At 41.3% G+C, this 60,948-nt stretch overlaps 4 protein-coding genes across 4 annotated transcripts in view; 1 reads left to right on the top strand and 3 right to left on the bottom strand.

Annotated features, from left to right (window-relative positions):
- Positions 1 to 407: 407 nt before the first annotated feature.
- Positions 408 to 35,006, top strand: mybbp1a (MYB binding protein (P160) 1a). Its single transcript, XM_030069170.1, has 27 exons — positions 408 to 667; positions 1,889 to 1,984; positions 2,494 to 2,577; positions 2,678 to 2,752; positions 4,394 to 4,501; positions 4,659 to 4,849; positions 9,116 to 9,283; positions 10,525 to 10,642; positions 11,830 to 12,119; positions 12,612 to 12,722; positions 14,100 to 14,225; positions 15,523 to 15,729; positions 18,162 to 18,270; positions 19,424 to 19,517; positions 20,123 to 20,280; positions 21,035 to 21,154; positions 21,579 to 21,725; positions 24,067 to 24,240; positions 24,619 to 24,776; positions 25,090 to 25,224; positions 27,102 to 27,192; positions 27,895 to 28,026; positions 29,865 to 29,933; positions 30,696 to 30,809; positions 31,242 to 31,343; positions 32,476 to 32,600; positions 33,582 to 35,006. The coding sequence occupies exons 1-27, from the start codon at positions 428 to 430 to the stop codon at positions 33,916 to 33,918; spliced, it is 3,879 nt and encodes a 1,292-aa protein (XP_029925030.1). The 5' UTR covers positions 408 to 427; the 3' UTR covers positions 33,919 to 35,006.
- A 4,962-nt stretch (positions 35,007 to 39,968) lies between these two features.
- LOC115372063 (uncharacterized protein C11orf87 homolog) lies at positions 39,969 to 41,900 on the bottom strand. Its single transcript, XM_030069764.1, has 2 exons — positions 41,430 to 41,900; positions 39,969 to 41,036 (listed from the first exon to the last, which is right to left on the bottom strand). Exon 2 carries the CDS (start codon positions 40,945 to 40,947, stop codon positions 40,543 to 40,545), a length of 405 nt encoding a protein of 134 aa, XP_029925624.1. The 5' UTR covers positions 40,948 to 41,036; positions 41,430 to 41,900; the 3' UTR covers positions 39,969 to 40,542.
- Positions 41,901 to 45,064: 3,164 nt separating this feature from the next.
- On the bottom strand, positions 45,065 to 50,496 carry LOC115371020 (G protein-activated inward rectifier potassium channel 3-like). Its single transcript, XM_030068136.1, has 3 exons — positions 50,326 to 50,496; positions 45,818 to 47,009; positions 45,065 to 45,249 (listed from the first exon to the last, which is right to left on the bottom strand). The coding sequence occupies exons 1-3, from the start codon at positions 50,494 to 50,496 to the stop codon at positions 45,065 to 45,067; spliced, it is 1,548 nt and encodes a 515-aa protein (XP_029923996.1).
- A 2,380-nt stretch (positions 50,497 to 52,876) lies between these two features.
- Positions 52,877 to 60,948, bottom strand: part of zw10 (zw10 kinetochore protein) — a 23,870-nt gene continuing 15,798 nt past the window's right edge. Inside the window, exons 11-16 of the mRNA XM_030069068.1 lie at positions 59,493 to 59,564; positions 59,140 to 59,309; positions 57,355 to 57,485; positions 56,071 to 56,202; positions 54,868 to 55,070; positions 52,877 to 53,545 (exon numbers count right to left, since the gene is read on the bottom strand). Of these exons, the coding sequence (XP_029924928.1) occupies positions 53,425 to 53,545; positions 54,868 to 55,070; positions 56,071 to 56,202; positions 57,355 to 57,485; positions 59,140 to 59,309; positions 59,493 to 59,564 (829 nt within the window). The 3' untranslated portion in view covers positions 52,877 to 53,424. The remainder of the gene's footprint in view (positions 53,546 to 54,867; positions 55,071 to 56,070; positions 56,203 to 57,354; positions 57,486 to 59,139; positions 59,310 to 59,492; positions 59,565 to 60,948) is intronic.

The raw sequence follows: 60,948 nt of genomic DNA, 5'->3' as shown, positions 1-60,948 counted from the left end.
GGAATAAATGCCAGAAGAGACATTTAAACAGTGAATTAAAAGGTTACTATATATATCGTAACCTTTTAATTTACTGTTATATAGTAACCTTTTAATTCAAGGTTACTATATAAACAGTGTTTTTTGGTAATATGTGGTCATAAATAGGTGATTTTCAAAACTTTCCACCAATGGGATTCCTTGGGACTTTTTTTCCCTCACTCAGGACAAACTGAGGATACAAAATCAGTTGAGTTTGCTTCTCTTGCAATTTGTCCTAGGTTTTTTCATAAAATGACTGGGCTATTCAGGGGGTGTGAGGTGAGCTGAGGGTTTTTTGTTTAGATTTGTTTGACAAACTGGAGCAAAACATTCTCCGGACGCCAGAGGGCAGCAGCGCTTTTCTGCCTCTGTAACCCGCCGAGAAGAAGAGTTGGCCCGGAAGTGGATGTGGTGTCGGGTCAGGCACGTTTTCCCCGTGCTGCATGTTGTGGTGATGGTGGTCGGAGTGATGGCCGGAGGGAAGATGAAGCTCCCAGCTGAGGCGGCGGAGTCGGGACGTCCCACCGGCGTCCTGCAGCGGAACCGGCAGTTCCTGGACTTCTTCTGGGACCTGGCCAAGCCCGAGCAGGAGACGCGGCTGGCGGCCGTGGAGCAGCTCATCCGGTACCTGGAGCACAGCGACCAGGTGAGCGGCGTCCACACTCAGGTCCTCTGTCTGTCCTGTACCTGTCCTGTCCGTCCCGCACCTGTCCTGTCTGTCCCGCACCCTGCAGCAGCGGGTCCGGGCTGACCGGACTGACTGCAGCCTCAGACGGGACGTCCCGCAGGAGAGAGGCCTCGGCTGGCACTGACAGGGCAAACCCAGATCCCACAGGTCTGAACCCAAAGCGCGAGCCAGGTGCGGGTTTCCATCCCGACCAGACGCTCCAGCAGGTGAGTCTGTGCTCAGCTCACCTGCAGGCAGAGACTCACCTGGAGGAGCGTCTGGTCGGGATGGAGACCCGCACATGGCTCCAGTCCGACTCCTGCGGGATCTGAGCAAACTCACTTTACCTCTTCTCTCTGTCTCTTCTCAAATCATTATATATTTAAGATCAAATTAATAGAAAAGTCCCACAAAATTTTTCCAAATAAAAAACAAACAAACAATAAAAATAAAAACAAACAGTAAAATGACCAGAAAACTTAGCAAAAAAAAAAAAAAAAAATCACAGGAAAATGGCCATAAAATTTGCACCAAAATAATTATTGAAATTATATATTTAAAATTACAAAAAAAGTTGAAATCACCACATTACCGACAAAAGTTGAAATATATATATATATGTATTTCTATTTTATTTTATTGTATTTTTAGAGCAGCTTAGCTCACCTAAACGTGTGTTTTTCTGTCTAAAATGAGGCCACAGTATTGACTCAGGGTCAGCATGGAAATATAAAAATCATCCAAAAAAATAAAAAAGGGATTTGCACCTGAAACGGTGTTTTCCAGCAGAGCCTCAGAGCTCCATGCACAACAGCCCATCATCATCATCATCATCATCATCATCATCATCATCACGCCTCTTACTGAGTGAGTGTTTCCACGGATTGTGTTTCCTGTCCTGTCTCCTCCACGATCTGAACGACCCACCATCTTTGAATTTTTAGACATGACCAGAGAGTTTAGGATATTATTTTGAGTCTGTATCGCCCGCTCCTGCCTCAGCACTAGGGGGCGCTGCGGCGTCTTTACTCTGTGTGTGAGTGCCCTGTGCGTGCAGCAGGGGGCGTCTGTCTGGAGGCGAGTCCAGCTGGGCCGCGGCTCTCGGTACGTGACCCGGTGTGTGATCTCTCTCTCTCTCTGTGTGTGTGTGTGTGTGTGTGTGTGTGTGTGTGTGTGTGTGTGTGTGTGTGTGTGTCGCAGGCGGACGAGCTGGAGTACACCCTGAAGAGGCTGCTGGAGGGCCTGGCTCACACCCGGGAGGCGGCGCGGCCCGGGTTCAGCCTGGCTCTGGGACAGGTGAGGCGTCCCGAGAGGGGCTTCTCTTTCCCTTCGGGCAGACGCGACATGACTTAAAGGGATAGTCCACCCATTTTGAAAAATACATTATTATTTCCCTCTCTAGTTGTTATGTTGTTGTGTGTCTCAGCGGCTCTTACCGGCCCACAGTATAAACCAAAAACCCTGAGATGCCCTGAGGTTAAGAACACCCCACACCAAAAAAAAACAACCCAAAAACAGAAGTTAAAAGGGGAAATTATGATTATATGAATAGAGAATCAAAACATTATATGGGCATTCAGAACTGTAATGCCGTTATTGTCCTGTTGTCATTTAAAATGCAAGATATATCAAATATTTGAAACTCATGTATGCACATAAAGTGTTTCCTTTACTTTGGAAATGACCAAGGATATAACCCAAGCTTTTATTTTATTTTATTTTATTTTTAGAAAAACTTTGAGTGCGTTTTGCCTGTTGCAACACGAGGCTGTGATTTTTGGGTGAAATGAGTTTTTGTGTTTCAGCTCCTGAACAAGTTTGAGGACATCGCTCTGCAGACGATCCTGGACCGAATCAAGGAGAAGCACGATGTGAAGAAAGTGAAGAAGGTGAAGAGATGAGACGTTTCCTCCTCGTCGGCCCTGAAGCAGCTTTACGTTCGTGATCGATGACTGTAAAATATCTTGTCTTGTGTTTTTTTTTTTCCAGAAACTCGTCAGAAACGCTCTGTTTGGGAACTTCTTTGGTGTCCTGGCGCTTCATCAGTCCAGTCGCCTCTCCAAAGTACGACCTTTCTCTGCTTTACATTCGCCTGCATCTGTTACCGCTTTATTGTTGTTGTTGTTGTTTTTTTTAAACTATATTAATATAATTTACTTGGCTGGAGAGCAATCAGGGATGTTGAGGCAGTTATTTGCTTCCCACATTCATTACTCAGATGAATATATTTGCATCTCTTTTTTCAATCTCTTTTCTTTTTTTCCAATTTGTTGTTTCAAGAGTCGGACAAAAAAATAAATAGAATCAATAAATCCAATCACAATCCAAGTTCCCTTCACATGAATCTTGGCTAAAACAGAGAGGCCAAGCAAACCGGGCGCAAATCCAACAGACGAGTCCAAATATGTAGAAAAGTGGAGACACTCCAAAACTAGAGAAGGACAGATTTTCTAGAGAAAATTTGCTAAAGGGTGAAACAGTCGACAGCTGTGGTGTTTTAAGCAGAACTTGATGTAATTGAAGCAGTATTTGAAATCGCTGAAGTGAATAAAGCAGGACTCGAGCGGCTGAATCAGCACAGTAGATGTCGCTGAGTAGTTTCATTAATTTGGATGGTTGTTCATTTATTTCTTAATGTTCTTAACCCAGATTAAGCTTTTTGCTCGTCCATGTGAGAGGAAAACAGCCACGTGTAGTCCTTGAACTCCAAACTGAATGAAGCAGGCAGAGGCTGGGAAACGCCATTTTGAGACACGAAGCTGAAAAATGGTTTTGCAGGATGCACAGTCACATACGTTTGGTTTGGGTTCACTTTGCACGCTCTTTTCAGACGGCTGGTTTGCACCGGTTTCAACAGGAAATACATTGAGTCAAGAAAGTAAGAGTCCAAAACTGAAGTGTGTTCTTGTGCATCCTTCAAAACAATGAATCAGCTTTACGTTGCAGCTTAAATGAAGTGGTAGCACGAACACAACAGCGGCCTGAGCAGCAGAAAGAGCAAAGCAAACTCAAGACCTACCTTTTTAGTATGGCTTTTAACTAAATTTTATTTTACTTAATTTTATTTATTTATTATTTTTAACCTTTTAGTCTGGTTCTTTACTAAATTATATTATTTTATTTTATTATTTATTTATTTTACCTTTTTAGTCTGGCCTTTAACTGAATTTTATTTTGTTTATTTATTTATTTATTTATTTATTCATTTTACCTTTTTAGACTGGTTTTTAATTGTATTTTATTTATTTTATTATTTATTTATTTAACCTTTTTAGACTGGTTTTTAATTGAATTTTATTTATTTGGTTATTTTTACCTTTTTAGTCTGGCCTTTAACTGAATTTTATTTATTTGATTACTTTTATTTTTTTGATATTTACTGAATTTTAATCTACACAGTCATCTTATATCTCTATGGTATCGATTATCTGCTCTCTGGTGTTTCCTCACTTCTTAATTCCTCAGTGTTTTTAAATTTGTGTGTGTGTGTGTGTGTGTGTGTGTGGGAGAGGGGGGATATCTCTCGTGTCTGCTGCTTTTGTGTGAAAAGTGCTCGATAAATAAAGTTTGATTGATTGATTGAAGAGGAACTCAACACCAAATCCCATGAGGCAGAAACCCTCAGGTGCACTGCCCCCTAGAGGTCAAAACGCTCAGGCCTGTTGCACCTCTGCCCACTGACGCTGTTTTTCTCCACCAACCCAGGAGCCTCAGGTCGTGTTGGAGTGCATCAAGCTCCTGCAGAGCCTCTCCCAGCACAGAGAGCACCTGAGGGACCTGCCCAGTAAGACCATCATGGACATCCTCACCGAGGTGACGCAGCTGCTCACCTGCTGGATTGATTTGTACTGTATTGATTGTTGATTGTGATCTGCTGCACTCATATGAAGTATGAGTTTGTGAACTGTCGCTTTACATTCAAGCACGAGGGCAGGGTTAAACGTGTTCTGTGATCTTCACTGTGCCACAGATCCCGGAGGAGGTGTTTGAGGAGGTGCTGCTGGGCGCCCTGCAGACGGACCTGGCCTCGGCCTTCAGCACGCCCGAGCAGCTGCAGCTCCTGCTGGTGGCGCTGCAGCGCTTTCCCCACACCCTCAAACCCAAGAAGCTCAAGAGTCTGCTGGGCTCCTCCACCATCATCAACACCGCAAACATCCCCAAGTAAGAGCAGCCGCACAGGCCTCGTTCAGACGGCCAGGCCACGCCCCTTTTATGTCAAATCCAGACTGAATCCAGATTTTAGAGCGTCGGGGTCAGACGTGGCAGCCTCGTCCAGCCGTGGTTCAGCTCTTAGTCCAGTAATTTTAGGCCAAAATTGGGGTCAACCTAGGACAAATTGCAAGAGAAGCAAACTCAACTGATTTTGTATCCTCAGTTTGTCCTGAGTGAGGGGGAAAAGTCCCAAGGAATCCCATTGGTGGAAAGTTTTGAAAATCACCTCTATATGACCATGTAATACCAAAAAACACTGTTTTCAACACACAGGGGAAAGGGGTTCAAAATTTTACTTTCAGATATCACTATAAAAATTCACAAGTTGATTACACACACAAAGACAAGAAAAAAAGTCAATTACAAGTTCTTTGAATTATTCTGTTTACACATGCATATCACACATTATCTGATTTGATATGCACTAATAAGGAATTTAAGGAATAAATTCCAGAAGAGACATTTAAACAGTGAATTAAAAGGGTATTTTATATATATATATATATATATATATATATATATGTATAGTAGGTTACTATATATATATAGTATATATAGTATATAGCCGAACACAGGAGCTCCGCTGGGATTAAACTCAGCGGCTCGCCAGGACTTTTTTGTCACTTCAGTTCTCGATTTGGGCGTCGTTTCCCTTTAATGATACAGGCAACATTATGGGCAGCATCTGAGCTGAGTTTTGAGCTAAGTGGATGTGTACCTGCATAATTTATTAGCTTTTTTGTTTGCTTGTGCTGTGAGTTTACGCCACACGTCACACAGTGCATCGTCAGAGCATCAACATCCTGTTCACTGTGCAGCTTCAGCAGCTAAAAAGAAAACAGCTGATTAATACTGTTTTGCTTGTTCTGTCAGTTTACATCACATGTTCACAACATGCATTGTACTGCATGTTAAGAGAAGCGTTTTTATTTTATTGCACTTAAATCTGCTGCTTTAAGTTTCCTATCAGAAATAAGAAATTGAGGATTGACACTTTAGCAAATATGTTTTTATCCTTTCGCTCTTTTCTGTCGTCAAGACTGCGTTCAGTCTTTTGCCCTCAATCAGTTCAAGCCTTTTGGAGGCCAGAACAAACCAAATAATAAATAATTTGTTCGTTCCTCCGGCTGATGAGTCGAGCGTGAGAAATGGGGCCTGTGCACGTCTCTCGTCGGCTCGAGCTCTCCTGTCTCCAAAAATAAACAGCAGGCAGACGAGGGGAAATCACAGCTGAGCCGCTCGGCCGCTCGCTCACCGGCCACACCACGGCCGAGTTTCTGCTCTGTGGGAAAGTCATGGACTAACTGTTGATGCTGCTGACTGGAGACGCCTCACCTGTTAGGAAGAAGCTGGCCGTTCTCTCACACACACACACACACACACACACACACACACACACACATTGTAGAGCCTCGCCATGTCATTTAGATTTACAGCTGTACTCCGAGTGTAAGAAACACACAGAACCTTGTCATCTGTTGCCAAAACATCAATGTCAGTTTAGGGCTGTTGTGATATAAGACCAGGGCTGTAACCAGGATGTTACAAATACTAAGGTTGATATTTGGTGGTCCCGGGGCAGTGGAGGCAGTGGAGTCTCCCCCAGGTCTGCTCTCCCTCTCTTTTCCCTGGGAGTCTGCTTCACTCTTTCCCTCTGCCTCCTTTTCTGTGTCTCTCTGCTGGTTGATGATGTGCTCTTACTTTTTCATCTCCTCTCTCTGCATCTTCAATATTTCTGCCTCCACCCTCTCCTCTTTGTGTTCTCTCGTCCTCTGTCTGTCCCTGTCTTTTAACCTCCTCCCCACGTGTCTCTCCTGCCAAATTGTAAGGAGGATAATGAAGTAAAATAAAATACACCTCCTTAATATCAAGTTTGAGACACATTTAAATAATTCGAATGCTAAATAATAAAAACTCAAATACAAACAGCACATGAGTAAAAGCAAAATTGAAGTTGTACAATGATACTATTACTCTTATAGTTGGTATGTTGCTAAATTTAGGCTTTATAAGTTCCATTATGGTTGTCAAAGAAAACCCCTGTGGTCATTACATCGTTCAAACTGGATGTTTAACATCAGTGTGCATATGAGACGAGGAGAGTCCTGTCCTGGGTGAGGAACAGTGGGCAGCGCTTGTCTTCTCACTCACCGCTTTTCTTTCTTCTTCTGCTCCTCTCATCCTCTTCTTGCCCTGTTTTTTTCCATAGGGGAGCAGGTTTGTGTCTGTCTCTTCATGTCTGTGAACAAACTAATAACCGAATGACTCAGTCAACGCGGGGTTACATGGCCGCTGTCCACACAGAGACCTATAGAACTATAAATATAACAGTGATGTAGAGCCGCAAGTGGTTTCCCACACAAAGTATATTTGCAGTCAGTTATATCATCTTCTTTCTTTCACTTGGAAAAAATGCCGAGGACATGACGTCGGTGTCCTCAGTGGTCGTTACGGCCATGTGTAAGACTAGATATCATCGTAATTGTAATTGTTGCCTTTTCCTAGTTGCTTTACAGTTAAGGGATGCATTTTTAAAGTCACTGGACTGTTGTAGCTGTGCTCTTATTGTTTGGGTCGAGAATTGGAGCAGAGTCAGAGGCCGTCTGTGTCTGACTGACCAGAGTTACATCAGTTCAGTTCAGTTCAGACGACTTTATTAATCCCACAAGGGGCAGTTGGTTCAGGCAGCCCAGCACAGCAACATATGAACCCAACACGTACAATAACACGTAGAATAAAAAAAGATACACAGATGCTGGGAATACCGTGGAATCAGAAAAGTGACAAGGTTAATAAATATCGTCCCTTAAAATGTCATTAAAGTGCATCATGACGAATTTAAGAGACGGATGGCCGAAGCAATAAAATATTATGATTGGCGGTTAGTTTTGAAGGCAGGCAAGAAATACCGACGACCTGAGGGCCACAGAGCAAAGTCAACCCACAAATAAATGAGAAACACAGGAGGCTTTCGGTAAAAGACGGATAAAAAACGACAAAGAACGGTGGGACTGGCGGAAAAGGAGTTGAAAGTTTGCGGAGAAGATGGATTTCACAGTGTCACATGCAGTGTTCACATCAAATTTGAGGTTGTCGTCAAAAAAGGTGCCAAAGTATTTTGTATCATACCTGTCAACATTTGAGTAGTAAAATCCGGGAGATTTTTGTGTCGGTTTGGGGGGTGGGGGGGGGGGGGTGGGGGTACCCCCGATATGCACGTCATCACATTGAAATACACAGGCATGGCCCGACATCATTATAAATCAATAGTTCAAATACAGTCATCATGTCTTCCATTTAACTAAAAAACGTTTTTGGTCCTTTTAATCAGACATGGGATGTTTATTTACCTCGACAGTTTCGGAGGTCAATTGTCACTCTTCTCTGACGATGTCACACTAACCTCACGACAACTGCCCCCTACAGGACATGCAGTAGGTTACTGCAGCGGGTGGCAGAGGTCAGACTGGGAATGGGCGGCTCGCCCCCGGGGTATTATTATTATTTTTAATAAATGTAGGTTACGGGAGGGGGCCGGGAAAGGAGGGTAAAATACGGGAAAATCCCGGCCAAAACGGGATACTTGACAGGTATGTTTTATATACATGAGTGGACGGCAGACTGAAGACGCTGACTGTGTTTGAGTTTCCCTGTTTGCTCTTTTAAAGTGAATCGGCTCTCTGCAGCTCATTTCACGTTCAACAGAGAGAGAGACAGAGAGAGAGAGACAGAGAGAGAGAGACAGAGAGACAGTCAGTCAGTCAGTCAGCAGGTAAATAACTGTAGGAAGAGTCTTGTGATGTGAGCAGCCAAACTCCTGCAGCACACCCGACTCCAAACGGCTGCTTCACATGAACAGTAGGAGTGAAAATAAGAGATTTGCTGACAATAATTTTTATACCTGCCAGCCTCCCTTTTTTTTTTTTTTTTTTTTTTTTTAACTCTTTGCCCCCCTGTGCTCACAGTTGGTAATTCCTTGTATTAATCTCCCAACTTCACATTGATACAAATCACATGGCTGTTTTCTGCTTTGCAACAGATGCACCAGTTGTGTGCTGGTTATTTAAAGTTCTTTTTCGTTCTTTTCCATGTCACCTTGCAGATATCATACATCATAGAATGATATAACTGCATGTACAAATGTCCCTCGGTGCATCTGATATAAAATAATCCTCATGTTGAAAAGCTAAGCCTTGGTGTGATTCTCCCCCTCAGGCTGACGGAGGTGTTGAAGATGGCGGCCGGCTCGGTGAAGAAGGAGTGCATCCTGCCGGCGGTGGCCCTGGACCTGCTGAAGCTCTCCCTGAAGGAGGACAGCTTCCAGCTCTTCTGGACCAAGGCCATCACGCAGGGCATGCTGAGGGAGCAGCCGGGGCCCACACAGTGAGTCTGGACTGAAACCAACAAACTCATCCCAACATCTGGAGCTGAGTTGTTGTTGTTGTCGACTGGGCGCTTTGCAGTTGTGAATGCAGAATATAACTCGCAAAAAGAACTCCTCGTAACGCTTACCTCGGTTCGTTTCATGATGGTGTGTGAATCCATTACAAAGTTACATGCATTTTTTTGAGAAACCACACCGGCGACCGTCCCCTGCTTTGGCCAGTCCGCGTAAAAAGTCGATGAGTTCCTCCTTCGCCCGTGTTCAACCTTTCTGTCAAATTTCATGCAAATCCATTCATGATGTTTTGAGAGATCCTGCCTGCAAAGAAAGAAAGAAAGAGACATGAAAACATCACCTGCTAACAAACAAACATCCACAACCAACTTTGATCAGTTGTAAGAGAAACTCTGACTTTTTGTGCTAAGCCGTGCCCATGTGCCTTTTGGCCAAGGGACCTCGGCCCGTGACGAACCCTCGGGAGTTCGGATCGGGCCGCATATTTTTGTCCGAACCCAACCCAAGATGGGATCCCGACCCGAACCCGACAGGTGTTCTTTTTTTTGTGTGTGTGTCTGAACCCGTCCAGATTTTGCTTGTCCTCAATCGCCAGGTTACATTTAGACGCCTGAAATAGCCTACGTGTTGCCTTCAGTGTCGTCATGTAAACTCCAGCACTGTACAGAACAAACAGTAGGTCCATCATTTTTTTTTTTTTTTTTTGGAGAAAGTAACGGACTATTGAAAAACCCAGAGTGGAATCTTGAGTTGGATTTTAGCCTTGGTTGCGGATTTTTGGATTTTTTTGAGTTTGGACATTTTGGAGATTTGCAGTGTTTTTTTGCGTTTGTTGTCATGATATATAATTCGGGTTTTGAAGTGCTGTTTTGAGTGTGTGTTTTCTTGTTTATGTCATTTCATGTCGAGGGTGTTTATATTTAAATAGCATCCTTTGTGTTGGTTCAGGAAAAGGGGAAAAAAAAACAAATGATCAAACGATAGAACAAAAAAGAAAAACCTAAACAAATACAAAAACTGAAACGACTGAAACGACTGACTCTTAAGTATCTTAAATGTCAGGAGAGAGACCGGGCTGGCACCCCTTAGATCATAATAATAATAATAAAAAAAAAAATTTAATTCTCTAACTCAAACCGTCACAACTTGGTCGCCAGAAATAATATTTCAGTTCGTATTAACATGTCTGATGTCACCGTATTGACGCCGTCTCTTCTGTGAGCAGCTACCTGAGCTTCCGGCTGCTGGGCAGCGCCCTGCCCCTCCTGTCTCTGGCCCAGCTCAGAGAGGTTCTGTCTGGGGAGGTGATGAGGCTCTACGGGGAACACGTGGTGTCCGCTCAGGTTAGTCCCACTCTTCAGATATTAGACCTTCAGTGTCGTCAGGCAGTCATTTGCTCGAGCTCTTCGGAATGAAAATCAGCATCTGTGAAGTTACAGAATCCTAAACCAGCCCCTGAGCCTGAAGGTTTCTTCATACCAACACGCTGCATCTAAAGGGAAAACGTCCCTAACTCACTTTACTCTTACCCTTATATACTATATTTACATGCACACAAGAAACCAGATTATTCACTTTGGCATCTGTAATGAGAAATCCACAAAAATCCCACTTCCTAGATAGAGAGACAGATAGATAGATAGATAGATAGGTAGGTAGTAGGGCTGTAACGATACACAAAAATCATGGTTCAGTACGTACCTCGGTTTTGAGGTCTCGATTCGGTACATTTTTTGCAAAATTGCTTTAAACAAGCAATTTTATGTTTGTTAGGAACTTTATTGTAACATTATGCAAAAAAAAAAAAAAAAATACTGAATACTGCTGCCAAGTGCTGGTAATAAGTTTTCCAATAAATATTCTCATTATGAACAAAATCTATATAAGTTTTCCAATAGGTACAATTTTCTCAAATAAACAAAAATATATATAAAATCAGGTAAATGAATACGAAACTTATGTTCCGCCACCTATTATACTCGTGTGGTAACTCACCCGTGCTGCACACCTCTGTGCTGAACCGAACGCCCTGTACCCAAAATTTTCAATACAATACATGTACGGTTACACCCCTAATAGATAGTGTTTAAAAATAAATAAATAACATTGTTGCTGCTTCTATCTAAGATCAAGCAGTCACATAGAATCATGCAGTCAAGAACCAACCATATTTCTAACGTAAAAACTACTATAATTACAAAGTTCTTACCTTTACACTTACCTGCAGTGCTCATTTAAATAAGAAAATGATGTTTTTTTCCCCCAAAAGGTCTTAAAAATCATTAAATCTAACTTAAATGGTACAAAATCAGGAGCTCATTCACAATACTGGCATGATGAACAGCAGATCTAAGTGTCAGTGATTATGTATGTATGTATGTTATGTAGAAGTAGGTTTGCTCGTTGCAGGACGATCCAGTGTCCCGCCTCACTCCTCAGTAGATATTTGACAGTCATGCATGGATGCGTGGATGCTTTCTCATTAACAGCTGATTAACACGGGGATCCCGTCCACTGTTTTCCCTCACAGACACCCGACCGCTTCAAACTGGCCCCAGAAATGGACGCCTACGTGTCGGACTTCCTGCAGGGCTGCCAGGACCCCGACAAGCAGCTGGCAGTGATGGTGGGTTTCTCCTCGCTGACCAACCAGGGCTACCCGGTGGTGCCGTCGGTGTGGAGGGTGGTGCAGCACCTCCAGCCGGCGGCCCTGCATCGCTACGTGGAGTGGCTGAAGGCCATGTTCCTGCAGCCTCAGCTGGAGAACCTCCTGGACTTCAGCACTCGCAAGCAGAAAGACCAGCAGGAAGGAAGGGAACAGTGAGTCCTACGCAGCACGGCCCACCTCCATCCTTAAAAAATCTGCAGAGAAATAAATGCAGTTTAAGGCACTTAGCTGGTAAAAAGTACAAAAATGTCTTCTATTATTAGAGGTCTTGACTGGGAGTGGAAACAATCAGGAACTGTTTTATATGGAGAACCACAAAAGTAAAAAAAAAAAAAAAAAACGATGGATGTGTTAGTGCTACAGATCTGCGTTTGAAATCAAAGATTGTTTTCTGTAACAAAAAAAAAAAAAATTGTATCAGCCATTAAAAGAAAGGCAGTGTGGATCAGTGAAGCCCTGAGCTGCACCAAGAAAAAAGGACTTCATTAAAACAAACAAAAAAAAAAGGACAGAGGTATTTTCTGGCTCAGCAGTGGACTTTCATCATTATCTTTTTTTGAAACTGCCAAATTCTGATGCCTGTAGGTACAAAAAAATGCTTAAATTGGGGAATAAAAGATGTAATTTCTGGGTTTGGTCCTCAGGAAGAACGAGTCCATATCCCGTCTGAGGAAGTGGATTGTTGCTCGGCTGATCTCCGTCGTTGAGAACCATCAGGTGAAGAAGGAGGAGGATCTTGTCATGGACGTGGCCAGGTGAGATCTGCCTCTGCTCATTTGGGTTTTTAAAACCATGCAGAAAAAGGCTGAGTGGTAAATTCCCTCGTGTACACAAAGCGTGTGTGAATCACCAGTCCGATGGTCATGCCTGCAGTGACTCCCATCAGTTAGAAGCAGCAGTTTGTGAGAATCAAGAAGAATCGAGATTAAAATCATCACAAATCAAAAAATCAAGATGGGTCATTCCATGTCAGATCATCAGATGGGTGTCACTGTGGCGACTCAGATTTCAATGACATTGATCCCATAGTTAGAAAACCATGTTTTATGAACACTTTTCAAATTTCACCCACTTTGGACGAAAAATAGATTTTTGGCAAATTTTCAGAGTGGGGTGCTGTCTTACAAATGTTGACTTTGTTTGTCATGCATCATATGTCGATTTGCATTTTGGCACACCTTCAATGTGTAACTTTATTTATTCTGATCAACATGCTGTAATATTGAAGTCAGCTCACTTTACCATCTAAATTAATTCATCTTCATTTTTCACTGTCATGAAACTTAATTATTGGGTGTTGCACACTAAAGGTGAAAGCTTGTAAATTACATGGATTTTCAATATATTCAAAGTGCTGTAAAATTTACAATTTTCACATCACATTCACAATATTTGGTTGTTTACTGCACATACAACAGTAGAATATCCACTGAAAATTTGAAATAAATCCAAGGTGTGCCTCTGGAGATAAGGGGTCAGATACCTAGACCTCCTGTTTCCCACGTTCTGGCATTATTTTCAACTTTAGCAGGGCAGGAACTGGAATGGGTTCTTAATCCAGACATTCTTTCTAATTATTTTAGTTTTAGGGGTGGAAATAAATAATTTAAACATACTAGATCTATTCTTGTGACATGTCTTGGTTCTGAGAGAGTGGTCCCAATAAGGCACAGCCTGAAAAAAATTCAAAGTTTGGTCCTCAGTAGGTCCAAAAGCTTATATTTTAGAGAGAAAGCAACAAAATCTGATTTAGCACCTTTCATTTAGTAAATATGCGAAGTTTCATTAGTCTAGGATGAAAATTAGTAAAGTTACAGCACATTGAAGGTGTGCCAAAATGCAAGTCGTCAGCTAAAACTGACCAAACTCACATGGCAGTGCCTCACTTCATCAAATTCATCAAAAATTCAGTTTTGGTCAAAAATAGCTGAAATTAGGAATTTGTTCGTTTCAGATTTATCAGCTTTATCGGATGTGAGATTTTCTTAGACATTCCTGAGGTCATGGTGACAAATGTATGAAAATTCTGATGATCTGACATGGAATGACCCAGATGTTTTTGGCCATATTTCCCAGCCCTGCCTCTGTGAAAGAAAGGGCAGCTAAGTGTCGTTGTGTTGTGGCTGTTCCAGGTTTGTCTTTTTCCACGCCTTCTTCCACGCCAAGAAGGCCACTCCGGACATCCCAGAGTCGGAGGGGAAACTGTCTGTGCCGCTGGAAGATAAAACCAGAGTCATCCTCATTGGTTCCTTCTTTGGGTGAGAGCTGGAACCCTCTAACCCTCTAACCCTCTAACCCTAACCCTAACCCTAACCCTAAGCCTAACCCTCAGACAGTCACTGTAAACTCAGCAGACACCCTGTGGGGCTTCTTGTTTAACACTGCTGTGTGAAAGCAGGAATGAATAATAGAAAGCGTTTTACCGTCATAGACTTTGTAAAATAAATGGGCGTAGCAGGTGCCACGTCACCCATTAGTTTGTGAACAGCCTGCTAGATGCCACAGATGTCAGGAAACGACGTGAAGCCCAAATTGGGCTCAGGTACAGGGGAGGGGGAGGGGGAGTGAGCCTGCAGGGCGGAGGTGATGCTGGTTGGACAGAGATCATGACTTTTTCTCAAGGCGACTTATTGTTTGAGTCATCCTGAGGGGATTTTAACAAGGAGCAGCAGCAAGACTGGATTTTTTTCTAAGTGCATTTAGTTTGGATCACACACTCTGTGCCATAAGCTTTAATAATAACAGCAAATAAGCTGTAGCAGTTTTCACTTAATAACTTTTGTAACAGTTTGCCTCCGTAAGCTGTGGACCCCCATGTGAAGTGAGCCTCACAGGGACCCTTACCTCAAGGGATAATTTTCTCACAACTATTTAAACACAGCCAATGTGACACCAGTCCAGCATCACTGATCTCATGTTTAAATATATCATTTTAATAATTCTGAATATAGTCTGGTATTTTGTTTTTCTGAGTGCTACTTTTTTTTCTCGATTTCTTTTTATACTTATGTTACAATTTTTTCTTTTTGCTAATTTGCTAATTTCACCTTTTTTTTCTCCAGGAAATTCACAACATGGGAATAAGGCAATGAGTAAATAGCCATTTAACAAAAGTTAAATAAATAAAATAAATAAATAAATAAAAATACAGTCTCTTCTAACAGACAGGAGTTACAATTTCAATCAAACTGACATTTTTCTAAATTAAAAAATTATTTGCCGATGATTGAGAAGAAACAAAGAAATCCAGATGAAAACTTCACTATCAGCCACAGAGATTAGCATGGAGATCTGTAGATTATGTAGATTAGTTGACAAATTTCAAGAATAGGAAGTGAGTTCTGCCTATTCTGAGGGGCAGTTTGGACCGTAGCAAAATTATTCTACACACTCCACTCCGTCTCTACTAAAGTAGTAACCCACCTGGCATCTGAAAAATCCACCAAGCTGCTTGTGACTTACACATCATTTTTGAGCCGGATTATTCTGTTCAAGCTTGCATTGTTTGCTGTGAGCCGTCGCTGCGTGAGTGATTTTAATGTGTCGACCCTCCAGGCTGCTGCAGGCCATGCACCACATGCCCGTCCTCAGCGAGTCGGCCGAGGTGGCGCCCGTCAGCCAGAGGCACGCCGTGGGTGTGACGGCTGATGGCACCATGTGGATCTACTGCCTCGTCCAGTACGCACAGGTTCTGCTCAACCAGCCCAAATACGTCCAGAGCGCTCAGCCTTTCAGCCCGGAGCAGAGACAGGCCTGGGACAGGTAGGACAACAAGACAACAGACTGTGACTGGAATAAAGAAGTTTTTCTGCGTACATCCCCTCTTAAAGGACCACACCAGTGGCTTTGCATGTCCAAGACAAATTTCCCCAAGAGGGACAATAAAGTACACTCCTGATCAAAATCTTAAGACCAGTTGAGAAATTGCAAGAATTTACATTTTGCACTTTTGGATCTTAAGAAGGTTCTAAGTAGAGCTTCAAAATGCAAAAAGAAGAAATGGGAGTGAGACAAAAAAAAAAAATTGAGTAAGCAATTTATTGCAAACAACCATTAAACTGAAATAGGCTGTTCATCAGCTGATCAAAAGTTTAAGACCTTATCTCAAAAAAAACAACAACCCTAAATTAGAAATAAAATTTTCCAAAAAGGACTCAGTAATGAGTAGCTGTGCCATTCTTGTTAATTGTACACACTGTTGTACACATTACAAACCATGCTCAAATATACAACAACAACAACAACAAAATACACATTAGAATAAATCAGAAATACAAAGTCATATCCAAATCCAGGCACTTCCAAAATATGCCCCTCAGGTTATGCATTAATTAAACAAAATATGCTGTCTTCTATTCCAGGCCTTAGAAATAAAATTTGCCATCTTAAATACTTGAGTTTTAAAGTTTCAGTTTGTGGCCATCATCGACCCAGAAGAGCTCAGGTTTTTGGTTTTGCATGGCCTCAAATAAAGGGACCCTCAAGTCGTCATACAGGGTGCAGTAAAACATAAAATGAAATTCATTTTCAACATCTTTATCACAGACATTACAAATCCTATTCTCTTCAGGAATAGCCAGGGCGGCTGGAAGTAATTTTGAACAGGGGGTGCTGTGATTTTTTTTTTTAATAAAAAAAAAACCCAAAAAACTCTGAGACTATAGTCCTATTTAAAATACATGTTAAATATAAATAAATAGACTGAATTTCATTGCTTTATTGTCATATACACTGCAGTGCATGCAGCCAGAACATTATTGAACAGTTCTCCACATCTGTTTCGCCAAGAACACACACAACAAAGTAACACTTTCTGTCTCCAACCTTTTTACACAAACCACAAGGAAATAATCTCTGACTATTTAAACATTAACAGCTCTCCACATCCATTACGCACAAAGCACACAACCAAAATAACACTCTCCATCCCAACCAACTTGCAAAAATACTATTTTACCATGCTCTTACTTTAAGCTGCAGGCAGGTGGCCACAGGGTTACAGGTGTCCAAATGTCGAAGTGCGCTCTGGACTAAGACGGTGTAACTAGCTACATTCATTCACTCTGCTGCTGCCGCTATGGATATATGCTGAATGGAGCAAGCGGGAAACCTGACGTTGACAACGTAACGTCCGTGAACTTGTGTTGATTAGGCCTAAAATTAATTAAATTAAAATCTAAAATACACATAATAGTCTACATGTGTCAAAAATCATTTCCCAAAATATTCATAAGGAATTTATAAATTTTGCAAAATATTTTAATACATTTTTTTAAAAAATCTCCCTCTCGCCACTAGGGGGTGCTGCAGCACTCCCAGCACCCCCACTTCCCGTGGCCATGGGAATAGCTGTGGACCGCCCTGCTTCAATGGCCATGTAGGAAAAGGACGGTCAGTGGCCTCAAAGACGCTCCTGCAAACTGTCAGGCAGCTGAAGAGTTTACATGTGGATGTGGACCGGGTTCTGGCCGTTCACTTCAGTGATCAACCTAAACTGTTCATTCATTTAGTCCAGTCATTTTATGAAAAAACCTAGGACAAATTGCAAGAGAAGCAAACTCAACTGATTTTGAGTGAGGGGAAAAAAAGTCCCAAGAAATCCCATTGGTGGAAAGTTTTGAAAATCACCTCTATATGACCATATATATACAGTAACAATATACAGTAACCTTTTAATTAACTGTTATATAGTACCCTTTTAATTCACTGTTTAAATGTCTCTTCTGGCATTTATTCCTTATATTCCTTATCAACGCATATCAAATCAGATAATGTGTGATATGCATGTGTAAACAGAATATTTCAAAGAACTTGTAATTGACTTTTTTTCTTGTCTTTGTGTGTGTAATCAACTTGTGAATTTTTATAGTGATATCTGAAAGTAAAATTTTGAACCCCTTTCCCCTGTGTGTTAAAAACAGTGTTTTTTGGTAATATGTGGTCATAAAGAGGTGATTTTCAAAACTTTCCACCAATGGGATTCCTTGGTACTTTTCCCCCTCACTCAGGACAAACTGAGGATACAAAATCAGTTGAGTTTGCTTCTCTTGCAGTTTGTCCTTGGTTGACCCCAATTTTGGCCTAAAATTACTCGACTACATGTCAAAAGAGCCACACAAACCCCTCATCTGTGTACTTTTTTCACAGCTCTGTTATCTGTTATATTATTAATAAAAATGCATCGTTCCTTCCAGCATGCTCGAGTCCGTGGCCAGCCTCATGAAGAAAGCCAAGAAACGCCCGACGGCAGAGATCAACGCGTTCCAGCAGCTCTTCCTGTTGGTTGGCATGCACCTCTTCAAGGTACGAGCACACCAAACAAGCCTAGTGTACACCTGTAGTGTTCAGAGCTACTTCATTATTATTAGTAGTATTATTATTAATTTAAAACAAATATACACAACCACACAACAAAACAAAGGACATAAGATAGACCCACACAAACACACACACACACAGCTTACACAGTTACACAGTTCATCTCGCTTTACACAACCAAATTAATGATTCATATGAAAATGTAAAAATAGGAAATTATAATTCTCCAACATTCTCCTTTTCTTTTCTTTCTTTTTTCTCTTCTACTAGAATGAATCCGTCCCCAACCTCTACTGTACAAATCTCATTACCAGCCTGCCGCTTCAATAAACTTTTCCCATCTTTTTAAATATTTTTCATCATCATCTGTATGTACAGTATAGCCCTCCAAAATAAAGTAGTGTTTAATAAACATTTTAAAGTGATTAATATTTAATGAATCTTTTCCAGTAGCTATTAAATTAAATCTTTTCCCTAACAAAATAATTAAGTTCATATTATATAATTAGTTGTCTCTCTTACATCACCCAGCATCACAGAAGGAAAATCTAGTTAAAAATTTAAATTCATTACTTTACACATATTTTGAACTTTGTCCCAAAAAATAGAAACAACAGGGCAATACCAAAAAAGATGAACAGTTGATTCAACCTCTGTGCCACAAAAGCGGCAATCATCTAATTCTGAAATCCCCCATATATGTAACATTTTCCTTGTTGGCAAAAAATTATAGATTATCTATTGTTGTTTTTTGTAATAATTTAAACACTTGGTCCCCTGGTATAGGTCCATCAAAAAGATCCTCCCATTTTTTCAAAGTACCGTATGGAATAGTAACTAAAGATGTTGACGTTCAGAGGTACTTTGTAGTGATGGGAACCAACAGAAATCTTCTAAATTTTCAAACCCAACACTAGAGCGATGCACTAATTAAAGTTTAATTCTTATTGTTGTGTCGTACCAAACAATGTATGGGCTGCATGCGGTACTGAGAGAAATACAGCCGGCGGTGTACTTTCTTAAAAATTCACACCACTCTGAAAATTTGATGAGTGAGAGTCAGTAATGAAGAAAATGCTCTACTTTCCGTGCGTTGTCTGAAATATTGTGTGTTTGTATTGTGTGTGTGTGTGTGAAGGCCCCCACAGAGCTGGTGGACGTCATGAACGACCTCCAGAACTGCATGGAGAAATCCCAGGAGAAGAAGGCCAAGAAGACAAAGAAGCAACAAGGTGACGTTTGGGAAGTTTCATAAGCCTCAGTAATTTTAATAATTCATTAGATCGTACAGTACTGGTGCGAAAAGCCTGCCACTATTCAACAACAACAAGAAAACGTTCCTTTAAAGCATCTTACCTTGTTGCTGAAAGTCTGCATCTTCACGGCATTTTCAAATTGGATCTAATGGACAAAATAATCCAAAATAATCCAAGTAATCCAGCAAGAGTCTTGTGAGAGTGAAATGTGTCCCTCATTTCTGTCCCAAAACTACATTTTTTTTTTTTTTTTTTTGCCTTGACTGTCTGTTTTGCACCGTGAACTGGAAGCTTTGAGTTTCTGTTTTCAGCACCCTCTAGTGGTCAGAAATCTCTAAGTGCAGCTTTAAATTTGTACAATGCAATTTCTGTTTCTATTTTTCTTCTATTTTACAGCACAATAGAGGCTATAAAGAGTCCTGAAACTAAAAATGTGCTTCGTGGAAACTTTTTGAGATCTAAGTACCAGCTTGCACAGACTAGGAGAGGAGGAAAATTTTTCAGTATTTGCTCTTTTGTTGCTCATATTTTGATTGTATATTCTCGATCAAGTAACTGGATGTGCTTTTGCCCTCCTGCAGCCGCGCAGGAGGATGAGCCGCACTGGGTGGAGGTGATGGTGGACCTCCTGTTGTCCCTGCTGTCCCAGCCCAGCCGACACATCAGGCAGGTCTGCAGGACCGTCTTCTCCTCCATCTGCCCCCACGTCACCGCCACCGCCCTCACAGCTATCCTGGACGTAAGTACGACATGAGGAAAATAAAAGATGCACCCATCAATTACCCATCGACCATAACTGAACAAAATGTGATCGCCATTAATTGTAAACTCCCACTCTGTACCCTTCGTTTTGTGTGTCTGATGTGATGTTGCTAAAATTCACGCTGCCTAGAGGATGAAATAGATAATAAGATTAAATGTTTGTTTGAAAAGAGGGCTGAGTTCGCAAGATGGTCTTTGCAAAACTGGGAATACAAAACAAAAATCTTTCACTGAGTACATAAGAATTACAAAGTAGACTTAAACCTTAAAAAACTAAAACCTTAACCTTAAGACTTTTTATCTCTGTGGACACTGTAGCTGTGTGAAACTAAATCACTGCTAATGCCCGGAAACAATTGGCCTACCAAGGGCTCAGGAGACGTCGCCTAGTCTATTCTAAATTGTATTTATGAAATATTGAGGAACATTTGAGGAACATTTCTCATTTTGCGGGGGCTGCTAGAGTGAACTAACTTCCTTGGCTAGGGACTAATCACGGCATTAACGTTTTTGAAAAGCTGCTTGAGTTGGGGCATGCTTCAACAACATTTCAGTCTGCTTGGAGAAAAACAGTGATTCATTTTAACATGTTCAATGCATCCCTTCAAATTACAAACACTGTCCACCAACTCTTGTGAGTGTGAATATTTCTGAGCCATCTCAAAGACGGTTACGCTGCTGTGTTGCACTTGTGTGTAATCCCTGTTGGCACTGGGGCTTTGGACGGGCAGGTTCTTGACCCAGACAAGGACGAGGAGGAGAGCGCCATGGTGGTCACTGACGACAAGGACGCTGACCAAACCCTGAAGGAAGACAAGAACCCTGAGGAGGAACAGGATGAGGACATGGAGGTCAGTTCTTGTAATTGTAATCATCTATATTCCATCAAAAATTAGTTGTGTGGGTCCGTGGGAGATTCAGACTTGGACACTCATACCCTACCATTAAATAAACAAAATATAAGGACAAAAATCTTCAAAAAAAAAAAAAAAAAATCACCAAAAACTCAGCTGCTGAGTTTTTTGGTTATCAGGATATTTATCCAGTCCAATAAAGCCCAATGGTAATAAGTTTATTATTAATGTCACCTGTCTGTTTGATTTTCCACACCCTGTGTAACACTAACCCTAACTCCTGCCTAACCCTCTTCTGACATTAACTCCAACCCTGAGGTTAATTTTTAGCCCGGACACTGAATTATGAGTATCATGTTGGGATTCCTAGATATTTATTTATTGATTGATCTTCAACCCATGTGAATTTTGACTCTCCCAGGAGGAAATGTCTGATGGAGCAGATGATGACTCCAGTAAAGATGAAGATGATGAGTCAATGGAGGAGGAGGAGGAAGAGGAGGAGGAGGAGTTGGATCCGAACTTCCGTGTCGAGCTGATGAAGGTCTTACAGAAGCAGAACGCCTTGGTGGGTCATTCAGCTTTTCATCTCGAGGCACTGGTTTCAAATCCGGCTCCTAAATCCAGAGCACTGCTGGTTTTCTGTGATGCTGTTCACCTGACGTCCCAGGTGTGAACGGGCTTCTGTGGCTGGAATGAAACAGCGTTTGGCTCTGGGTCCTTAGGAACAGGAAGGAGCACCACTAAAAACCGGTCACATTTTAAGGTGCTATGTTGTGTCAAAAGTAGAGTGAGGGTACCCGACCCGACGGGCTGGGGCTGAGGTCAAAGTAAAATGCAGCTAGGGCCACCCGACCCGAGCCTGAGAGCATAGTAACCAAGTCAAAAGCACAAGATCAGCTTCTGCATGCCTGAGCTGTCCTCGTGCAGGTACATGAGTGCACAATATGACAGCATGTAAAACTAAAGATAGTCCTGCACACTTCTCTAACCTGCTGACTGCAATGTCAGTGTAACACTGCAGGCATAACCAGTCAGCAGATCATAAATGGACACGTGTCATAAGATTAGATAAGATAAGATAAGATAAGATAAGATATTCCTTTATTAGTCCCACAGTGGGGAAATTTCCATGAGTGGCACTTTATGAATAAATCATCAGCTGGTTAATTTTGAGACGGGTATAACTGCAGTAAACAGAGCCTTGGTGCTGGCCCTTGGGTTTATTCCACCAGCTAGTTCATCACATTCATCAAGTCCCAGGCGGAAATCAGTTCCCCTTGAAAGAAAGTGCTTTACAGCACAGGGGGAGATCACTTTACAGCACAAAACAGGAGGAACAAACACATTTAGCTCAGTTTTTTTCGAGATTCTAACTAGGGATGAGTATTTGAATAAATTTACTTCAGAATTAAGAATCAAATATCAATTAATCGTTATTAATTATTATTATTATTGGCAGCTCCGCCTTTAGCTCTTTGTCGCCTGGAGATTGTGCCTCAAAGCAGACCTCTAAAACCTTTTGCCTCCAACGACACCTGTGGGCAGCATCTCCGTCTTAATCATTCTGCAGATCCTTTGGGTGATGTGTTCTGCCCGTCGTGCATCACAGCTCGTCCGTGGTAGCACTGATGTGATGGCGGGCTGAGAGGAGGGTTCGTTCCCCGGGGTCGGGTGTGTGTCGTTCAGGTGGTTCATCACTGGGCTCGTGGTCGTGTTGGACGTTATGATGACCTTCGTCATTCTGTAGCTCGAAACGGTCCCATGCCAAACTTCGCCGTGCTCTCTGCGTGTTTACCCTCAGTTTCCGTTCGGCAGCGCGAGGAAAAGTACTCCGTTTTCTCTTCATCTACTGAATAGTTGAATTGCGCCCCCTGCTGGGTAACATGTTTGCTCTACACAGTGTAAATCAGTTGCATTGCCCCAAAACACACATTACACGACCTCTATTTGATATCAATGTTAGATCAATCGCAAACCACATGATCGACCAAATTCTTACCGATAGATAGATAGATAGATAGATAGATAGATAGATAGATAGATAGATATACTTTATTGATCCAACCAGGGAAATTCTGGTGTTCCAGCAGCAACAGTAGAAACATACAATAAAGTTAAATAAAAAAAGAATAAAGGCTAAATATGTACAATAAAGACCATAAAGACTAAAAACTAAAAATATACAATAAGGGCTAACCTAAGGAAAAGAGATGTGAGATGTGAAATATACAAATATATCAATTATTGATCATTGATTAGTGATGCCCATCCGTAATTGAAGCACATGCAGATGGTGGAAGGAGTGGACTGACATGTTTATGTTTAAAGGATGATTGACAGGACTGACAGGAGGCAGCCAGGTTTATGGAAAATGTTATTTTAATGTTGCATCAGAGACACTCAGTCCACCATGTTCTGATGGATCGATTTGATTTTATTTGACAAATTAAAATACAGCACACAGTACAATAAAATTAGTTTGGATATTGCAATAAAGTCAGTTATTTCCATTCCATGTATTTGTAGTAATTATTACCAAAGATAAGTAGACAGTGATACAGTTTGCTCTTGGTCCAGATGTGTGTTGCCATGAATTATTACATGAACAGGAGCTGACACAGCCTCGGCACGGGCCAGAGTTCAACATGGCACAGGTCTTCCAGTTTTAAGGCATGATTATTATTTATTTGTATTAATTAAATGTTCAAAAGAAAATCAAACATGGTTTTAGCTCTTATCCAGGGAGACTTTGCAGGAGGCCGACAACAGAATAAACTCTGGTTCATACATCAGCGCTCCATGTAACTAAAATGCAGGTCAAAGGTCGGCTGTAGTGTGCTGCAGTATCGTGTAACCTTTAAGGCTTTCATGGAAACCTCTTCTCTTCCAACGTGCCACACATGCAGGCCACAGAGGAGGATGGCAGTGATGATGAGGATTTGGACGATGAAGCCATGATGAAGCTGGACAAGAGCCTGGCAGCTCTCTTCTCCGAGCAGAAGAAAAAGACCCAGGCCAAGAAAGACGAAAAGACCAGACTGCACAAAGAGAAGGTGCTGGTGCGCGAATTCAAGATCAAGGTAGGCCGTGATCGTTATTTCATTTTGTTTCTCAGGGCGAGGCTCTGCCTTTTAGAAATTGATATGTTCTCATATCAAGGTAATAGCTCTTCCGACTTTCTGTTACTACTGAACAAAGCTGTGGGGAGGGGTGCGCCATGTTTACTTGTTTTATTGTGAGTTTGAAGGAATATTTTGTCAATATACTGAAACGAGATACTTTGTAAAATCAAAAAACTGTGAACATCAGAACGCTTCCTCGGCGGCTGAAGTCAGAACGCATTTCCCTGTTTCATCGCAGTAAAGAAAAGAACAGTCAGTTACCAGGGAATCTGTACATTTTTTGTCGTTTGGGTGAATTGAAGTATGTGTGTTGTGTTGCTGTTTTTCGTGGTGCAGGTCCTGGACCTGGTGGAGGTGTTTGTGGCCCGACAGGCCGGCAGTCCTCTGATCCTGGGTTTGGTGGAGCCTCTGCTGACCGTCATTGAAAGAGGGATGAGCTCCGACAGCGACCAGCAGGAGCAGGACTTCCTCCGCCGAGCCGCAGACATCTTCAGGTGACACTTTTTAAAAACACTGTCCGATTTCATCATTTTCATGTTGATTATTGTTTGTTGACTAGTTATTTACTCGAATACAGCTGATATTTTCATGTATTCTTTCAGTAATGCACTCATAGTTGGCCTATCTGCCCCTAGTGGCCGTACAGAGGCACTGCAGTGTCTGTAGATGACACACTGAACCATTCATCATCCATTTGCCTCCGTTCTGCAAAACCACTGAAGTTTGAATCGCTGTCGTGTAGCAGGACAGATGTTTAGCTGACAGCGTTGAAGGTTCGAGTAAATCCCTGTTCCTGTGCCACTTCAGGAACCAGCTGTGCAGGTCCAAGGTTTACTGCAGGACCGTCGGCGACAGGCAGGGGGAGCTGCACGACCTGCTGGAGAAGCTGATGTCCCGAGCCCAGAGACTGGCCGACTCGTCAGTCTGCCTCTACTACTTCAGGTGGGACTCACCTCGGGCTCAGCTGAGAGACCTGAGACAACTGGAATCAGAAAAACCTGAAATCCAAGCATTTGAGCCGACATGCAGGATGTTCAAAGTAACAATAGAACACACTGAGACAAAGAAAATAGATGTTAATTTTTTAATGTTGAATGTGTAGACCATAGGTCGACAGTTAGCGGCCCCCAAGCAAAAACATCTGGCCCATGAGATTGTTTGAACTAGAGAATGAAAATAAATTTTTAAAAATTATACTTTTTAAAAATCAGACTGACAGTCTCAAAAAAGCTCTTTATTTGAAAACTTCATTTTTCAGAACAGAAACATTTCAATCGATCTAAATTCTTATTTGTTATATGTGGATACGAGGGTGAATAAGCGCATCAGCGAGGTGCAGCGTGGACGCTTAACATACAAAAACAAATGAGGTCAGCGGACAGCGCCTGGTGCTGAAATTCCAATAGTCTCTAAAACACAAGTTGTCACTCAAACAACGGACATAGGCATCATATGTTCTGTCATTTCACGAGCGCCTGTCATTTTCATCCTATTAATTCAATAAATTAGCCATTCTTTTGGTTGTGGCTCGCCATGTAATGGCTTTGAAAAAATCTGGCCCGAGGCCAAACTTAATTGCCTCGGTGTAGACTATAGCATCATCTACTGTAACAACATCCATTTTGCAGTTGAAACTTGACTGACTCGTGATGTAAAAGAAATAACGGGAAAATAATGAAAAGAATGGGATATAAAGAATAGAGCAAGTATAGGTTGGATAACCACATAACCAACAGTTCCACCACCGTGACATGCTAAGTTGAAATGTACGAATGAAGTGGAGAAAGATTTGTATTCCATTATCAGCAGGTTGTAAGATAACAGCAGTATGAGAAGTTAAACTGGCTGCAAACTGCGTCAACAGGGATCTCACAAGATCACTGCATGTCTCATTACACAAGACAAGTCTTCTAAACTCTCGATTACAGTGCGTGTCTTACTATACATCTTAGAGTTATTTATTTATCTTAATTTTATTTATTTATATAGCCCAGAATCACACATTACAAATTTGTCTCAAAGGGCTTTACAGGAAATACAACATCCTCTGTCCTTAGAGGATGTTGGTATTTTCAAAACCCTGATGATTTCAGGTTAGCTGTGGCGTTGATATGCCTGGCAGATCTTGATGATAAAGCTCAGTGAAAAAAAAAAAAAAAGTTGAGTATTTTTGCTGCAAAGCAAAAATAAGTGAGACACTGGGTGTAGAAATCATCATGAAACTGAAACTGTAAGTCCAGAGAGGCCTTTGTGTTCGGGGTGACCGTATTTTCAAAACCCTAAACCAGGAAACATCTTTAGTGCTGCATGTTTGTGCACACACACACACACACACACACGCATGACACACAATTCAGCAGAACAACACCGTGGACGGCACCTCGGCAGACAAAGACATAGTTCACCTGAAAACTGTACAGTAACAATAATGTTTCTCACATGAACTCCACCACCTCTTCCTAACTGGGTTCACCATCCCTTTAACTTCCCTCTGTAAGTGTGATAGTGTGTGTGTTCTGCGTCAGTCATAACAAAAGTCACGTTGGTCAGTTGTGGGCAGGAATTTGTGACATGATCAGAGGTTTGTCTCAGCCTCTCAGCCTGTTAGAAGAAACGACTGAAAAACGATTTTATCAGGTTTTGTGGGGAAAAAAACCTTTACTGAGACAGAACGTGGACGGTGTGTGTGTGTGTGTGTGTGTGTGTGTGTGTGTGTGAAGCCTCCAGTTTCTACTCAGTTGGAAAAGTCCAGTCAGTTGTTGGATCTTGGTGCCGTTTGACTCCACGTGCTCACGGTGTTTTTCGTTGTGCCCCCACAGTGCATCTCTGTACGTGGTCAAAGTGCTGAGAGGAGCTCTTCCTGCTGAGGCCAAAGACGAGCAGAAACCAGACAAACCTGCAGCGGAGGACGTACGTTTACCTTATTTTAATATTATTTTTTAATCGAGCTTCACTTCTCGTGACACCAACCTCATGCCAGCAACACTTGAAATGAAAAACTAGTCAAAACCTGAAGAGGAAAGCAATAAAATATCTTTGAAGTCTTAAAATAAATTAAATTGAACGGCCTAAATTGAAAGTTTAAAGAATATTATTGTATTGTTGTCACATTTTGTAAAATTATTCAGTGGTTGAGTTGGATTGCTAAATATGGTCTTGAATGAATGTTTTATTTCGGTCATTTTCAAGCGGCAGAAATCAAATACACCCATGAATAGACAATTACTTATGCACAAATATTTAAACAATAACTAATATTTCATTTCCTTTCAGTGGAAAACCAAAACAAATATATAATAAATACAAATAAACACTGACCGAAAAGGTATAGGCTGAAGCCTTAGCTTATTTTGCCTAACCTTCTTACATTACTAATATTTCGTCTGCTCACTTAAATAATAAAATAAAGTAAATTCTTCAGTCTTCAAGCAGTTTCTCTTTGTCCGCCTGTGTAATTAAATACTTTTGTGTTTTATTTATTATTATTTTTAGGGAATCATTTTTTTTGTCCAGCTGATCTTTACCACAGAATCCATGAAGCACAGGACAGAAATGCGGTGATGTTTGACGTGTAAAGTGAAAAGACATCTTGACCGTGTCCTGTGTGTCCAGGTGCGGTTCATGGGGAACGTGGACGTGGATCGTGTCTCTGCCGTCTTCAGAGAGGCTCTGAGCTCCTTCATGAGCCGGAGGAAGAGCCCGCTGACCGCTCAGATGTTCAGCGACCTGTTCACCAGGTTCCCGGTGAGTCCAGTCCTGATCCGTGTGCCATGAGAGGGGATAGAAGCTGTGTCATGTTTTGCTGCATCATGGAGACGTGACATCAGAGTGAGTGGGATTTCTTAGGTGATGTTGAAGTTGGTTGGTTCGTCCTCCCCGGCTAAGAAAACCGCAGACAGCGAGTTTTCGTCTCCCAGGACGGTGATGGAATGAGGGAAAAAGAACCTAGCCCACCGGCACCTCCCTGTCCAACAGAAAACGGGCCAGCACAGCTGATGTCTCGTCCCGCTAGATTTCCTTTTTTCCTGCAGTTTACGGTCCGTGTCCGCAACATTCATAGCTTCCTATTGGACGTGGTGCTATTAATCTGCCACTGTGCGCTGTGATTGGCCGGGAGCTACACTGGAAAGGCAGAGTCTCTGCAATTCAGTTCAATTCAATTCAATTCAATTTCATTTATTTATATAGCCCAGAATCACAAAATACAAGTTTGTCTCAAAGGGCTTTACAGGAAATACAACATCCTCTGTCCTTAGACCCTCACATCGGATGAGGAACAACTCCCTAAAAAAACCCCTTTAACAGGGAGAAAAATAGGAAGAAACCTCAGGGGAGCAACAGAGGAGGGATCCCTCCCCAGGACGGACAGACGTGCGGTGGATGTTGTAAGCACAGATAGCAAAGGGGCACAGAAGCAGTATGACAAAAAATATAATATAAAAGAAGTAGACACACACACTAACACACATTGCTGGTGGCTCACAAGACATGATGGAGAGGATCATTGTTCAGTATTGGTTTTTTTTTTGGTTTTTTTTTTAGGGAAATCCTACTCACTCTGCCTTTTATATATCCAGAGAAACGTAGGATTATAAAAGGAGATGGCACCCCTGGGCAGTAGATTTTGAGGCCAACGAGACGAGAGCTCCATGTCTTTGAATGGGGAGCTGCCTGTGTTTAACATGGTGGATATAATGTCATTTGCTCTCCTTATCCTGCAGCGTCATGACGTTATTCAGAGATGGCTGCCTGTAGGTTCACTGGCGATGCTCAAATTCCTTATAGTCCAGTAATTTTAGGCCAAAATTGGGGTGAACCTAGGACAAATTGCAAGAGAAGCAAACTCAACTGATTTTGTATCCTGCACTAATTGGAATAAAAGCCAGAACAGATATTTTAACAGTGAATTAAAATGTTACTATATAACAGTGAATTAAAAGGTCATTATATAACAATGAATTACAAGGTTACTATATATATAGTAACCTTTTAATTCACTATTTAAATATCTGTTTTGGCATTTATTCCTTATATTCCTTATTAGCGCATATCAAATCAGATAATGTGTGATATGCATGTGTAAACAGAATAATTCAAAGAACTTGTAATTGACTTTTTTTCTTGTCTTTGTGTGTGTAATCAACTTGTGAATTTTTATAGTGATATCTGAAAGTAAAATGTTGAACCCCTTTCCCCTGTGTGTTAAAAACAGTGTTTTTTGGTAATATGTGGTCATAAATAGGTGATTTTCAAAACTTTCCACCAATGGGATTTCTTGGGACTTTTTTTCCCCTCACTCAGGACAAACTGAGGATACAAAATCAGTTGAGTTTGCTTCTCTTGCAATTTGTCCTAGGTTTTTTCATAAAATGACTGGACTATTAGAAAATTCAGATTCTACCTTGTTCGGTTTCTGTGAGTCATGCGACACCACGCGGCAGACAGACTGTCAAACATCAGCCTCTGCCTGATGTTTGACGAGGAGGACGGCGTTGCTGAGTTACAAAGCTGCAGGTTCGACATGAAGCCGTGGTGTGATGACGCTGTGTGTGTGTGTGTGTGTGTGTGTGTGTTCCCTCCAGGTGCTGTGTGTTAAGCTGGTGGACACAGCAGTGCAGAACATCACAGCTGGGGTTCGAGAACACCAGCAGGTAAGAACACACACTAACTTACAACATCTTTACACACACACACACAAGGCGCCGTAAGGCCTCCTGACGGGCGGCTGTGATCGATCCAGATCCTAACGAGGGCAGGTGTTCTCACTCAGCCTCAGAAACACCTGCACACAGCGCTCAGCCGCACAAATCCTCACTTCAACTAAAACTTGACACTTTGGAGGATGTCGGTGTTAAGAGTCACTCAGGAGGGCTTTATCATTTTGATTGATTTATGCTGGCAAAGAAATGAGATCATTGTGGGACTTAAGTTGCTGTCTCACATCAGCTGGAGAGTTTGCGCTAATATTTCTCATCATCATCATCATCATCATCATCATCATCATCATTATTATTATTATTATTATTATCATCATCATAGAAACTGCAATTCTCTGATCCATGTTACTGTTAAAATCTAGATATTGCTTTAAATGGAAAACTCCAACATTTTGTGAAAATGTACCCAGCCTGAGACCTGATGTTTGATCCCGTGTTCGCCTCTGCGTGTCCCGTGTTTCAGTTCTTTTGTGTTAGCTTAGCATAAAGACTTGAAGTCTATGTGAGTCAGGAGCCTAGCTCCATCAAAGTGAAAACATAAAGGTGTAAAGGTGAGAGGTTTCCATTATTTTTGTCTTCCCACTGCACAGCTGCACCTCAAACATCCATTTTGTGTGTGTGTGTGTGTGTGTGTGTGTGTGTGTGTGTGTGTGTGTGTGTGTGTGTGTGTGTGTGTGTGTGTGCGTGCACGTCCAGGGCCAGGCGTGTGTGCTGGTCCTGCGAGCGCTGCAGAGCAGGGAGGTTCAGCAGCTGCTGGCCGACGCCACGTGGGCGGAGCTCTGTGAGAAGGTCGTAGGTCAGCTGGTGGCGGTGAGTCCACAGACGAGGAGCTCTCGTCTTTATTGTTCACAGGATGAGACGCTCAGATTTCCTTTATTTGTGGGACTAGACAAGTTTGACTTCCTCCCGCTGCCTTTTGAACATGCAAATGACAAATTTATTTGGCTCTTTGGTTGTTTGCTTTTTCTGTTTACTTTTTGTTCATGTCTTTATTTTGTTCTATTTTTATTTATTTATTCATGTTCAAAATAAAAAAATAAATAAAAATAAGAATATGATGCATTCCAGACAGGGAAGGTCAAAAATGTCTAAGTCCTGTGGGAGAAATTAGGGAAAAACAGGGAACAAACAGGAATATAGTTTAATACTTTCCTATTTGTTTTGCATATTATTTACATTAACTGGTTATTTTAATAGGAGGAGCTGACGTGTGTGTGTGTGTGTGTGTGTGTGTGCTCTCAGAGTCTGCAGCAGGCGGGTCAGGCTGAGAGAAAGGTGGTCCAGGACAAGGTGGTCAAATCCTTGGAGCTCTGTCAGTTCCTGGTCAAGCGCATCCAGCAGCAGGTAGGTGGACCTCCAGGATGAGACGCGTTTCAAGGCCGAGTTATGGATCTGCGGAGACTCGACGCAGCGCGGACACAGGCGCTACACAGATGGTGTGTGCCTCGTATGTTTCTGCGTAGTACGCTAAGCAATTCTCTGCCAAACGCAAGGGGGCGTGTTTTTTTTTTTCTGCAGGCCTACGTAGACCCTGTGACGTGAGGTCGCTGCTCTTCCTGTTGTTGTGCCAGCAGCGCCATTTTTAAAAGGAACAGCAGCTGTTATTGTTATTCGACTCGTTGGTTAATTTCAAAATTACGGCTTTAACACACTGCAAAAACCCAAAATCTTACCAAGAATATTTGTCTTATTTCAAGTCAAAAATGTCTTATTTCTAGTCAAAATATCTCATTACACTTAAAATAAGACATGATCACCTCAGAAGGAACTTGTTTCTAGACAATTTTCACTTGAAACAAGTGAAAATTAGCTTGAAGTGAAATTTGTCTAAAAACAAGTTATTTCTTAGATGATTATGTCTTATTTTAAGTGTAATGAGATATTTTGATTGAAGATTTTGAGTTTTTGCAGTGTAGAAGACATGGCCACCGAGAGAGAGGAAGATTAATGCTGGAGCTGGAGCTGATTAACATCCAACAACCTTTTTAAATCCATGTTGTTGTGATATTGATTTGGCCATACTGTGACCTACACCGACAAGCCGATGCTAAATAATAAAGAGTCGTGGTTTTTACAGAACTTGCTGGCTTTATTATGAATGCAAAGTGTTGAACTATAAGGGCAAGTCAATACAAAGACACATAAGAAAATTTATATACACATCATATAAACACTTAATACTTGAAAAGTGACGCCGGAGGTGCGAAATCCCGGAAATGATGTAGTTTGGCGGACCAATCACAGCTCTTGTTGTCTGTGTAGGGCCTGTGTGGGGGCTACGTCGGGTCCGTGTAGTTACAATTTTTCGAAGGTGTGCGTCAGGCTCTGCGGCGGTAGCAAGGGAAGCATTTGCTACGCACACCCTCCGTAAGCTTCGCGTACGCAGAACCATAACTCGCCCTTGAGGAGGTGAATCCGGGCGTGGCAGTAAAACGCCTCGGAGTCGCCGCTGACGCGTGTCTCTCCTGCACTGCAGAAGCTGCCGGTGGACCTGGAGCCTCTGCAGAAGGTGCTGGAGTCCCTGAGCAACGTCTTCAGCTTCAAGAAGACGGGGCAGCTGGAGGACAGATACTGGGCTGTGATGAAACACTTCGGACACACGTAAGATTTCACTACATCAGCATTTTTTTTTTTTTTTAAACACACAGATTAACAACACAACAGTGATGCTGCTGGTAGAGCTCTGCCACCTCTGAGAGCAGTTTTTTTTTAAGATGTCGTCTGAGGGCTTGTGCACAATGCAGGCAAGTTGGTTGATGGATCTGTTCTCACAGCTCTGTGGGCGGTGTGGGAGGCCACTGATGGCTTCTATGCAAATAGTCTAGTGCAGCTGGAAGATGTGAAACAGGAAAGTCTTTTTTTTTTTTTTGCTACTTAAATCTGTTCAGATGTTGAAGAGAATCTAAACACCAAACCCAAATCCGTGTGAAGCCGGACTTGTACTGGTGAGAAGTGCCTGGTCTGTGGTGGCAGGCGATGTCACCGCCCATAGAGCCGACGTGGTGACATCACCTACCACCACAGACCCCTGCTTTAACCCTTTATAGGGGACTCATTGAAATACTTTGAAATTAAAAAAAAAAACAACCCTAGACTGTTATTTCTCATTATTATTGTTATTATTATTATTATCATCATCATAGAAACTGCAATTCTCTGATCCGTGTTACTGTTAAAATCTAGATATTGCTTTAAATAGAGAACATGACAGGACTTTATTACTTCTATAAAATTTTTCTAAAAATTTCATTTTGTAATAGAAAATCAAAGCCATTGAGATTGGTCAAATGCCACAATCATGTGACCTGGGATGTAGAGCGATTTTTGCTGATTGGCCGGGTGAAGACCAAATGATTATTGAACTAACTGAGACAGGGGATGGGCCTGATATGTAAAATTTCTGAAATTACCAAAAATAGTCACTTGCCCTATAAAGGGTTAAGGAACTACTGGTGGTTAAAATCAAACTCCATTTATAGAAACAATGACTGACTTCTTGAATGTGCTCACTGTTATTTTTTAAAGACCGTTCCCCCACAGACATCAAGGTGACCATGCATGTTCTGCCGCTCATTTTGACAGGAGGCCCAAATCTGAGAAGGTGAAGAAACCCACTGCAGAAGCTGATCAGCCAGCAGTGACGAAGAAGAAAGGCTTCCTCCCCGAAACGAAAAAGAGGAAAAACCGCAAGAAGCACAAGCCTTTAGAAGCTGCGGCGGAGCAGGCGGCCTCCGCAGACAAACCTGCGGGAGAACCAGGACAAGCCAAGAGGAAGATGAAGAAAACAAAGAGGAAACAGCCGGGGGGAGGAGAGATGAGCTCACCGCTCAGCCCAGCCAAGAAGAGCAGGACTTTGCCTGAGAATAAGGCGGCCAAGAAGAAGAAGAAACAGAAGAAAATGGCAGAAGGCTCAAAATAAACTGGACAGTGGTGTGTGTGTGTGTGGCTGTGTGTACGCTTCTTAACTGGGCACAAACACGTTTTAGTTTCCTTCATTTTTGTTTTTTATAAGTTGTTATACTAGAAGCAGTTATCTGCCATGTACGTCACTTTTTTACAGAGCTGACAAAACTGTGTGAACGTGTTTCAAGATCACCTGCTTCTGAGTTAAAACCTGAAGAGCTGGGGTCCAAACGAGGTGTATTCCCGCTGTACCCAAATAAACAGGATTTGTCATGACAGTGGTGGATTTCTTCCAGCTTGACTGGACAACACACTTAGGAAGCCCGTTCGGTGCATAATTAGCTCTTCCAACATCAAATCGTGGTTGAAGAGTTAAAAATGGTTCTCTAAACAGTTTTCTGAATATCCTCGTTTACTGGCTCGGCTTCCCAAGTCCAGCGTGTCAGTGAAAATGACCTCCCTAATAAAGTGGGTGGCAAAGGCCCCAGGGATCTTTGAGGGACTTATGAGGTCCTCAACTAAATGAGGAATAGTATAAGTACACTTTAATCATTTAAATTAATGTGAAATTATACTAAGACATTATATAATTAAAGATATAATTAGAGATGATCTTATTTACTTGTCATCTTTTTTTAATGATGCTTTTGCAAGGAGGTCAGTTTACTGGCCATCTGTTGATCCAGCATCACTGACTTAAATATAGACTGGTATTAATTGTGAATGTAGTTGTCCTGCATGCCCCCCACCTCCCCCTTTTCCACTAATTTGTCTTGTTTTGGTTTTTATAATTTTCTTTTTTTTCCCCAATTTAGATTTTTTTTTTTTTTGATAATTTGCTGAATGCCCTTTCCCATGAGCTTCTGAAAGGAATCAAGTGAATTTGCTCAGGTTTCAAAGGGTTAATGTGCTATGTGTTTAAATACTGCCAGTCAGAGTTGGTAGACCTGCCCCCTTCAGTGGGGTTCTGGCAGTCAGAGCCCTTTAGTTCTTCAGATTCAAAGAGGGGACAGATTATTTTGTTAGAGGAGAAACTCGACTCACCAGAGTTGCTTTAAACTCCTGTTGGCATCTTGTTCCTGATGGCAATTGTTGGAAAAAAAACAACATTCAGATGTCAGTGGTTTATGAATCAAACAACTTTCAATTGTGCGTGGAAAGAAGAGCGTTGATATGTGGAAAATGTAAACTGTCTAAGATGTAAAACTGTACCCGTCTTTCTGCAGGGAAGAGAAGGAAGGGTAACTTCAAAGTCAGTTTGATTGAAGGTCAGGAGAGGCGTCCCTTTAATAATGACGATATATTATTTTCTATGTGTTGAAACAGAATAAAGGTTATTTTTTCCCACCTGTGGCCGTTTCTGGTGGAATCACTGTGATCTAATACAGTTTATTTCCTTGTGTTCTTGGAAATCTTTAAAAACGTTTCAGCAGCTCAATCACTTCTATATTTGTGTGCCATCATTTACGCAGCTTTGTCATTTATATATTTCACATGATCCGAGGTGTAAATGAACACTGTGGTGCATAGCAAAAGATGCAGGAAGTGAACAAAATGGAAAAAGACAACAAAGACAGCTACAGCACACATTACTAACCTGGTGAGGGCTTCTGGTGTGAAGAGGTGATGAAGGATAAAGTTTCATCTTGTATCACATCAGTCATAATTACTCACTATTTAAGCTTATACTGGATCCAAGGCCTAATACTCGAGTAGGAGAATTAGGTTCCCATGTACCTGTATGGCATTTTATTTTTAAACCTGTGTTTTTAGGACCCTAATGGTGTCTAGTTAAGAATTTTTCATGTTGCAAAGGTCAGCTAAGGGTCCATGGGGTTCGTTCGGTGACCATCTTGGATTGATGTCCATGTGAGTGGCAAAAAAACGCAGATTTTCATAATTCCTGAACTAGACAACATTCAAAGACATATGAACCTGCTTTTTCATATAATTTTGACACCAGTAATCAAATGAAAAGGTCACTGACATGGAACAAGCACTCTTTATCTGTGAGAAACTGTCACGTAACACATTTTAGGCTAATAATAGTATAACTTTTGCTATTTTGCTTTGCAGTCATTTGCTGCACTAGTCAAATGAAACTATTCTTTTACTTCTGGGTCTCCTGGCTGCAGACGAGTCGACAGGTCTTGGGCTGTCTGAGCTCATTTCGAGCAGGCTGGCAGAGCTGAACTTCAGTGACTGCAGAGGTCAAACCGAAGGACCGCAGGCAAGGCTTTTGGTGAGGGGACCCCTGTGCCCTGTAGGTCCCCCGCTGGGCTCAAACACTGAATCTTTGTGTGGCTGATGCTGCCAAGAGCTCTACAGACGCTCGCAGTTTCCTTGGCAGAGTTCAGAGGAGCTACAGTCTATTCTCAGCTGCTCCCCAAAAATGGGGCATTTAGAAACAGCATGGCACCATTACTGTAAAGACCTGATTCTGTGTTACTCCGAGGAGCTGTTAAATATTTGAGTGTGACAAATCCATCTGCCTCTATTGGGGCATGTCAGCCCAAAAAATGTCTCGGAATCACAGACCACAGTATTTTGGGATGTTTCTGTAATCTGGATGAGACCTGTGGGGCTTATATCCTATACTGTATTGTATTTGAATCATACAGTAATATGCAGTATTACAAATATCTAACTAACTTTAGCAAGTAAGCTCATTGATAGAGTACATTTAAAGACAGCTCAAGCTGAGCAAAGTGCTTTTTAAGAGGACAGCAAATGATATTAAAAAAAAAAAAACATAACAAAACAAAACTTTACCTTTCACAGAGCTGTGGAGCTTTGAACCCTGACTGAAACAGATAATGGATCTTGTTGTGAAATTCATAATACACCACCAATAACCAAGGAGCTGTAAATTTGGCAGATCTACTCACTCCCTATAGTATTTTAAATAACTGAACAGCTCTTTGAATAGAAAACCAATCAGTTTACCAACTGTTTTTTGAGGAAAGTACAAACAATATTTACCCCTTTAACTGAAAAAAGCACCAATAATCACAAATGAGAAGATTGTACCTTTCAAAATAATTTTCAACAAAATTATCTTTGTTGTTCATGTTGGCTACAATGTTATTCCCAGTCAGACCTCTGAATTACTAAAACACAGCTTCAGCAAACTCTTCCAATGCTTGACAGTCCAAGGTCAGCAGACCTTCATTTACATTGTGTCACTTGCTCCCTGGATGCAATTCCTACTCTTTATCTTTCTGGATGCACTCAAAACATCTCTGGTCAAGCCTTTACTGAAAACATGTAATCTTGATTCTTCTGTTTTGTACAATTTTAGGCCTTTTTCCAAGCAGCCTTTTCTGAGTAACACTGTTAAAGGTTGTGTTTAAACAGCTGAATGTGTTCTTACATGACAACAAGATCCATGAAAAAATCAGTTTGGTTTTAGGGGTGGACACAGTACTGAAATAACACTTGTAAAAGAAATGAATTATCTTAGAGTGAGCACATATAATTATGTTGTTTCTATACCTGTGCTTCTGTATCTGAGTGCTGCCTTTGACACGGGCCATTACTGGATATTTCTAAACCAACTTGAAAACTGGATTGGTCTCTCTGGCACAGCAGTGAACTGGTTTAGTGCTTACCTTACTGCAGAAGATATTTTGTTAGTGTCAGTGATCATGTTTCAGACGAGCATGAGATTCTTCTTGGTGTTCCACAGGGTTCTATTCTTGGCCCTTTACTGTTCTGTCCATATGTGCTGCCACTTGGAAAAAATATTTGTGATCAGGGAGTGAATTTTCATTATTATGCTGACACTCAGTTATATTTATCTGCAGCACCAGACAAACCCCTTGATAAATTACCTTTCCAGCACTGTACAGTGGATGAAAAAAAAAAAAAAAAAAAAATTACTCAAACTAAATGAAGATGAATTCAACCATTAAAAAAAAAACTAGCATTATTTCTAATATTCTAATACTTGTCTTACATCTTTTATACTTTAATATCTTAGGACTGATTTTATGTTACTATATATTGTGTATATATAAAGGTTCATTATTATCATTATTTTCTAACTGCAGTAACTCATATTCTAGCACTATGGCTTGCCCAGTGGAGTGAATGAATGAAAGAAAATCCATCCAAGCATAGACACATGGTAATCAACTGTTAGCAGATAGTGTTATGTACATAAGATTTAATAGTATCATGTACTGGTGATCTGAAGGGCCTTCACAGTTGATGGAATATATTGTATTAGCATACTGCATATTTCACTCAATAATGTCATTCAGCAAGAGCCGTCACTTTAGCCAGCTGAGGTTTGATTGATTTTATTTGATTCATGTTCTATTATACAGGCTATGAATATTAAATATTAAATCACAGGGATATTGTCACATTTCTACAGTGATTACATGATTAAAGGAGAGTTGTCCCATTTTAAAAAATGTGATATTTTCTCACCTCCCTCCAGCTGTTCTGTAGGACAGCAGTGGTGCGATCTTCCTCTCATTGTTACTGAGTGCTGGATACTGGCTGGATGCTCCAAATGCTAACTGTTAGCCTCCTGCCATTGAGGTGGACTTCCCCCCGGCTAACGTTCTGAACAGTAACTGCTTTAATCCACTCAAAGAGGGTTTAACTTCACTTTACGAGTGTTGCTTTCTGAAACTAAGATGCCATTTGAGGCTGTAAAAGTTCTGCTTCACCTCATCAACTCAGACTTTGTTCATTTCACAAATTAAGCCTGTTACTTTTAGCCGGGGGGAAGTCCAGCTCAGTGGCAGGAGGCTAACAGTTAGCATTTGGAGTATCAGTATCCAGCACTCAGTAACAATGAGAGCAAGATAGCACCACTACTGTCCTACAGAACAGCTGGGGGGGAGGAGAGATAATAGCTAATTTTTCAAAATGGGTCAAAAATACTTTTTACATGATTAAAAGGACTACACTTCTTAACTTGTAATATCATCTGTTTTGTCCTTGGACAATGCAAATTATAAAAATTCCAGAAAGATCAGATATCAGCATACTTTCTTGATGGCATATGTTCCATCGATCATGTGACAGGATCGATGGAGCAGGATCTCTGTTAGTATGATACAGTATGAGGTACAAAAATTACTAACTCCAACTGAAACCATATGTTTGCAAGGACTCCCCATTTATTACATCTCAGATAATAATACATTATAAATACTCAAAGATGAAAATACTATATTTGTGCTAAAATTCACTGTCTGACACATGAAGGAAAAATCTTGTGTGCATAACTACAGCTAAATGTCTTGCATCTTACCATAAGTAGGCTAACTAGTGCTACCTATAGATGTCTTACAGACATTAGAGGTCGGACCTAGATGTGCTTTATGCAAACAGGTAAAGTCACTTGAAAATACTCTATGCAAACAAATGAGCCATTTCTATTGTCTATGCAGCTTTGTGCTGCCTAACAGCACCACAACACCCAGAGCTTGATAACATAATAGTAGTGTCAGAATACATGCGAAGGTGGTGCTCTATGTTGTCACCAGCGCTAAATAATTCAACACAATGGTGTGTCATACTCAAGGAAGGATTTAAAGTTTAAACATCTTAAACGTTTAAAGAGTGATTTTTTTTTTTAAATCTTCAAGGGGAAGACGTCGCGAAGCCAAAGATCAGCAGGCAAATAATTTATACAGTTCCTTAAAATTAGTATAAAGTGTATTAAGAGGGTATGTGGCCATGTAGCTGCAGACAGGCGACAAATTACAGGAAAAATCAACATTAAGTGCTGCCTTCCCCGTCCCACACACACTTCTAATGGTCATATAAATTACTCAGGACACGCATGGACTGATTTAATTACTTATTGTTTTGTTTTATTTCTTCCCTCTCCATTTTGCTTCTTTTTTCTTTCTCTTTGCTCTTTTTCCTCTCCACTTTCTCTCCGCTTCAGGAAAAATGTATGTATTAATTTATGTGTGTATCTATATATCTGTAGCTATACGTGTGATGACAGTGTACGTTTTTTTTAAAATTCAGATCACACACAAGTCATAGACACACCTCATACAGACTCACATCCTTCTGTATTCATGAGCTCTATCCTCTTTTTTCCCCCTTTTGCCTCTAGTCTTCCACTAGTTTGAACGCGTGTTGTAAACGTGTTGAATTCCTCAGTTTGGTTTTGCTGCTCTGATATCATCACTGGCTTTTGTCTCATTTTGTACAAGCTCTATCTTTGTCTCTGTATTTCTCTTCACTTGTTTTGTAATCACATTTCTGCACCTTTTTTTTTTTTTTTTTTAAAGAAAGGATGGTGTTCCCTGCCTCCAGTAGAGACTTGGAAGTCCCTGCCCAGGAGCCCTGAAGCGGTTCTGGTGACCCACCACCTTCAACACCTCGGGCTGCCTTTTCCCTTTCATTTGTCTCCATCTGCAGCGACGCGCCACTGCTGCACTAGCCTCTACATAATATTAATTTGGACATCTACTTCTTCAATAAATGTGATAGCTAAACTACTACTGACACTGCAGTCAGGGCTACTCTGCTCAATATTCTACATTAATTTTCCTATTTCTGTCATCTACAAGCAGCAGAGATGGATGGAGATGTTCTTTTTTTGTTCTATTGCTTTTCCTGTTTAGTATTCCAGAGTTTCATTCCCTGAAGTTGAGCTGTATTAATGGTCACGAGGAGCGGCTCCGTCCGGCGGCGCGGGGACGTCCTGGCTCTCCTCTGTGGCGCGCGCGGCCTTCTCCTCGCACCTGACCGCGCGGACGATGATGCACGGCCTCGCGGGCTCCGCGCCCCCTCTGGCGCGCGCGGGGCTGTCGCTGTCGCGCTCGTACTCCTCCTGCGCGCGCTGGATCTTCCTATTCCGGAGCTTCCTCTTATGGAAATGGAACGTTACCAAGGAAACGAATATGATCCCCACGAGCACGACCACCAGCACGAGGAGAGCGAGCGTGGAGGAGAAGAGCGGCGGGAGGCTGACCTGCTCCAGGCAGGTGCCGTTGCCCCGGGAGACGTCGTGGCAGCGGGGCAGCCCTGCGGCATCAGGGGGACTCGCTTTCATTCCTTCCATCGTCCCCGGCTCGTGTGTCGCTCTGCCCCCGGTACCCTGTCCTGTTGTCCGGGCTCAGCGCGGTGACTCGGCCCGGCCCATCTGGCTCCCTGGGCGGAAGAGAGGCGAGATATGAAAGGGGCTCCTCCTTCCACTTAAGCCAGCGATCCATTTAAACCCGCCCTGTGGACGGGCTAATTACGTTTTACAAAAGCACTCTTTTACGCATTTTAACAAGTGAACAAATATCAAAACTGATTCAAATGAACTGATTCTAACGTGAGAATTACACTTAAAAGGAAACCACACAATAAATCTAATAAATTCGCATGATGTGAGACTGGGTGGTGGGCTATGGTATGACTAATGTGGAGGCAGCTTTGCCGTAGCTCTACATGGCGGGACGCACGATAAAAATGCCAGAATGTGACTTTTAGAGAAAGGACAGTGCGACCTACATATTTTGTTTAACATGCAGAGAAATGAAAAAGCTGATTTCCTACCTGGTGAGAAGGCTATGTGGAAGAGGCCGGAGGTGAGGAGCAGGTCTGCGGAGCTGGGAGAGCCGGATGGCGGTGACGCATTTCACACTAGATGTGATGCTGAGCTCCGTTCATCCAGGACGGGCTGCCGCAATCCGCTCTCACTGAAGCCAGGAACGCACTAATCAAAGTATTAGCAATGGAAAAAAAAACGTATGTAGCTTGCAGGAAGATGTCAAAATGTAAGGAAGAAATATGGGCGAGCTGCTCAGCTTCCAGAAGCGTCCCTGCGGCCGTCTGCTGCTCGCCTCAGCATCTGAATGAAGGGCTGTATGTATTAAAGGTGTATCCGTCAGTTGTCATGTTTTTTTTTTTCTTCTTCCAATCGTCCTAGATCTGTAGGGCTATGAAAGCATGTTTGGGTGGGTTTTCCTAGTCTATTAAGTATTACGCGAATAATCTGAAATCTGAAATCATCTCAATATTAGACCTTTAGCGGCTTATTCAGATGATGTAGTGGAGGCAGAGGGTGTGGCAATTTAAATAACTGCATTCATTGGATTTAGCTGAAATCCAGTTGCAAAACAGGGTGGATTTATGGTCTGAAAATAGTCTCACTTTGAATAATACCACTCTATTTGCCACTGTGTTCATTAAAGACACTGCGCATATGAAGTACCTTAGCATATAATCTGTGTTTAATATGCCATCCACAATGAATTATGTCAGCTAAACTCCTCCACATATAAAAAGGTGGATGAACTATTTTCATTTATATTGTATATTCAAATGACTGCCCCAGTCTTTCAAAGACAAGTAGAATTCATCCAAGGCTCTTTACAAGTCTACTCAATGCACAGGCTGAATATTATCTTTACCCTTTCTTTATAGAACTGGTCCTCACTGCTTTTAAAGGGGTAGTTGACCCATTTTGAAAAATAATAACAATAATAATAATAATACACACATGTACACGCACACACATTAGGCTATTTCAGTCACCCCCCAGCTGTTCTGTAGGACAGTCAGACACTAAGTGGCCACTTTATCAGCTCCACCTGCTTAATCTAGTCTAATCCAGCTGTTGTGCCATAAAGTTTCCTCTCCTGCTGCCTATAATTCTCAGCTTGTCTTGTTGTCACAGTAATAGAGGTGTTCATTCACTTCTATGTTTGGCATTGAGCTCATAGTTAGTGCTGCTGTTGGACTGGACTGCACTTTATTGAGGTTTTTCTAATATTCTGTCCCCCCTTATGTATGCAAATAGGGAGGACAAAAAATGAGAAACACCTCTCAGTATAATGTAGTCCAGTAGCAGACCTCTGCAAACTACAACCTCAGTAATAAACACAGAATGAAACTGACTCATTCTCCACAATGTCAACACAAACTGAACATGATAAACTTTGTTAAAAGGTAGAGTTTATGGCAGAGCTGCTGAGCTGAACTGCATCAGACTGGACAGACTGGAGCTGAGAAAGTGGACACTGAGTGTAAGTATGAGTGTATGCGTATGTGTTATGAATTTGTAATGTATACACAATGCCTTAGACTTCCCATCGCAACTTGACATGTACAATGTTTAAGTGGGAGGATCATTGCTGATATTAAGTGTGAACCAATTAGTAATGACAGATTAAAGCTGTTTAATTATTCAGTGACTGTTCTCAGCTCTTTTTTGGCCTCGCACCACAGACATTATCACAGTCTCACAGTAAATTCCCCATTGTACCTCTTAATAATGGACACACTGTATAGCTTAAGCGGGGTTCTCCACTATGAAATAATAATGGCCTTGACGGGACTGAGGGTCCCTGGATGATGAACTCACTGAAGATAAGTGCGTGCTAAAAAATTCATGCACACCATTTCAATGCAGTTTAAGGCATCACATATGTTTCAGGGCTGCCAAACGGAAATGAATTACAGCAGTTATTTTAATATTCACAAGCCGCACTGTGGACTAGAGCTGAGGATCCAGAGGTTTTTCATACTAAGGTCACCCAAACCACAAGAGACAATGGAGCCCCCTCCACCCCCCCAGTCATTGCCATACCCCTTCACGGCCTTCGAGACCCCTTGGGACCCTGGCAAATGCCCCTCTCTTGACCCATGGACCTCGCTTAGGGAATCTCTGGGTTACAGCTATTTCTAAATCAAATAGTTCAAGTCCCAGCGGAAGCTGTTGTCATAAATACCTTTAAAAACACACCAGTGACAGCACAGCGGCCAAATGAAATGATATTGAATCATAAGAACACATACCTGTGACCAAATGTCAATATAATATCTAAGGACCAAACTTTGTAAACGTATTGGCAGTCGTTACAAAAATCAGTGGGACAGAAAAATACAAATCACCTGGACTCTTTGTAGATTCTTGAAGACGTTTCACACCTGAAGAAGCTTCTTGGATGAGAAGCGAAACATCTTCAAAAATCTACAAATAGTCCAGTCGATCTCGATTCAACTCTGTGGATAACCATCACCTGGGTGACTGAGAACCTACACACACATGAAAAATACACACTCATTCCTAATTAACACACACATTTACAGTCTGCCTTTCCCTCTATTTACAGATGGATGACAAATTACAGGACACAAGCTGCCTGAACAGCTTCAGTGTTCCTTGTTATAGACTCGCTAAGCCTCTGAAACACCTTCCAAAAGAATTTCCTCAGTTGGTGTTTTGATCATGGTGGTGGAGAGTGCTGTCCAACATGTCTCTCCAAAAATATTCTGGACTGATTCTTTTGGAAGAAAAGAAAAAAAGGAAATAAATAAAAGGAGAGTGGTGTTCCATCCCTCCAGCAAAGCTCCAGAGACTTGGAGAATCTATGTCAAGAAATCAAAAGATGTCCTGGTAGCTTGTGGTGGTCCAAACCCTTACTGACACATCTTTTCAATCATTATTATGACCTGGGGCGCTGCTGGAGTCAGAGGACAGGACAACCACAGATATCTCCTGCTCTGCCATGTAATGTCTTTGGGTGCTGGTCAAGCACAGGAAATCTCCAAAATGTCAAAAGTGACACCAGTTAACCTCTAGAACCACTTGATAAATAAAAAAAAAACCTATTTAAACATGTTTTGTAAGGTATGCAAGAGCAAGCAAAGCATTTCACATATTGCTTTATCAGAGTGTTTATATATAGATACAGATAGATATAGATGCACATTCATACACACACACACACACACACACACACACCAGAGAAAGTGAAACTACACATTATTCACATACACAGGCACAGTGTATGTGTTATTACTCAGCACATATGAACGATATAATAAAAAATAATGAAATAAGGGTAGACAAAGTGTAAAAAACGTTGAATGAAAGAACGAAAAAGAAAAAACAAAAGCAATTCAATGAAAAATAAAACCGAAAGAAATTAGAAAAGGGTGAAGCAAAGTGTGTGGAAAAGTTATAGAGTAAAATAATTATAATTAAGAGATTATTTTTTGGTTTGTGTGCGGATTTTTTTTCTCTTAAATATTCGTCCATGTGGCTGTGTTGGTGAGGGTGCAGATCATCTAAACTGTGACGTCCTGGCTTCAAACCAAGGAATAGGGACTTTACTCACTCTTGATATAATGTAAATGTATGGAGAGTGGAACTGTTTGCTTGACCAACTTTTCTGCAGCACCACTTATTGCTCCTTGGTCGCGCTCCTGTCTTTCGCACTGAGCGGGGACATTTGCACTTCGAAGGTTTTGTCAAACGCAGTATAGTCCACGCGAAATGCCCCTTTCTCCAAGGACATGCACGATTCGAATCGGTGACCCCACAGGATCTCATCTTCTGTGTACGATGTTCTGGCCTGACATGTCATACCTGCAACACAGCAAAGGGCCAGAGGATGTGTAAAACTTCACAAACATTGCACTCATGTTGGAAGTATTCAGAATTTCCTCCTTGAAGTATTTATTTTTCCATGAATGCTGTGTTATCGTGACTAGTCGGCAGTGGTGGAGGGAGTTCCACAAATTCAACTTCAAGTAGAAGTACTGCTACTGTAAAAATCTACTGCAGTAAAATTCAAAAGTGTCTCATTTCAAATGTCCTGGCAGTAAAAGTGATTGAGCTCCTTTTTCCAAATAGTAACTGTGTTAGCTGGGATCTTTTCCATGCAGTTATAAAAGGAGGAGAGAACACGTTGCACACTACATGCATTTAAAGGGACATTACGCTAAACTGAAGTGAGGACTGTGTAGACATTGTCACGGTCTCATCATCAGGCCAACTCACTGATATTTTTCCCCTTTCTCCCCACAATTATTCTGCAGTTCTTGCAAACTGAGTCTAAATAGTGATTACAGTAACATGAGTAAACTAATTCCACCTCTGAATGGAATCTGAATAATTTCGTCTGAATGAATGTGTAAAAGCTTGCCCTACAAACCTGAAGCCTCCACAATTCCTTCCAAGATGACAATGATCTCAAACGTCTCCCTCTTCAGACTCCCAGCCCCCACCTCCCAAAAGGGGCTGCTGTCACTGATGAGATGAGTGATGGTCTGGGGCTCCACTAACAGCAGCCTGTCTCCTCCAGTGTCGTAGCCCAGATTGATCTCCGACTGTTCCAGAGGGATGAACTCGCCCTCCTTGGTCTGCCTGGACTTGATCAGCTTGGCCCGGACCTTGGCGTCAACCATGTGGCTCTCCCTCAGATCGCCAATGCGGAAGAGCATGCAGAGCTTCTCATCGCGCTCACATATGACACAGTGCTTGCTGAAGATCAGCGTCTGAGCTCGCTTCTGTGGCCGGGAGATCTTGACGAACATGCAGCCCACCATGAGGGCATCAATAATGGAGCCCAAGATAGATTGGGCCATTAGGAGCACCACACCCTCTGGGCAGTTGGCGGTCACCATCCTGGAACCATAGCCAATAGTTCTTTGGCTCTCTACTGACAGTAAAAGGGCCGACAGGAAAGTGTCCACATTCTCAAAGCATGGCTGCCACTGTTGGTCGCCGACATGAGCCACGTCATCACGCAGCCAGGCGTCCAGGAAGTAGATCTCAGCGAAGGCCACCCATGTGAGAATGTAGCACATGGTGAAAACAAAGAGGAACCAACGGTACTTGAGGTCGACCAGTGTCGTGAAAATGTCTGAAATAAAGCGGCTCTTGTCCTCAATGGGGCCCAGATTGACCCTACACTTGCCGTCCTTGGTTACGTAACGCTGACGCTGGTTACTGGTGGGGCCGTGTAAGAGGCGCTCGTCGCCCAGCAACTTACAGTGCTTCTTGTGGGTCTTGTCACCACACAGTTTCTTTTTAGCATGGATGGGAATGTTGCCGCCAATGGCACTGTTTGTACACCATTTGGAGCTGAAACGCTTAAGGTGCCGGCCGCGGTGCAGGCGGTTAGGCTTCGGGATCTCTTCTATTGTTTCAAGGAAAGGTGTTTGCAGGGTGCAGTGGCTGGGGGTCTCCTCCCTGCTCAGAGTCTGAGAGGATTGGCTGCTGGAGCTCTGGGTCTCCCAGGATGTTGGAGGAGGGGGGCATTTATCGAAGCTGCTGCCATTCAAGCTGGGGAGGACGGAGACTCTTGTGGTTAACCTGGCAGTGACGGTGGATTTAGCTTCAGCCTGAAATGAGGCAGGAACAGGAAATAAAAACCCAGAAGTAGGGAATGCCATGATGTTGACTTGCATGGCATTAATATCACTTGGGCAGCACTGAACCTGAGACGGTTTGGTAAGTCTGCCTCTCACTTTGAAAACCTCTGCCCTGGGGTGTAACTCATTGAAGGAGAGCACGGTTAGGGACACGTGCACATGTATGAACATCAAATGTTACTGGAAAAAATATGTCTACATTATTTAAGATATTAAGAGTATAAGCAGTTCCCTCAAAAGCAGTATTTCCTCAAAGAAAGAAAAAAGTCTACGGATTGGGTGACAAGTTCAATAACACAGCCTGTGCTAGAAAATATTGAGTGGGAGGGGAGGATCATCAAGATTAATCTTTTTTTTTCTTTGCATCTCTATTTTATTTGATAGTGACAGTATAGAGAGAGAGGGGAGAGAGAGGGAATGGCATGCAGTAAAGGGATTCAAACACAGGCCACTGCAATAAGAACTTAGTGCTGATATGTGGTAGGTGCTCTACCCATATGTCCTGTCTCTAAAAAGACAGGACATATGGGATATTTAGTGATAAGCAGTTATTATTTTTCTTTCAATAGTTCAAAATCTTGCAAAGGATTTCTTCTTCAGTACTGAAAACCTGCAGAAGGCTCTGCCCAAAATGTTGGTTAAGAAAAACCCAAGTGAAGGAGCTGGAGTGGCAAAAGGCAAATTCACTTCAAACGGGCAGGAGGTCTGTGGCGTAATGAAAAGTGGCTCGTGGGGTGCAAAACATGACAAAGTTTGAAAAGCCCTGCTCTCCTGCTGCAGTTCAAGCTCAGTCACTGTGTACAGTACAAGCTCCATTCCAATTTGAAAACGTACAGCACACAGATCATCCACACACAAGATGACATGCATCTTTAATGACTATAAAATACATGAAAGTTTAAGGAGCCTCGTTCACTCCTGCATTTTTAACACGGCCAACACGGTATACACTACAAACTTCATGACGTCATCTTCCTCTTCTAATTTTTCTTTTTGTTCTTCCTCTGATTCCATTTCGGCCAGCTTTGCTATGACCCACAGAAATGCTGACACGACTACATTTTATTTTACATTTTATTTCACTCATATATGTTTTTGTGTAGTCTGACTGTATCATGTAAAAAATCTCTTCAGGGAATGATTAGCCATCCCTGGAGAAGGCCTTGACCCATCTCAGATAATGCGCCTTCCTGCCAGTTTATACTTCCATGGTTGTTCATGATGACATTATATTACATTATAAATATACTGATGTACTGTTTATAATACTAATCCCTTAAAAGTGTTGCATATTTTTCCCACCACAGGTAGCCAGTGCCACAGACCTGGAGCTGAGTAGAGCCGTGATATTTTCTAATAGCTTGCAGTAATTATGCATGCTGGTGCCTCACAAGTGGTGTTGTCTCATCGCCTTAACAATCTGCTCTGAGCCAGTTACCATGGTGACCAATTCCACTATAAAAAGTTGGCTCACTAGCCCACAAAGTGAGGCTCCATCAGACAGGCCTCATGTTTGGTCCTGGCTGTGATGTTTCACTGTCACACAAGGAAATGATGGCAGGGAAATGCACTTAATGTAAGTAAGCTAATGCATAACCTGACAGCCTCCTGGGAGAATCAGTGAATGCTTGTGTTTTGAGGTAAGATAAAAAAAAAACAAACAAAAAAAAAATCATGAGTGTCCTGGATTCAAATCCAAGCCCAGGCCATGTGCTGCATGTCATCCCCTCTCTGTACTCTGCCTGTCCTGTCCCTCTCTACTGTGACTATCAAATAAAGCAGAAATAACACACACACACACACACACACACACAAAAAAATCTAAAAAACAAACAAACATGAACTTATGATGTCATAATAAACAACCAGTCTAAGTCAACTGAGGTTACTTGTGGTTGGAAGGGAACATACATACTTCATAGATCTGTGGTGACTGGGTACTTTCATTCTTTGCCATCTCATAAAAGAGTTGTTTGACTCTTTGAAAAGCCAGCGTTAGGAATACAATCCCAAAAAACTTTAAATGACTATTGTTCTGCTGGCTTATTTATACTTTATTGTGTCAGGAAATTCAAACATTACATCCAGATCTTATCATTTTGTGCATATTTCATGTATACTTTTTTGTTCTTATTGGACAAAACATCGACTTTTTTGTGTGTGCATTTGTGCTTTTATACCCTTCACCGACACATAAAAAAAAAAAATAATAATAACAATAATAATAATAATAATAATAAAATAAAGTAAAAATAACTGCAAATCCATCTCCTTCTTCATGTACTCACATACAAACAATTATGACTACAATAATAATAATAATAATAATAATACTATTAATAGTGCAGTAAAAAATAAAATAAAGTTATTAATAATAACAACAATTAAAAAACAACAACAGTTAGATTAAATAAAATTAGATCATGTTTGGTTTTGTTTTTTGTTTTGTCAGATAATAGTCTCCAAATGTGGTCCTTCTCACAGTTCATCGTAAAGGAAACAGTTTACATTTGTTTAAAATAAAGAAAGCCCATCTTTTTTCCAATAACTTGTGTCCCTTGTGTTCTGCTGGCTTAAAGAGACAGTTCACTCATTTTAAAAAAATGTGATCTTTGATATTATTTCACTCTCTCCTAGCTGTTATATTCCTGTGGTGTAGTGGTGCAAGCTTCCTAAAGCGGTTCACCATAAGATACTGCTGGACAGGCTGGAGAAGTGGGCAGGACTTTGTGCTGCTGTGCTATGTGAACAAAAATCACACGTGGAGTTCCTCAAGGGTCCATACTTGGGCCTCTTTTATTCACCATCCACACACTCCCCTTTGCTCACATTATGGAATATTCTTGTTTAGTTTCTGCTTTTATAGTTTTTAAACTTTGCTTTGCTTTTTTCCCCTTGTTTTAAAATGTTTGTTTTTATTGATTTTAAAGTTTTAATATTTTCTGTGTTTTATATCTCTTTATGTATTTCTATGCCTCTGTAAAGCACTTGAATTGTGAATGAATAGTGCTGTACACATAAACAGTGTCTTGTGGCGCCTTGCCTCACCTCTTATCATTACTAAGTGCTGGATAATGGCTGCAAGTGCTAGCTGTTAGTCTCCTGCCATTGAGGTGGCTAAGAGCCTAAATACATTCCAATTCATAATTAAAGTTTAATTATAATACAATATAATTAAACTAATAAAAAATGTAACCCCCCCCCCCCCCACCCAGATAAGCGGCTTTCAGCAAAACCCTCGACTGTATGAACAGAAGTGATTCCTTTCAAAGACAGACATGTTCACCTGGTTGGTGTGAGGAGGGCGCTGCAGGGCGTCTAGCTGTGGTCGGGGCAGGTACGCCAGAAGATGCTTGGCAGTAAGAGTCTGTGTGGGGGGGATGGAGTTCCTGCGAGGGTCGCCCCTGAGGGGGCTTCTGTTAGACCGAGCGTCTTGCAGCATCACTCGGCTGCACATTGTGTAGGTGGTTTTTTAGATGCAAGTTCTTTAGAGGTCGATTACTCCTCAAGTTTTGATCCTGTTTCAGCAAAGAAATTACATTTGAGTCATTTTTGAGGACAAATGCAAAGGATACAGGCAACTCCATCTCTTCCATCAGTGTGGACTCTACACTGAGGCTTTCTGGAAATTAAATTTGACAAATAAAATTTCACATTTAACTTTCTGCCACTCAGATGAAAATGCCCTTACACAGATCAGACCTAGCTGTGAGGATATACCACGCCGACACCAGATATCCCCTCCCTGCTCCTCCTCCCCCTCCTCTTTTCCACGATATCACTTCAGTCTTAAATGGGATGAGCATCATCAGTATCTTAGTCACGCTGAAAAATTTATTACACACCAAGGGATTATCGCTAATCCTCTAAATTAATCTGGGGAACACTAAAGAACACGATGGATTTCAGGAGATTACCGACTTTATTTTCCAGGAGTAAGGCTTAGATCAGTGATGTCCAATCATGTGCCACAGAAAGTCAAGAATATGTCGGTTTTTGTTGTAACCCAAAGACGACACCAGTGGATGGTTAGTGCAAGACTTTGAATCACTGCCTCGTATCTGATCTGACTGGACAGTACAAACAAATCCTGTTCTGACCAAAGTTATTTGACGAGAGAAACTTAAGAGGGAAAACACGGCCCCTCAATTATTGAACCAAAAAGCTGTTATGTATAAAACAATCATTTAAAGCTGCACATCTAAATTTGCAGCATTCTTTACTGCATCTAATTACATTTTCAAATGTGCTGGTTAAAATCCGATTAAACACAATATAACGTAAATAGCAGAATATCAAAACCATACAATGAACCTTGTGTAGATAGGATACTTCAACTTCAACTTATTGATTGTCATGCACACCGATGCAGGCTTATGGCCGAGTGCATTGGAGAAAAGACACACTTGAAATAGTAACAACGTATTGAAGAACTTAACCAAATACATAAAACCTTAACATGCAATCACTGACAAATTTTGTGCAATAATACTGAACTGAAAAAGTTATCATACTCTGGAAATTAACATTTTCACTCAAACACCAGAGGATTACAGTTACTCTAGAGGTAATCAAATAGGTATTTACAATAATAAATAAATAAATAAAAGTTTTTCATCAATAAAAGAGCAACAAACAAACATGCAAACCCCAAAAACACATTATTCTCATAGCTTTGGAAAGCGTACCTTAAGAGGGAAAACTACAGCTGCTGTCAGGGTTCAACTTCCAAGTGGGAGTCATCAGGTCGTAGCAGCTGAAGCACCAAGCAGCTTATTTGACTGAGAAGCTGCTGCTGCTGCTGTGTGATTGGCCAGCTGTGGATCTACACCCTCCACGCTGTAAAGTCTTCACCAACACACAACGCAAAGCACTTCGTCTGGGTGTCACATCCAGTGGCCTCCCAGGACAGCTGGGGGATCAATACTAAGATGGACAATCCCACAGATTTTATTTCACCCTCTCAGCAAAATTGATTTAGTTTAGTTTGTTGTTTTTTGGCAATTTTCTTGCTTCTCTTTATAAATACTTTTTTTGGACTAAGTTTGTGTTTAATTTTAAGTTAATTTTTTGGGCTAATTTTATGAATGATTGCTGTTTCTTCCTTTCACCATCATTCCCTCCCTTACTCCATTTCCCTTTTCCTTGTTCATTCCCTCCCTCCTTTTTTTGTTCATTACATCCCTCCTTCCTTTTCTCCTTCCTTTCCTACTTCCTGCCTTTGCATATTTGTTGTGATACAATTTCAAGTCCGGAAAACACAACAGTGCTGCTGCTTTTAGGAAAACTCATGTGGAGGACTTTATTCCGCTGATGGAAAACTGGAGTGAAGAAAGTGTGAAGGCTCTGAAAGTTCATGTTCATATCGTAGTGGAATGAATGGAAACCAGCGGCTGGAGGAGAGGGAGGAAAAATGATATTGGAGATCTAAAATACGACTGCATGGCAGCGGGCGTCGACTATCACAGAAAGGCATATAAGATCCAAACTGATTCATGTGAAACGGCAGAGTTTTGTGGACAGCTCGGTCATAGGGCGAGAGAGAACTGATTACACAGACTGGCCAGAATTTGAACTGGCCAATGCCGCAAGATTTTGTAAAACTGTTGGACAAGAGGAAGAACAGCTTAACTTTTCATGACAATTGGTCAAAATTAGGTGTGATGGTGGGTGTGGCCAACCAGGGAAAGGTGTGTAACTTCCAACTGGATTCATGAAACATGGCAAAAGTTGGTGGACAGCTTCATTATGAGGCAAGAAGGACGTGACTAACCTTTCATGGCGACTGCCAGGAGTTAAAAAAAAAAACAAAAAAAAAAAACACAAAAACACAAAACTTGATGATATGGCATCATCTGCCACAAATATTTTTATTCAAATCCAAGTTGAAATAGTGCCAGAAAATGTAATATTTTGGTTTATTTGCACAAACAATACATACATAATAGGAGAATTTTGGATCCTGTGAGAGATTACGTGGCTTGCACAAGGAAAGTGTCTTCCAAGAGTCAGTCAAAAAACAGGATGCAAGATAGAAATTTAATACTATCTTAGGTTTTTTTTTAGGGGGCTTTCTCAGATTGAGAAAAAAAACTGCTCTGACATGTAAATCATGAATAAGGTCCTGCAACATTATTGCTTAAAATTTGAATTTTCTCTGTTGCCTTTGCCTCCAACCTCCCAACATCCCAAAGCGATGCATCTGAGGTCAGTTGGAGAGGTCCGCTGATGTAAACAAGTCTGTCACTATACGTACTTACCAGCTCAAGTACAAAATAACTAATGGATAACATGAGAGAAAAGATGGAAATGAAGATATGAATGCTATCTGTCTCAGAGGAAAAAGTGCAACAGTATATTTTTGGGGGTTCTTGACTCGATGTGTTTACTTGATTTTGGTCAGAGCTATGGCTCTCCGCTCCGTGTTCTGGAACAAGGCTCGGATCAGGCTCTTCATCTCTGAACTGGAGAACTCCATAGCCAAAGGACCTTTACCTTCAGCCCACCTGTAGACAGGAAAAAAGAGACAAGTAAAGACAAAATACTGATGTCTGATGTGCCTTTACATGAATGGAGCATGACGTGGGTGACCATCTCGATAAAGCAGAAGCCATACATTCTGGCCACGGGACACTGAGGGAAATTCAGGACAGGGAAGGATGCTCCTGCTTTGGCTGGTTAGTGCAGGTTTCAGAAAGCTAAACTTGTTTTTTTTTTTTTTTTTTTCCAGAGGAGGACTAAAAATTGTCAAGTAAAAATAGATCGTCTATCCACGTATCCAGGCCAGGGTTGCTCATGGGAACAGGGCGTGTAGAGCAGCCCAGACATCCCTTTTCCCCAGGAACATCCTTGCTAAGAGTTCCCATATGATGACTGCAGTACGGCCCCTTATCAATGCCACCCTAATGTCACCAAACGGGGCGATGTCCAGACCTTGGCTGTGCTGGGCCGCTCATGTCCACGAGCACCGTGGACCCACACCAAACAAGCTCAACTGAAAAAATTCTTGTTTTACAAAGAAATCATATAAAGACCTAGAGGTGGTGATGCCCCTTATCTCTATGACCTTCCGGCCAATTTTTTCATCCAAATCCAATATTGCAACAGGTCACGGAAACATTGGTAGGAGTATAGGAGAGTATAGAAATGGGAATAGAAACACAGCAACATGTATATATCATATTCTGTGTGAGTCAAAATGCCTGTTAAAGTCAGAGTCCCTCACGTTTTCATCTCATATATACATTTTGAGAAAGATACAGATTATACTTTTATCTTTTGTCCAACAGTACCAGATGAAACCTATTTAGGTGCTAATGTTGCTGATACTACCAGCGTTGCATTCGCACTTTTAAAAGGTACGATATTTAAATGAGACTGGATTCTCTGTGCATCTTCCAGCCAAACTGCAGCCGGATCAGGTGCTTCTCAGTTTGAGGACAACAAACTTGCAGAGGACAAAAAAAGGGAACTGGAGCACGCTGATTAAGTCACAGCTTTAAATGGTGCAAAGACAGACATTTCAACACCTCTGCGTCTTCATCAGAGTCAACATCAACTCCGGTGTTTTTCAGTAAAGCATAAGCGTTGCATATTGTACACAGCATTTTATAACTTTTAGAACACCATAAATATATTCTGAGAGCTTTTCCCAAGGTTTTTAAGGGTCCACAGATACACTGGCCTGCTTTATTTATGGAAAGCTTAGTGAGAAGATGTAGCCAGCGTTTTTTGTGTAATTTAATGTAACAAAATGGACTCTGACACATACTCTAATTTAAATGTGTAAATGGCATTTTTACAGCTCTACAGTGACTTGTACAATTACCTGTTGACAATCTCCTGGAGGTTGGCTCGCAGCACAATGACAAGTTCCTTGAAGGTAATCCATTTTTTGACATAGATGGGGACCTCCTCCTGGTATTTCTTGTTCTTGTTCTCCTCAGCCAGAGGGATGAAGACCAAAGGGCCTTCCTCGATGATGGTCTGGCACAGCGTGTGGAGGTGCTCGCCATCCTCAGACGAAATATCCTGGAGACAATTCAGACGAGAGAACCCATTTGAACATGAAGAATACACATCATATTTTTTAATCAAGATAATATTTTTATCCGTTCCTGATTGTCAAGCAAACATATACAACCTAATGTTTCCATACATGTGCTGAATGCAAATTTTGCAGAGCTTTTCACAAACTAATTAAATACACAATTATTTTACTGGCTTACTTGCAGCATTTTAACCTTTAGTTCATGAAAAACATTTTTCCATGAACTAAAGGGAATGCTTTTCCAAAAAAATCCAGAATGAATCACCAAAATTTATAGAACACATTAGGCAAAACCGACGAGCATGTCCACTGCACTAAACAAACGCAGCTATGACCGGTCGAATGCCACTGAATACTGTGGCAAATTGAAATTAATATAGTTTACCATTTTATCTTGAAATTTTAATCTACCTAGTACACCTTAAATGCTAAGTTTTATTCTGTTGCTCATTTTATAGTTGTATGATGTGAAATTCTCCTACAAAAAAGTAAAAAAAAAAAAAAAAAAAATGCCAATTCCACATTCAGCCAAATACTAGCAGTACAAATAATACAAGGCTGACATTAATATTGCTTTTTAAAGCTGGTATAGCCTCATATTGACAGTCTATAGATGTAGCAGCGCATGCATAACAGAGACACTCCAATAAGCTGTTTGCCAGGTTTAACTGGCAGGTTTACATCCTGTGCAGCTGTCCTGTCATAAGGAAAGAAGCGTAGGAATACTGAACACATTAGAACGCCTACACTGCGATTATTATTATTATTATTTTTATTCATGAACTTAAAATCAACTGCAAATTAAATGCAGTAGTCATTACTCATTTTGGAAGATGACTTAATTGTATTTCTATGAGTGTTGTTGTTTTTCTTAAGGCTTTAGGACACCACAGATGTCCTACGTCAGTGATTTTTTGCATTTTAACAGGCCAGGTCCGAGGCTAAGAGACTGAGAAAAAAAAAACAAAAAAAAAAAAACACCTCAAGCATCATGATTTTGGAGATGACTTCTGTGATGGCCGTGTTGAGGAGGCTCCCCATGGCTTTGCAGTAGATGCTGACTGGCAGGACGTCCTGCCACACCGTGCCCAGCTGTTTCAGCTGATGAATGACCTGCAGTCCCACACAAAGATGAATGAGTGGATCAATGCATAGTAAATGAATAAATGAAGAGAGCAGTAATAAATGAATGAATAATAAGAAAGCCGTTCCTACACCATTACCACTAAAGGCTCATTTATGCTCCTTCACGTACAAAAATTAATTCGTCCGTTTTAAACGATGTAACCACCACTGCCCACATGCTTTCACGCCTCCTTTATGTTGTCATCATAGACTGTGTCTTTTAGACAGTCTATGGTTGGCATGGATGTTAAGCAGTAAATCCACTAGAGGGCAGCTCTGAGTCCAAAATTTCTGACAGCAACAAACATGGCAGCGGTGGAGGAGATGGAGACGGTAATAATGGAGCTGCAACAAAGAGGCAGAAGAGGAGGCAGAAGAGGAGGCGGCGTTGTAGGCGGCGGCGGTCTGTGAGGTCAGTAAACACCGTCCGTATCCGCATAGGTAATTAATGTTGAGCATAAACGAGCCTTAACAGTACCACTGGCAAAAAAAACAAAAACAAAAACAAATAGATAGATAGATAGATAGATAGATAGATAGATAGATTTTATTGTCATTGCACAATCATATACGTATAATAATGCAACGAAATAAGGGCTCAGTCCTTTCGGTGCAGGGGAGAATAGAAAGCATCGTGCATCTTGCTAGTTGAATAGCCAAATAAACAATATCCTGTCACTCCTCCCATAGGGTTTACAGTAGGTCACTTGTTTTAAAAAAAAACAAAAAAAAAACCCAAAACATTTCAGTCTCACAAGGCTCCTGTTGAATTACTTGGATTATTTTGTCTCTGAGCCATAATTTGAAAATGTGATGAATGTGCAGACTTTTAACAGGTAGGCTGCTTTGAATGAACCTTTTCCGTGCCGCAGCGGAACTGAGGAAAATTATCCTCAAGCTGATACAGAAACAGAAACTTAGAAAGCTCAACCCAGGAAAGAACAACCAGCTGGCTGTAAATTACACGGTGGAGGACCCACAGTGATGACTCACGCATGGCGATGGGTCAATTTTACAGTGAAAAAAAATAAATAAATAAATAAAAAAAAATGCATGTAATGTCAGTTAATGTCGCTTTAACTTAAAACCTAAGTTTATGTGGTTGGATGTAATGCAAAACATCACTTCCAAGGCTCTTACCTGTCTCACTGCTTTGCTGGCTGCGATGTAGTTCTCCTCATCATCCAGGTTCGAGAAGTTGCGTGCAGTGGACAGTCTCTCCAGCAGTTCGGCTCTCTGAACGTTCAGCTGTGTGAGGAAGCACTGGGCACCTGGCAAACAAATATTGCACCTTTTTTTATATATGTTTACGTTAGATATCAAAACTCCTTCAGTTAATTTTTACAGCCCACAGCAGCTGTCAGTATTGTTTTTAAACCACCAGCATTCCACTTTGACCTTTATGGAGCACGTGTTGTACCACAGGAAGGCGGAGACGTCATTGTGAGGTTAGGGTTAGATCAGGGGTGTCCAATCATGCCAACCAAGACCTCCACCAGGTGACTTCACTGATCAGCTCACCTTGTATCAGAAAGGAGGAACTGATCAGTGAAGGCACCTGGTGGAGGTCTCGGTTGGCATGAAAACCTGCAGCCTCTTGGCCCTCCATGGCTCATGATTGGACAACCCCTGACTTAGAGGCAACTAAGACTATTTTTGCTGTTGGTCATTCATCCATCAAACAGCACATGTGGACAGATTCAAAGTCAAAGTCAGATTTAGACTTTTCTCACATCAAAACTACTTTGACAAACCTCCAAAGGGCAGGTTTTTACAATTTTCCAACCGTGCACGATGATAGGGTTTTAAAAAAAAAAAAAACATACATTGCAATTAATTTTACAGATACAGCAAATGCAATATGATTCATAATTTTAGAAGGAATAATAACTTTTGCATTATAATTTTCTTTTTCAATGAAAATTATGATAATGTGATTTGCTGGGGGCTGTATCTGACAAAACTGTTTTCTTACATCTGGAAAATATAATTTTCCAGCCAGAGCATCTGTGGAGCACCACTATACTTTACTTTCAACATTTTATCACACATTTTACCTTTATCAAATAATTGCAGCTCCTGTAATTCAATTTAATATTGCAATTAAATGTTCAGCTCTCATATTGTTGCAGGACCAGTGAGATTCCAGTTCCAACAAGCAGAGTATTTTCCTCTTGGCTTTACAGATGAGCTGCAACAACATTTTTACTCTACAAGGGGAATGAAGCCCACTCAGCCCTGCTGGAGTGTATTACTGTAGAAGATGCAGCCCCTAAGACTCTTCATTACAGTTTTTCAGACTTGCAGGAGCTCTCAGATCTTGGTGGATGATGAAGAATGCACTCAAGAATAACATTAAATGAGAAAATCCCCAGTTTTAGCTGGGATTACTATCCATTTAGGTCTGTCATGAAAGGTGGCACGTTCTGTCCTCAGATATATCTCTAAACAACGCCTTTTGACAACCCTACTTATATTACATATTAAAGAATGAGAGACTGCATAAGAGACGTTTTGCTCTAAGTGGACAAGCACATACCTCATACAAATCATTACTTCCAGGCAATTTCCAATGAGCTTCATACAGTTTATGTAAAGTTATGATGAAAAAGGATCATTTCTTGGATTAAAAACAACTCACCACCTGTAATTCAAGTCATTTAATTTACTTTCTGCTCTGTTCATGTAAGAAATACAATGTGGGATGGATTTCTTGTAGGCTCAGTGTCAGTCTGTCTGCATTAAACACAAACATACAACATCGTGTCTCCAGTGGACCAGCGTTTTACTGAGGTCAGGCAGAAATTAGATGATTTATGCCCCAAAAGTGAAACTCCCTGCATGTGTGACGGTCCTGGCGAACACGATTCTATATGACATGACAACATCAAGTGAGGGAAAAAACAAAACAAAACATTCTTTTACCAAGTTTTCTGAATCCAGGCACCATGTCGACAAATGTTGCGATGCCCTCGCTGAGGGGCGGGGGCAGGTGGGGTCTGAACTGGTGGCCCAGGGTCAGCAGATGGTGAGCCAGGTACATGCAGTTGTTGTGCTGGATGGCAGCCAGATGAGGAAACTTGAGCAGGCTCTCTCTGAATGATGAAACACAGAAATGAGAGAGAGAGAGAGAGAGAGAGAGAGAGAGAGAGAGAGAGAGAGAGAGAGAGAGAGAGAAAGGGGAAAAGAGAGAAAGAGAGAGAGAGTATTTTATACCTGAACATTGAGTGAAACATTGTGGTTAAGGGCTGCATGTGATTTAATGGCAAGATCCTTACTTGTGGTACGTAGGCACGACATCATAGAACAGCTGGAAAATGTTTCTCACGGTGAAAAACAACTGCAAGGCACTGCAAAAAAAAAAAAAAGTAAATAAATAAATCAGATTTTGTAAAATTCCCAGCTACTACAAAAATCAGGTTATTATTAGGTTTCGCATTTTAGGTTTATAGCCAGTTACATAAAGAGCTTACTTCATATTTGAGTATGTCATCAGTGATATTATGAACATCTCCATGTGTCCACACATTTAAAAAGCAACACTATTTGCCATGATTCCTGCGACAGAATAAACTCAAGCTCAAGTTCATTTTAATGGAAGCAAGTGATGGAATCCTCAAGTTACTGGACAAAGATAATTAGCCAAGCTATAAACTGTGAAGTGTGGCTGACGTCAAAGTCACATCACAGTCTCTAACCCTAACCAGCTCGGCATCAGCTGTGCACTGTTCAAAAATTCAAAAATAATACAAACCACAGGGAGTTTAATGAGTGTGTGATCGGCTTAAACGATGGGTGAACTTGTCTGATTATACTGAACTCAACAAACATCTTTAAAATGTTTTCCGTCTTCAAGACTCTAGCGTGGATATTGACCATTTTGATCTCTGTGACAGTACCAGATGTATTACAGCTCCACTCACTGAATTCTGACCACTAGGAGGTAGAAACTAGAGCTCAGTTTTGATTCTGGGTTTAGAGCAGCTTGTTTGTACAAAACCGAAAGTTAAGGCGGAAAAATGCGTCTTTGGAAGTAACGGACGCATTTCACTCTCCCGAGGCTCTCGCTGGAACCTGGATTTTGGATCGACTTGGATCTCTGTCAAAATGTGGTTCAGCTACAAAGTAAACAACTGCTTTGAATGAACCTGCTCTGTCGCAGCAGTGTTTACTGCAGCTAGGGAGGCACAAATTCATCTGCAGAATGTGCAGTTTCAGAGAAATTCTGCAGAAAGTTAAAGTGGCGATCAGGGAAGAAGCTGCTTTGGGCCAAAACTTAGAAAGCTGAAACCAGGAAACAACAAAAGGCTGGCTGTAAATGAAGAGGACCCACAGTGAAGACTCTCACATTGCAAGGGCTCATTTTATTGTAAAATAATAATAATAATAATAATAATAAATTTAAAAATACCTTTGATATTGCTTAATCTAGCTTTAAATGGTGGTTTCATACTAACTCTCCTTATCTATACAATCATGTATATACTTCAATTCCATCTGTATATTTCATTTCATATTCATTACCATCTGTATATTTCACATCTCATATCTCTTTTTCTTAGGTTAGCCCTTATTGTATATTTTCAGTTTTTAGTCTTTATTGTAAATATTTAGCCTTGATTCTATTTTATCTAACTTTATTATATGTTTCTACTGTTGCTGCTGGAACACCAGAATTTCCCTGGTTGGGATCAATAAAGTATATCTATCTATCTATCTATCTATCTATCTGTC

Source organism: Myripristis murdjan, chromosome 14 (assembly GCF_902150065.1).
Source record: "Myripristis murdjan chromosome 14, fMyrMur1.1, whole genome shotgun sequence".
In the NCBI taxonomy this organism is placed as follows: Eukaryota; Metazoa; Chordata; class Actinopteri; order Holocentriformes; family Holocentridae; genus Myripristis; species Myripristis murdjan.
The sequence above is the reverse complement of the archived record's forward strand: the minus strand, read 5'-3'. Positions and strand labels throughout refer to the sequence as shown.

What these genes read in the sequence shown, in the direction of transcription:
- LOC115372063 (XM_030069764.1), bottom strand. Translation starts at nt 40,947, where the DNA reads ATGGAAGGAATGAAAGCGAGTCCCCCTGATGCCGCAGGGCTGCCCCGC.
- mybbp1a (XM_030069170.1), top strand. Translation starts at nt 428, where the DNA reads ATGTGGTGTCGGGTCAGGCACGTTTTCCCCGTGCTGCATGTTGTGGTG. An exon ending in ACCTGGAGCACAGCGACCAG is followed by an intron (nt 668 to 1,888) that starts GTGAGCGGCGTC and finishes TGTGTGTCGCAG; the next exon opens with GCGGACGAGCTGGAGTACAC. An exon ending in ACAAACCTGCAGCGGAGGAC is followed by an intron (nt 27,193 to 27,894) that starts GTACGTTTACCT and finishes CTGTGTGTCCAG; the next exon opens with GTGCGGTTCATGGGGAACGT.
- LOC115371020 (XM_030068136.1), bottom strand. Translation starts at nt 50,496, where the DNA reads ATGTGCAGCCGAGTGATGCTGCAAGACGCTCGGTCTAACAGAAGCCCC. An exon ending in GCCCTCCTCACACCAACCAG is followed by an intron (nt 47,010 to 50,325) that starts GTGAACATGTCT and finishes GCCTCATTTCAG; the next exon opens with GCTGAAGCTAAATCCACCGT. An exon ending in AGGAATTGTGGAGGCTTCAG is followed by an intron (nt 45,250 to 45,817) that starts GTTTGTAGGGCA and finishes GCTGTGTTGCAG; the next exon opens with GTATGACATGTCAGGCCAGA.